This window comes from Sphaeramia orbicularis, chromosome 5 (genome assembly GCF_902148855.1).
Source record: "Sphaeramia orbicularis chromosome 5, fSphaOr1.1, whole genome shotgun sequence".
Taxonomy (NCBI): Eukaryota; Metazoa; Chordata; class Actinopteri; order Kurtiformes; family Apogonidae; genus Sphaeramia; species Sphaeramia orbicularis.
The window spans coordinates 35961453-36033541 of record NC_043961.1 but is presented as its reverse complement, the minus strand read 5'-3'; the positions used below and the strand labels follow the sequence as shown (position 1 = coordinate 36033541).

At 36.6% G+C, this 72089-nt stretch overlaps 1 protein-coding gene across 1 annotated transcript; it reads left to right on the top strand.

The window, feature by feature from the left end:
• Window positions 1–40984: 40984 nt before the first annotated feature.
• Window positions 40985–58669, top strand: slc6a1b (solute carrier family 6 member 1b). Its single transcript, XM_030134054.1, has 15 exons — window positions 40985–41387; window positions 42724–43164; window positions 43455–43586; window positions 43754–43854; window positions 44360–44469; window positions 44808–44940; window positions 45805–45939; window positions 46217–46320; window positions 46843–46967; window positions 47323–47435; window positions 47731–47862; window positions 53082–53184; window positions 53736–53836; window positions 54268–54435; window positions 56775–58669. The coding sequence occupies exons 2-15, from the start codon at window positions 42918–42920 to the stop codon at window positions 56886–56888; spliced, it is 1818 nt and encodes a 605-aa protein (XP_029989914.1). The 5' UTR covers window positions 40985–41387; window positions 42724–42917; the 3' UTR covers window positions 56889–58669.
• The last annotated feature ends 13420 nt before the right edge of the window (window positions 58670–72089 follow it).

Genomic DNA, 72089 nt, shown 5'->3' with positions numbered 1-72089 from the left:
TTATGAAATTTTCTAACAAATTCACATTGCACATACACATTTGACTGAGTTTGGGCATACTTCAATACACAGAACACCTTTTCTGTCGCAGTAAACAGCATGTCTATTCCTGAAAGCAGAACAATAAAATGATTACACTTTTTTGAGCAAAAAAAGCAAAGAAATTTTAAACAAATTATTAGGTGATGAAATTATGTCAATTTTTTTGGGACACCCTGTATACATAAAACATAATAAAAGTCAGTTCTAAAACCATGCATAAAGCACTAAATTAACCCATAAAGACCCAAATATATACCAGTGACCAAAACTATCTACTGATGTAAACTGTTTAATACCTGTTGATCCACTAATCCTATCAATACATGTAAATAATTGGTGTAAAATAGTTTGTCATCTTTTCATAATCATCAGATATGACCAATTTGGACGTTCAGAGGCTCCATAGTGAATGTGGAAACACTGTCATCTTCTACAACATTGATTCACCAGAAAAACCCATGGAGTTAGATCAATGACATTGGATGGACACACTTGGATGTATGTTCAGTTAATGATATATTTTACAGAAAAAGTCACTTTTTCTCAAGTTTTCTCTGTTTTAGGTATGATAAGCCTCAAATGTAGCTGCAGCATGATGATTAAAGTACATGATCAGTTAAATAAATATGGAAAAATACCTGATTTTCACTGAAAAAATGCAAAATGGAGAAGATAATATTATGATAAATGGTGAAAATTCCTTTAAGAAAGGTTAAATAGAGAGAAAAATTAATTTGGGAGCTAACACAAAAGTATCACTGGGTTTTTATGGGTTAAGAACATACATATACAACACCATCATTATTTTAAAAGGTAATAAAAGTATAACAACAATGTTCCTTAAAAGCATCTCAAAGCAGAACCTGATCCAATCAATTAGAAAAAACATAGATGATTGGTCCTGATTTATTCCATATGTGTTTGTTAAAAGTAATGTGTTGGTGATACCAGCAGTTCTGTTGATAAATTATACTATTACAAACCAATTTGCAATGTAAATACATCTGCATTGCTGGAGGAAATAATACATCTCATGGGAATTACAGAATTAATGGAGCAATTGTGTAGATCACACTACGATGTTAATATGAACAATGAGGTGAGACTAATACAAGCATGACCTGTTCTCATCTGTACATATGTACCTCCACATATTTACAGTTTATTTATACAAACAATACATTTGACTGGAGCCAGTAATGAAACCATCTAAGAACCAAACCCACATCCAACAGCAGAGTGAAATATCTGCCAAGCACTTGATTCATTGCCTATGTACGAGGGCCGTTCAATAAGTTCATGGCCTCACCCAGAACAGAACAACACAGACTGATAATTTATATTTTATTTTTCAACATAATCTCCATTTACAGCAATGCACTTGGTCCATCGATGTTCAAGCATCACTATCCCATCATGAAAGAATGTAACATCCTGTATTATAACAACCAGTATTTCTGGGTGAGGCCATGAACTTATTGAACAGCCCTCGTAAACACACAGCGAGCAGTAAATCTCAAAAACCACAATTAATTTCAGTTAATGATTTACTGCCCTAGTTTCGTTATCTTTAAACCATCTTGGTACTAAAAATCTCCGGTTATCTTGGACAAAAAGCTGCCTGTTCTAGAGATTTTTGGACCAACGGTGGCTCTGGACTACTCCATTTAGGCTGCTTACCAGAGGGGAGGTCACGTAATTTAAATTAACTCACCAGTTATGTTTCAGATGGAAGGACCAAACCAGGAGAAATGAAGAATTCACCAAAAAGAAGGGGTTAAAGTTTTAAAAAGTTAAAACAATAGCTTGATTTATTGCTTCAGGCAAAAATAGGAAAAGTTACAAAAAAGAAAGAAGTCAGTTATCAGTTAGTCTAGCATCAAAAACACTACAGGGTGGGGAAGCAAAATTTACAATGAACATTTAGATGTTTTTTCTCAGCAGGCACTACGTCAATTGTTTTGAAACCAAACATATATTGATGTCATAATCATACCTAACACTATTATCCATACCTTTTCAGAAACTTTTGCCCATATGAGTAATCAGGAAAACAAACGTCAAAGAGTGTGTGATTTGCTGAATGCACTCGTCACACCAAAGGAGATTTCAAAAATAGGTGGAGTGTCCATAAAGACTGTTTATAATGGAAAGAAGAGAATGACTATGAGCAAAACTATTACCAGAAAGTCTGGAAGATACTATTAAAGAAGAATGGGAGAAGTTGTCACCCAAATATTTGAGGAACACTTGCACAAGTTTCAGGAAGCGTGTGAAGGCAGTTATTGAGAAAGAAGGAGGACACATAGAATAAAAACATTTTCTATTATGTCAATTTTCTTGTGGTATATAAATTCTCATGACTTTCAATAAACTAATTGGTCATACACTGTCTTTCAATCCCTGCCTCAAAATATTGTAAATTTTGCTTCCCCACCCTGTATTTGTCGTCAGAGAGAAAAAAAGAAAGCCAAAAAAAGACTTTGGAGACTCCCATTATTCGATGACATCATTCGTCGCATGCTTATTATTGGTTAATAATAGTCGCTGGGCAAAACATGTCAAAACAAGCGCCCTGGAAACCTGTCAATCAAACCAACTGCATAGCTTAACCACAAAGAGTTTCAGAAAGTACGCTCTTGCTTAACACCTACACAATTAGGGTAGCATTTCTTGACCACAAAAAATCCCTTAGTTCATAATCGTGTTTTTCTGCTCGACTCTCTTTACCACAATTACTTTCTAAAGCTGTAAAGTTAGATCTTTTTCGTTGCATCTGACCTTTTCTCCAAATTCAGCACAGACAGATGTGAGTTGATCTAAACCACACACACACACACACACAAACCAAACCTTTTAAACCTGACGCACCTTTCACTGTCTGTTCCGTACAAATAAGGATACAAAATACAGTTAAAAATTATAAATCAGAATATAACAACTTAGATCTGCAAAAATAAAAAAACTCTTCAGGCAAAACAACTTGTAATGGAAAGATTAAGCAAACAACTTATAACATTACATTTCCTCTTCTTCTTTTTCATTTTGGTTCGTGATGCATGATTTATGATGTTCATCTGACATCTTAGAGCTAGTCATAGTCACACATTCATCTTCCATTTAATACGATCTGTACTACACCTATACAATGTAATCCAGGTGAAAGCTGATTTAGTATGATGCAAGTTAAAGTTATTTTGTTAGATGTTACAGCTGCCGTTACAGGTTTTATGATTTTATGAGACCTGTCTCTGTGTAAATGAACTTTTTCCTGTTGATCTGTTCTTACCTTTTCTGCAACAGTGTTCTCAAACAATCAATGTCCTCTTCCTTTTTTAATTTTCTTTCCCTACATTTATTATTCTGTTATTCTATTTTTATATTTCCTTCCACCCTTTGCCTCTATTTAAGTCTATTTAGGTCCCTCTTTCTGAATGAAGTGTGAAATCAAATTGATATCAAAGAGAAAATGTTCCTGAAGTCTTGGCAATCTGAAAGTCTGAGATGTTTTATAATCTGATAAGATTTTATAAGAAAACAATATTAATGTCTAACATGTGCCCTTCCACAGAGAACCAAGACACCTACAGTATGTGCTTTTTTTTTCCAGAAATGTATGTATTTTTGTCAATTCTTGAAAATGTGTTTTTCTTTATTTACATGCAAACAAATATCTGGTGAATGACCCAACAAGTTAAATACGTCAAACATGAAAACTGAAAGATAAACCTCTCAGAAGATTTTAAGAGGATCTTAATCTTTTCTTTTGGGAGATGAAACACAGTAGATTCAGCCAGTTTGAGATAGAAGCTTTCTGTCCACCCACAGTGTCTGTGAATAATTCAACTATTATCTGAATAAAATCAAGGCAATATGGTGCATGTCTGTTTGCAGGAGGGAGATAGATTTGATAGTCTGAAAATGGAGTGCCTCCCACAGTTGTGTTCAGCAGCTTTTCAATCATCAAACATAGAGTGTGACTGTAAAAGGTCCTCTGCATCATTATGTTTGTATGAAAAACTTTAAAGATCATATGTGCTGCATGGTGAACTTTAAAACAGTTGTAGCTTTACGGGACAAATCTGTCCAAAAATCATGAATCCCGAGAAGTCAGCCCTTTGAATGGTCACATATACACTGTTGTACACACACTCTCATATAACCTGGATCTTTGAGTGCCTTTACAGAGGCAGGAGAAATACCACAGATACTGTTTAAGTAGTTACAACACAGGTGTCAAACATGCGGCTCGGGGGCCAAATCCGGCCCACCAAAGGGTCCAATCTGGTCGGTGGGATGAATTTGTGAAATGCAAAAATGACACTGAACATATTAATCAATCGTGTAAAAATAATTTTATTTCAGGTTCCGTACGTACACATATAAACCAGTTAGATCTCAGTTGGGTCAGACCAAAAAAATACTGTCATAATAACTTAAAAATGATAACATTTTATCTTTGTTTTAGTGTAAAAAAGTAAAATTACATGAAAATGTTTGCATTAACAAATAATCCTTTTACAAAAAATGTGAATAGCCTCAAGAAATATCAACAACGTGAAATGTCTTGAGAAAAGTAAATGCAGTTTTATCAATATTCTGCCTGTTACTAAATGTTTTGTGTATTTGTAATTGTAATGTAAGTTGTAATGCACATGTGAAAATGATAAACTGATAAACTGAGGCAGAATATTGTTAAAATTGCACTTGTCTTTCTTAAGACATTTCAAGTTGTTCACGTTATTCAGATTTTTAAGGAAAGGTTGTAGATGTAAACATTACCATAATGTAATTTTACTTTTTTCACTGGCTAAAATTACACTTATTTTTCTTAGGAAATTTCATTTTTTTCAGGTAATTCACATCTTTTTTGTTTGGATAGTTTATAAAAGTTAGTATTTTCATAATTTAATGGTTTTTTTTTTTTTTGCACTAACACAAAGACAAAATTTTCGGTTGTCATTTTTTCTAGGTTATTATGTTATTTTTTTACTGGTCCGGCCCACTGGAGATCATACTGGGGTGAATGTGGCCCTTGAAAGAAAATGAGTTTGACGCCCCTGAGTTAGAATGACATTTCAAAAAGGATTAAACAAGAATTTAGTGAAAATGCAACAGTTACAACACATTAGTTTCCTTTAAGAAAAGATGACTGACGTTAAAATGACTTATAGATGCCCGGATGCATGCAGCCAGTCGAAAAACGCTGAGTATGTGGGATGGTGTTTATTTTTTGGTTAAAGAAAGAATGCAACATAACTGTCTATGACTTCCCCGATCATCACTATTCTGTTTATATCTGTAAATTATACTCTTTCATCGATATACATGTATTTGTCTTTATTTATCTTTATTAGTTGGTTTTTGTATTCTGAGATCCAGACTGGGTTGGTATGGGGGTCGCCACTGGTTCTGTGGGAGGGGTTGTTATACTTTGTGTGTCACAGAATCTTGTATTATAAAATGTGAATTTCTTTTTCTTTTGTATTGTACTTCTGTGATGCACAATGAAAACAAATAAAAAAATGATCAAAAAAAAAAAAGATTTATAGATTACAGCAATAAACACTAGACTTTGGATATAAAATGATTAAATATAAAACAAGTAACATTTAACACTGAAAACAGACAGTGGTCTCCTGTCCAAACTGATCCACCCTGACCTCCTCCCTGAAGACAAACCCTTCATAAAATATTACGTTTGTGTGTTTCTCTTACGATTATACATCTACTTATGCATGATCCATAATACACAATCTGGCCTAAATAGTCACACACTTTTACGTTTAATTGGCTTTGATAACAGCATGCATTCACCGTGGCATTATGCCAATAATCTTACAATATACACACAACATTTATTTGATTAATTTTTTGGACTCATAATGTGCAATAACACTGCTCCCACAGGTTTATACTGTAGGCACTAAGCATGATGGGTAATCACTTCATCCATCACTGTGGAACAGGTGCAATCTGGACTCATCAGACCACATGACCTTTATCCATTGAAACAAAGTCTAATCTTTATGCTCTCTATCAAACTTGTTGTGTAAGAAATGAGAAGCTACTCACTGCATCTATTTAAGAACTTATTGTAGCTGAAACCCATTAATCAATAGAAGGATCTGAACTATTTGTATAATGGAAACCAAGTGGTGACATGCTGTAGAATTGTTTTGATATTGTTGGTTCAGATAGATAGATAGATAGATAGATAGATAGATAGATAGATAGATAGATAGATAGATAGATAGATAGATAGATAGATAGATAGATAGATAGATAGATAGATAGATAGATAGATAGATAGATAGATAGATAGATAGATAGATAAGCTTTTTACAGACTCATGGTCCACATGAAAAACCAAACAGATAAATACAAACACAATAAAAAAAACTCTCTATACCAGGAGTGTCAAACTCATTTTCTTTCAGGGGCCATATTCAGCCCAATTGATCTCCTGCGGGCCAGACCACTAAAATAATAGCATAATAACCTATAAATAATGACAACTCCAAATTTTTTAGTGCAAAAAATAACATTAAATGATGAAATTATTTCTATACAAACCAAAAAAGATGTGAATAACTGGAAAAAACTGAAATTTCTGATGAAAAATAAGTGCAATTTTATCAATATTATGCCTCAACTTATGATTAATACATGTGCATTACAGATCAGATCTACCAAGACACAAAACAAGCAGAAAATTGTTAAAATTGCACTTATTTTTCTTTAGACATTCCAGGTTGTTTATATTTTTTTATTTTCATATTTCATATTTTTTATTTAATGTTTTTTGATAGATAGATAGATAGATAGATAGATAGATAGATAGATAGATAGATAGATAGATAGATAGATAGATAGATAGATAGATAGATAGATAGATAGATAGATAGATAGATAGATAGATAGATAGATAGATAGATGTGATTTGCTGAAATGTATAATTCCAACATTTTTTTATAACAAACTTGTTGCCTCTCTGCATGACTTTCCATCTCCATCACCACACTCTCTGGTTCTTGTGAATTGGATGTAATATATAACTGTAGTTTAAAATAGCTTGGTTTTTCATATGACCTGAGGGCATATTTTGTACAGCAGAAGACTTTAAAGTAGGGGAGATTACATAAACTACACATTTAAAGAAATTTAGGTGAGTGGTCTTGAAGATGTATCAAAAAGTCCTGCCAAGTGCTCAATCATTACCACCCACATATTCATCAAACAGCACTGAACTTTTTACTGGATCCAGAATTAAATTGAGATTTCTTTTTTCCCACCTACACATAAATCACTTTGACTTCAGTGATGCCATTGAAAAAGAAGCATGCCAAAGGTGCCTGGGGTCTCGGCTCGCTGAACTGCAGCGTGTTGGAAATGTCTGTATGCCAGGTGAATAGCAGCATCAAAGCTGGAGGAACATCTCCACCTCTAGAAGTTCATTTTACACATAATCTGCTTCTCTTTCATGCTTTTTCTGCTACATGCTCTCTGTTTCTCCTCCCCTCCCCCTTCTCCTTCCTTCCTCTTCCATTTTTTTCCCCCCTTCTTTCTGTCTCTACGTCCAGTTCTCTCATCATATTTTACTTTTGTGGTTTACGTCTTCTATGGTTTGCTCCACTTTTCTATTTGTCTGATGGTGAATCACATGGTGCGGTTTTGCTGCATTAGCATCGTCCTGTCAAATCACAAATCACCTATCACCATCAAATCAGAGTAATGAAGGTTGTTACTCTTTTTAACAATGTCTTCACATCACGGTTTCATTAAAAAATAACATTATATGTATAGTTCACTTCATCCCAGCTTCATCCCTCATTCTGTCAATGGCTTTGGCATACATGAGATGAAGAGGAGCTCTGTGAATCTCCAAACAGTAGTATAGCACACATTACCCAAATTCCCTGTGTTTAATGGTGTGTCAACATGGATAGGCTATTAACATAAAATGATGTGCTTTGTGATAACGAGTGGATTATTTGGTTTAGTATGCCATGAGCGGCTGCACGGAAATAACACGGGGGAGAGGAGAGGAGGCTAATTCGGTCCTAATTCGATGCCTGAGGCGATATTATCCGTTTTGTTCTCATACGTATGAAGTGCCTCTCCTCTCTTCTGAGCGCAATATGGTGAAAAACTATTTTAGACCCTGTGGATGCATGTGAGCATTACATCTTATCCGGTTTTTCCTCTTCATCAGATAGACAATGGGCAGAATATCCTCTTAGTCTGCAATGTTGCACAATGTTGCATGTTCAGTCACGTGACATCAAAGTGACTATTCTCAGTATGGATTTATTTAGTTTGACCGCCAGTGTTAAATCTTTTTTTTTTTTTTTTTTTTGCCAGCATGATTACTTTAATATTACCTCTATGACCAGTCATTTTATGAGGTTAATTGCTTTGGAATATAAATTCAATTGAGACCTAAATAAAAATATTAAAGTGTAGCCTTCAAGGTGTTTTCAAAGAGTCAAACTCATACAATTATGAAAAATCAAAGATAAGATTTCAATGAAAGGTTCGGCATTAAAGCATCAAAAGGGCTTCACATTAGACTGAAGTGTTGTGGAAGTCTGTGGTAACTTTAAAAAGTGTTAGATTTTACTCTATTTGTCCATTTTTAGTTTACAAATATTGCTGTTTATATTATGGCTTCCAACACCCGTCGACAGGGGTGGGACCTTTCTGTGTGGAGTTTGCATGTTCTCCCCGTGTCTGCGTGGGTTCTCTCCAGGTACTCTGGCTTCCTCCCACCATCCGAAGACATATATTTTACATACGTTTACATGACAACTTTTATTCCTGGTTTAACTCTTTCATGCATAGTGGTCACTCCAGTGGACAGTTCTTCTTCAGTTGTTCTCTTGTATATTCATGGATTTTGTTTTAGTTCCATATCAGCCAACACAGTGGACACTAATGCATCATCTCATACACTGACATTCAGACCATTAATGTAACTTTACTGTTCTTGATGAACCTGATCTAGAGGAACATGTTTAAGTGTAAATAGGGATGGGAATCGAGAACCGGTTCTTTTTTGAGAACCGGTTCCCAGTAGCTCGATTCCTTGGAATCGTTTGCCTGCCTGCTTAACAATTCTGCTTATCGATTCCGCCTTTGTTGTGCATGCGCGATGACGTCACATGTACGCTGCATTGTTTTGGTCAGAACGTAGCCAACATGGCGTTGAGACAGAAACGGTCTAAACAGACGACACCAGGTCCATTTACTTGGAACACTGTCAAAGCTTCCATGTCTTCAAAAGGGTGGAATACCTCCAGTATCCTCAAACATTTGTCCACAGCATGTGACTCATTTACAGGAATGTCACGTATTTGATACGCTACCTAGCGGCACTTGTGAATGTAGCGGCAGAGTGAACGCCGGGCCGGTTCCGGTGTGGGCTACAAACATCATAACTCCTCAAATACAAGTTTCCAAAGGTAAGAAGGGAAAGGAAATGAGGTGCACAACAACGGAAGACAAGCCGAGCTGAGTCGAACCGGTTCCACGTAGTAGAAATGCAGCAATAGAGGAATTAGTAAAGCATCTTTAGTTTCACTTTCACTGCCCCCCCCCCAAAAAAACGGGCCCGGCATCATCTGTTATTATTATTTGTACATACTGTATATGTTATATTTTCTGTGCAGAGATGGAAATATAAAAGACAGTTAATGCAAACACACCCGTTTGTACTCTTTTATTCCTTCACCCAATGAGAATCGATAAGGAATCGGATCGATAAGCAAAATCAATAATGGAACCGGAATCGTTAAATTCTTAACGATTCCCATCCCTAAGTGTAAATCAAGTGCTTGTTATTGTTATAAGTCTGTAATTAACCGTTTTTTTAAACAAAAGTTGTTGGGGTTTTTTGCATTATGTCTCCATGAATTGAGTAATGACTGGTATTAGCATGTTAAAATGTGAGAAAACATTAGATTAACAGCATTAAAAATATCTGCTAAAGGTTCATACTGTCTTCCACATATAATTATTGTAGGTAATTCATATATCAGACAAACTAGTAAAGCAAGTAAACAAACAACTACCCCTGTCTGAGAAATTAATTACCTATAATAAGCATTAAAAATGTTTTTATTTCATAGTTTTAACACAATATATCAGTAATTACATGTTTATTTGCTTCAAAATTTAAACACATGGGGTCCAGCTGAGTGGACATTTTTGCAGCTCCATGAAAAATTGGTTCAGAAGAAATTTTTTTCTGTAGGGATGTTTTTTTCATGCCTAAAGAGGAATAAAAACACTCAGGAAAAAAATCTTGATTAAGGGTCTCACAATTCATGCATGAAAGGGTTAATCTGATTAAAGGTTAGATCCTATTTAAGATGCCCATGTAAACACCTTATTCCAGCTGAAAAAGAAAAGTTCAGATTAAATTTAAACCTGATTAAAGTCACTGGTTTAATCCCCTTTTAATTCTGATCTAAATTATTCCTCGGACATGTATTGACAGGTTAATTGGGTAATCTAAATCAGGGGTGTCAAACTTATTTTAGTTCAGGGGCCGCATTCAGCCCGGTATGATCTCAAGTGGGCCGGACCAGTAAAATAATAACAGTGAAAAAAGTTAAATTAAATTATGATAATGTTTACACCCACACCTTAAAAATCTGAATAACAGGAACAACTTGAAATGTCTAAAAAAAAAAAATAAGTGCAATTTAAAAAATATTATGCCTCTGTTTATCATTTACTCGTGTACATTGTAACTTACAGATCACGATGGATCTACAAACACACACAACATTTAATGACAGAATGTTAGTAAAATTGCATTTACTTCTCTTAAGACATTTTATGATGTTCATATTTTTTCAGGCTATTCATATTTTTTGTAAAAGTATAGTTTGTTAATGTAAACATTTTCATGTAATTTCACTTTTTTTTTTACACCAAAACAAAGAGAAAATTTGCAGCTGTCATTATTTATAGGATATTATGACAATATTTTACTGCTGTGATCCACTTGAGAACTAATTGGTCCGTATGCATCTCCATGTGGAACCTGAATTAAAATGATTTTGACACCAGTGATTGTTAATTTCTTCAGTGTAATTTTTGCACTTCATAAATTCATCCCACCGGCCGGATTGGACCCTTTGGTGGGCCGGATTTAGCCCCCAGGCCGCATGTTTAACACCTGTGATCTAAATTGTCCATAGCTGTAAATGTGAGAGTGATTATTTGTGTCTATATACAGCTCTGTGATGAACTGGAGACATGTGCAGGGTGTACCCCGCCTTCGCCCATAAGTAGCTGGGATAGGCTCCAGCGACCCCCGTGACCCTAGTGAGGATAGAACGGGTTCAGATAGTGAATGAATGAATGAATATTGTGACTCAGTTGCTTTTAATGTTAAGTACACGTTGATACATGACAGAATGAAATGTGTGACTCAAGTCCAGTAGTGTAATATTAAAAAAAAAAAAAAAAAAAAAAAAAAAAAAGCACATTCATTCATTCATTCATTCTCTGAACCCATTTTATCCTCACTAGGGTCACGGGGGGTACTGGAGCCTATCCCAGTTATCTATGGGTGAAGGCGGGGTACACCCTGGATGAGTTGCCAGTTGACATATAGAGACAAACAACCAATCACTCTCACATTCACACCTGTGGGTGCCCATCAGTACCTGCACTCTAAAAAATGATTCATGGGGTTAGTAAGTTAAACTTAAAATCAAGAGCTTTCTCTGCTTAAAAAAAATAAGTTTGTTACATGTACACATTTAAATCAGATAAGTTATTTTATTAAGTTGGTCTAAATGAAAAACAAGGAAAACACTCTTAACTTAATAACATATTGATTTTGAACAGACATTTCTGCCTTTAACTTAACAAAGAAATATATTAAGTTAGTACAGCTTAAAAATCTTGTAAGCTTCCTCTAAAAGCTGAGTACAAAGCTGACGAGCCTGGACATGTTTTGCTGACAGACCACGCCTACCACAAGAAAAGGAGGGAAGCACAGAAAAAAAAGGGAGAAACATGATTTTGCATAGAACTTTACCAAACTTTAAGGCTTGATAGAATTTAGCTTTGTTTCTGCAACAGTAGTTGTACTTATTCAAGGACTGAATAATATACATTTTGCTCCTTTCTAATTTAAAATTGTAGTATATATTGTCGCGTATTTGCTGCATTGCATTGTGGGTATTGGGTATATTGTTGAAAACGTGTTCTTTTATATGCAGGGGTTCAGCAGGGTTGTGATGTTGGTGTTAATTTTGAGTTAATGTGTGCATGCTAATGTTTACTGGCTTTTTTGTATTTATTTTTTATTTTTATAGAACTGCACCATGAGTCAGAGCCATAGGCCAAACAGTGCCTTTCCTGTTTATTCGTTATTGCAGTTATATTACTTTATGTACCTCCTCACTGCATAACAAATATAAATTAATATCTGCAAGAACATGAGAACAATAGTACTGTGTACATTTGAAATATTAACATGCAGACACATTTAGTAAGTTAGTTGCACAGAGAATTAAACAGGTCAGTCATATAACTGGAATTTCCATGTGGAATTTCTTCTGATGTACAGAAATAAGTTAGACCAACTCAAAAAATTAAAGAGACTACTTGTATGAACACTTTTAAGTAGAATAAAAGTAAAACAATAAGTCAATATAACTAAATGGAGTAGTTTTTACACAATTAAAATTAAGTTGGTTCGACTTAATTAAGCTCATAGAGTAAAAAGCAAACCATGTTGTTTGTACTAAAGTAATAGAGTTTACTTAACTAGAGAAGTCTTGTGGCATTTAAGCAATTTGCCAAGTTGAAATAACTTAAAAAGATTAATGGAAATTGTTACCTCAATTTTTTTACGTTGAGCCTATTAATAATTTTTTAGAGTGTGAAGAGAAGCCACGCAAACACAGGGAGGACATACAAACTCCACTCAGAAAGGGCCCTGGTTGGAGTCAAACCCAGGACCTTCTTGCTGTGAGGTGACAATGCTAACCCTTGCACCACCGTATTGCCCCTAAAAAAAAAACACATAACACATCTAGTAATTGTGTCAATCCAGCCCCATACATAAGCCTACCAGCTGAAAACGACATTCCCTAAATTAACATTGCAGATGACCTGGTGGTGTTTAACTCTAGTTCTGCCGGTCTATAGCAGCTCTTAAATATGTGTTCTGTGTATGGGGAACTGCATGATGTGAAGTACAACTCAGCTAAAAGTCTAATTATGATTTGTCGGACCAAGGGGGACAGATCATTGAAGTTTCCTGACTTTAAGTTAACTGGGAATATCTTGAATGTATGCAATGCTGTCAAGTACCTGGGTCACATCATTACAGATCACTGACGATGGACATGTATCGGCAGTGGCGGATGCTGTACGCACAAGCAAACGTACTGGCACGGAAATTCTGGTCTTGTTCTGTACAGGTGAAACTGACTCTGTTTAGAGCAGGGGTCCCAAACTCATTTTCTTTCAGGAGCCACATTCAGCCTGATTTGATCTGCAGTGGGCCGGAGCAGTAAAATAATAACATAATAACCTATAAATAATGACAACTCCAAATTTTGTCTTTGTTTTAGTGTACAAAAACCACCAATAAATTATGAAAATACTTACTTTTATAAACTATTAAAAAAAAAAAAAAAAACCCTGAAAAAAAAGAAATTTAAATTAAAAAACGTAAGAAAATTTAGTGCAATTTTAACAATATCATGCCTCAGCTTATTATTTCTACATGTGCATTATGGATCGAATCTACAAAGACACTAAAGACTTAGTAACAGGCAGAAAATAGCTAAAATTGTGCTTCATTTTCTTTATACATTTCAGGTTGTTCATATTTATTCAGGTTATTCACATTTTATTGTTACAGGATAGGTTGTAAATGTAAATATTTTCATAATTTAATGGGGGGTTTTTTGCACTAAAACGAAGAAAAAAATTTGAAGTTGTTAATTCTAGAGTGATTGATTGATTTATTTTTGGCTTAATTGAAGATTTTTGTTACTGAATTGAAGATTTTTTTGGCTTAATTTAAGATTTTACTTAATTGAAGATCTTTTTTTTTTTTGGCTTAATTCAAGATTTTTTTTGACTTAATTGAAGATTTTTTTTTTTTTTTTACTTAATTCAAGATTTCTTTTGCTAAATTTGAGATTTTTTTTTGGCTTAATTCAAGATTTTTTTACTTAATTGAAGAATTTTTTTTTTTTTTGGCTTAATTCAAGATTATTTTTTTTACTTAATTGAAGATTTTTTTTTTTTTTTTTACTTAATTCAAGATATTTTTTTTTTTGCCAAATTTCAGATTTTTTTGGCTTAATTCAAGATTTTTTACTTAATTGAAGATTTTTTTTTTTTTTTTTTTTTGGCTTAATTAAATTTTTTCCTTAATTCAAGCTAACTTTTTTGCTTAATTCAATTCAAGACTGTGGAATTTTTGCACTTGGCAAAAACATTCCATGGGCCAGATTGGAACCTTTGGTGGGCCACATTTGGCCCCCAGGCCACATGTTTGAGACCCCTGGTTTAGAGCCTACTGCACCCCATTGTACACAGCACATCTGTGGGTGAACTATAAAAAGGCCAGCTTCCACAGACTGACAGTGCCATACAATGATGCTCTAAGACTCTTATTTTTAAAGCCCAGATGGACTAGTGCCAGTGAACTGTTTATGTCTAATCATGTAAATTCATTGCATGCTGCGTTGAGAAATCTGATGTTTAAATTTATGTGTCGCCTGAATCATTCAGAAAATACTGTGATTTTATTGTTGACTAATCTTGCATATAGCACTGTACGTTACACATGTCTGTTTTGGAAACACTGGAATGACTGCTTCCTGAAAGTATAGAGCACAGGTGTCAAACATGCGGCCCAGGGTCCAAAACTGGCCCACCAAAGGTTCCAGTCTGGCCCGCAAGATGAATCTACAAAGTGCAAAATGCAAAAATTACCCTGAAGATATTAACAGTCAAGGGCATCAAACTCAACAATAACAGCATAATAACCTAAAAATAATGACTCCAAATTTTCTTCTCGGTTTAATGTGAGAAAAATAATATGATATTATGCCCCTAAATAAAGGGAACACCAATTTTTTCTCTTTGATTTATTGCAAAAAAAAAAAAACATTAAATAAAAAATATGAAATATGAAAATAAAAAAAAATATGAACAACCTGGAATGTCTAAAGAAAAATAAGTGCAATTTTAACAATATTCTGCTTGTTTTGTGTCTTGGTAGATCTGATCTGTAATGCACATGTATTAATCATAAGTTGAGGCAGAATGTTGATAAAATTGCACTTATTTTTCATCAGAAATTTCAGTTTTTTCCAGTTATTCACATCTTTTTTGGTTTGGATAGAAATAGTTTCATCATTTAATGTTATTTTTTGCACTAAAAAATTTGGAGTTGTCATTATTTATAGGTTATTATGCTATTATTTTAGTGGTCCGGCCCACTGGAGATCAAATTGGGCTGAATATGGCCCCTGAAAGAAAATGAGTTTGACACTCCTGGTATAGAGGTTTTTTTTTTTTATTGTGTTTGTATTTATCTGTTTGGTTTTTCATGTGGACCATGAGTCTGTAAAAAAGTTTATCTATCTATCTATCTATCTATCTATCTATCTATCTATCTATCTATCTATCTATCTATCTATCTATCTATCTATCTATCTATCTATCTATCTATCTATCTATCTATCTATCTATCTATCTATCTATCTATCTATCTATCTAATAAAGTCTATTTCATAACAACGTTGTAAATAAATATTAAGAGTTATGAAAGTTAACACATGTGACATTGAAGTGTCAGCATCATCACATATAAGGTTTCAGAGGAAATGCAGCTAAAATAAACCAAAAAAATATAGAATTTTCAGCTCTGCCTAAAAACAAAAACAACATTTGGGATGAAAACCACATGGAAATCATGAGTTAATAAAATATGAAATTTATATCTTATAATTGAAAAAATGTAATAAATGAACATTTTTTTCACTACCTTTTTTGTGCCTCTGAATTTATGCTTATTGCCTGGCCTTGAGGAAGACGGCAGAAGGATATACATTCACATTTACATTAATATGCTACAGTGACTTACACAACATGTCAGAGAGAGAGAGAGAGGGAGAGAGAGAGAGAGAGAGACTGTTATTGTAGTAATCTTTGTCCTTGAGGCTATTCTACTGTATGCAGAGATGCAGTTATGCAAGAGAAAGAAACCACACAAACGCTGCTGACCCCAGTGTTCGGCTACTACATTCATGCAACTCCAAATTTCCTGACTGCTTGAACAAATAAGTAGTGCCTTTAGGAAAATCCATTAAATAAAACTGAGTTAAGGTTGTATGAGTAAGAGCAGTTATATCTGAGTATTTTATCAGTGAAGCATTACAGAGATTTTAAGATACACCATCCCTGATCGGATTAAAAGTAAGCAGAAGCCGTGCAGTACAGTAGCTGCTTCTTCAAAAGAATCCATCTGGAAGTGTAGTTGTCGATAGTTTGATATTCATTTTCAGCCACATCGTACATCACATGACCTACTAAGGTGAGAACATTGATTTTTGATCATTCTATAATTACTTCTGAAATTCAGTCACAGTGAAAGAGAGGGAAAAAAAACGATTCCCAATCCTATATACTTGCAGCAGCAATTTACTGCCAATCACTTAGTAAAAATTAACATTGAGAAATTGATCCAGTCTCGAACTGAAAAACATCGAAAGTGATCATTGCTTCTGGTGATGGCAACTGGTCAAAAAGGACACAAACCATGAGTAGGCTGCAGGCAATCCAGCCCAATTTTAGACTTTTATCCATAAAACAAAATACACAAAGGCCATTGTTATAAATTTAATACATTTGAGTTGAACATAAATCACAAGTTTTAGTATTTATATTATATTTTTGCTAGTAATGTTACAAACCTTATGTATTTCTCTGTATTTTCTTTTGCAATTGCATTTATGTCATTGCACGGGATGAAAAAAAGAACAAATCTACTATCTGTACAATTTATTTCTATAGCGCTATGAACAAAATGGACTCACCTAAGTATACATTGATCATTTGAATATTAAAATGTGTAGGTAAACACAAAATCTACTGGTCCCACATCCACATATCGTATTATACAATATAATTTTTTTTCTGTTGTGCTTTCAAACATTAATATTTTATACCAACACTTAAAGTAATAAAGGCATTTGGTTTGTTTTTGTCCTCAGTTGTTCTTTCTGAAGGTTATTCAGCAGATTAATTCAACGTCATCTTGCTGTATGACAAAATATTTGGTCATTTTCTCAGTACAGTAACAGTCTACGCAGTAATCAGCACACTCTCCTGTCCTTACCCTTTTTAAATGATGTTGTGATGTGAGCTGTTACTCCAGGACTAATGATTCAGCATCATGTCATGTGTTCATTTCAGGTCTCCACATTACTCTTCCCACCACTTCCTTTCACGGTTTTTTACCTCTGCTTTTATGTTTCTCACTCAATTTTTCCACATCCTCACTTCCACACCTTCTTTTCTAACCTTGTCTGTCTGATGCACTTGTTCTCATTTCTCACTTTCTCTTTATTTCTGTTGCTTTTTCCTCCCTTTGCTATGAGTAAAGCATGCCAGTCAGAGCCTAGTAGGCAGAGCTGTCAGTACTGGTCATGGTAACCTTTCACTGATGTAGACATGCAATAGTGAAGCCAGCAGCAGCGCCTCAATGTTGTTAATTCTCAACGGCTGTTTCCCCTCCAACCCTTCCTATTTTTCCTTCTGTTTATCATTGTCCCTGAATCTTTTTATGAGCCATTTTGTCTTGCACAGTCATGTCATGTTTTTGTTTTTTGTTACCTTACTTTTAACAGCCCCTCTTTTCACTCTTTATACTTTCATTGCACTGCATTTCTTTCAGCTGCTTCATATTCTTTATGTCTACACTCTCTCTTTTTATTCTTTTTTATTCTTCTGAGCCCACTGACAGTAAATGAGAATGAATACTTGTTACAGAAATCAATGAAGTAGCAGGATGAATAAGGAAAATGGGCCAAAGTGTTCATAGTACCTCTATGAAAATGTGGCAGCGATCAGTGAAGTCATTAAATGACCTTAAGGTTTAGAACAGAAACTATAAAATGTCATGCATGTTGAACTGGTAATGAACCAGTTAATGGTGACATTACCCATTACAACTAGTCTTCTCAATCACCTCTTACAACTGGACATTAACCCTTTCATGCATACTGGTCACTCCAGTGGACAGTTATTCTCCAGCTGTTCTCTTGTATATTCATGGATTTTGTTGTTTTAGTTCCATATCAGCCCATGTAGTGGACAGTTATGCATCATCCTATACACTGACATTCAGACCATTACTGTAACTATGCTGTTCTTGATAAACCTGATCTGCAGTGACATGTTTGAGTGTAAATCAATTGCTGATTGTCATTGGACTGTAATTAACAGATTTGTTTTGTTTTGTTTTTTACAAAATGTTTTTTTTTTGCCTATTATCTCCATGAAGTGAGTGATAACTACTACTACGCCTCCCTCTCCGGTGAACATCCAGGGAACAGACATTGAGATAGTGGACTCTTAAATGTACCTGGGTGTTCACCTGAACCAGAACCTGGACTGGGCTGCCAACACCCAGGCCCTTTTCAAGAAGGGTCAAAGCAGACGCCACCTACTGCGGAGACTGAGGTCCTTCGGAGTGCAGGAAGCTCTCCTGAGGACCTTTTACGACTCTGTAGTTGCATCAGCCATCTTCTACAGCGTGGTCTGCTGGAGCGGCAGCATCACGGCAGCAGAGAGGAAAGACTTAACAAACTGGTGAAGAAAGTCGGTTCGGTTCTAGGCTGCAGTCTCGATCCAGTCGAGGTGGGGGGGACAGAAGAATGGCAGCGAAGCTGTCATCAATCATGGACAAAGTCTTCCACCCCCTACATGAGACTGTAAGAGCCCTGGAAAGCTCCATCAGTGACTGGCTTCTTCACCCATTCTGTACGAAGGAGAGATACCGCAGATCCTTCCTTCCCTCTGCTGTCAGACTCCACAATCAGTCCTGCTCCCAGTAGATCACCACATATGTGGTCTACATATGTGGTGTAATAACAACCCTCCTTCCATTCCATTCATGTTGTCCATCACTGTCTATAGGCACCATATTTATATATCTAAAACCGCACCTGTCCAAATCTGTATATATTCAAATCCGTATTTATATATTTTTTTATATTTATAACCATTTGCGCTACATTCATATCAAACCATATTTGCACTCTCCTTTTAAACACTTTTTTAATTCAAATTTATAGGACTGTTTGTTTTACGCATATGTGTATGCTTGTATGTATCATATGTGTTTGCTGCTGATAACACTGTGAATTTCCCCATTGTGGGATCAATAAAGGAATATCTTATCTTATCTTATCTTATCTTATCTTATCTTATCTTATCTTATCTTATCTTATCTTATTTTATCTTATCTTATCTTACTACTAATACTACTACTAATAATAATAATAATACATTGTATTTGTATGGCTCTTTTCATGGTACTCAAAGACACTTTACATTCAGTGTAACTAGCATTCAGAGTATGTTAAAATATATGAATATGTTAAAAATATGTTTTTATTTCATAGTTTTCATATAGTATATCAGTAAATACACGTTGCTTTGTTTCAAAAATTAAACACATGGTATCCATCTGAGTTGACATTTTTGCAACTCCATGAAAAAAAAGTTCTTAAAAAAATTAATTGCATTATTTTTTTCATGCCTAAATTTGGAATAAAAACAGGACAAAAACATCTTGATTAAGGTTCTCATACTTCTTACATGAAAGGGTTAAAGAGACTGAAGTTGTGACGTGACAACATAACATGTACAGTGGTGGATCCAAAAAAAAAAAATGGAGAGGGGGAGCACAGAGTAATGGTAGGGTCCAGGATTGGAGCCCCAGTGGGTTCAAGGGGGCAAGGAGAAGCAAAATCAACATTATAAATGCTTCAAATCACATAAAAGTGTATTTTATTATTTTTCATTTTTATTATCACACACTAATAACATGAATACATTTTAACCTCACTAATGTAACCACTTTTGGAACCAAAGCAGTTTCCTTTAATAAGGTTGGCCTCAGTTATGGCATTGAATTCCATTGCATTCCAAATTATTTAAAATTAGAAACAACAGGATACAGTAGAAGTACAGGCCTGTGTATGACAACTTTGGGTGATTCACTCAGTCCCTGTCGGTGTTCAAACATATTTAATATTCAGTCCATGCAGTTCTATGGTTCCATCTGTATAATAATACATTCCATACCTTCTGTGGCCGCTTATTTATTTTCCATGCAGACCTAAATTCTGCTTGAATAGACAGTTGTCTCTTCATGATTAGACTTCAGTCTAGTTTAGATTTAACCCCATTACCATATAGACTCTGGTCATATGGCACATGTGCAGTAGACCCCCCCCCAGTACAAGAGATAGGAGAGCCTTGGGGTGCATATATTTGGTGTGAGCAGTACATGAAGACGGATAGCTCAGTAAGTAATGCATCGGTCTGCCACATATGAGACCAGGGTTTGAATCCTGGTGAGATTGTGTGTTATTTTCAACATTTCACAGGTTTTAACAGGGGGGCACCGGTAGGTAAATCCACCACTGCATGTATTAAAGGGGTTCAGTGAAAAGGGATGAGCCTTAATAAAAACAGTTTAGAGTAAAGACACTGTAAAAACATTCAGTAATATACCCTAAAGCAGTGGTTCCCAACCTTTTTTGGCTCATGACCCCATTTTAAGATCACAAATTTCTGGTGACCCCAGACATTCAAAACTAAGAAATTTGTTTGATAAAATTAATTTGTCTTTGATCATGTAATAGTTTTCTGTACTATGTTACAAATAAACGTTAATTTTAGACGACATTTAGGCTATGTAATGTATATTATTATGGATTTGAAAGATAAACAGTACCGCAGTGCTTCAGTTTCAGCTTCAGAGTTTGTCATTTCTTTTATGTATTAATTGTCTCTCTCAACTCACCAAATATTTTTTTATTAGTAATATTTACATTTTTTTCCATTAATTATTAGAAATTTCAGGCAACCTCATTTGAATTCCAGATGACCCCAAGGTTGAAAAACGCTGCCCTACAGGAATGTAGATTCACTGTTATCATTACTTAATACATACACAGCATCATTTATGGTACTTGTTGTGGAGGCAGTACTGTATTGTTTCATATGTCTGTATATCATGAGAAAAGGTGGTTTAGACTGCATAGAGGGCCTTTCAAAAACTTTCCACCAATGATTCAAACCATCCAAAGTAGTACAAAAAGAGCAAACAGGGTTGATACCACCCAGAGGACATGAGCGGTGGGGTTAGCCCAGGTCATGTTGTTTTTTTCTGGCTTTAACCGCCATGTTTGTAGTTCAAAAAAACTTGTCAAACTACTTTGAATCTGACACTTTAGACAGATATAATCTTGTATAAGAAAAATACTAAATCACAGTGAGGTTGTCAGTGTTAGTGTTTAAGGGGACTTAAAAAGTTAACTTATTTTAGACTATTTAAGAGTCTCATTGTTGTAATATGTCACAATCCATTACACATGCTCTGGCTGCACCCCTTTATTAGCCTGTAGGTTCTTCAGGCAAGGTTAGCTCGGTCCCATGTGTGTTCTGCTTCAGCGGGTGGCTCAGCCACAAAACACCCGCTGGAACCTTTTCACATGTCATTGTCTGTCTACATCAGAGTTTAACTCAACAAATACCCATCCTGCATGTCATAACACATCTGCTCCTCATAAGAAATGTCTATTTGGAAACAGTGATACGAAGACACACTCGTCTTTTTGTCAAGACAGCCAAAAGATATTATAGGAGAGGGAAAAGATATTACTGGCAATGACATTTATCTTGGGATTGTCATTTTGAACTGAAGGTGCAAAAAGGGGCACAGAACAACATGTGTTACCACAGGGGTGTGATGGGCCTTGATACAGCTGTCATTTTTCAGGTTTCTATGCCTTTCAGAAGGTTAAAGGGCACTCTGAAGATAATGGGTCTTTAATCTGTTTTGAAGTTGTTGCTAATGGTAATCATTCAGCATTAGCATTATTAAAAATGTGCATATTTTTACCTTGTAAATGACTGCACCAACTTCTACAACAGAACATACACTGTAGGATGAATACAGTAAAGTTTTACTGTAAACTATTACCTACAGAGGTGATAGAACTATGCAATAAATAATGTCTTTACTGTTTTGTTAAGAACATTTTGCATTTCTGTTCTTTGTAACGTGAAAAAAGAAAGAACTTACACTGCAGTCTGCGACAATATGTTCCAACAGAGTGTAAATGGATTTTAATTCATCCATGTCCTAAACACTGAATGATGAAGTAACACAGAAAGATGGCGTTCAAAGAAAGAAGTGTCACACCAATTATCCTTTCTCTCACTGTGATCTCTCTTTGCTAGCAGGCTCAAACTGATGAGATTAAACTTTACTGGAAACTAAGTGCTAACTTCAGTTTGATCTTTGAGCTTTCCTTTTATTCTTGCAATAATTGAACAATACGTGTTTCATTTAATTTCCCAGTTTTTATGTCCTAAAACTGTGGGGAAAAACGGTCAGTACAGATGATTTGTCTTCTATCTCGCATTAAACCTTTCCATAAAAATATCTTGCAGAAGTATTTGGTGATGTCCTCCATAGTTAGTCCTTAGACTCCATTGTCAGTGTGCTTTTTAAAGTAAACTGATAACTCAGAGGTATTCATGAAAGACATTTAGGACCAGTAACCTATTTGTCTTATGACTTCTAAGTGCATGTTACTAGGCTCTGACAACAGCTCGACTCCATTGCTCTCCATAGATATTGACTGTTTCATACATATAATCAACACTTTACATGATGCAAAAAAATCAATACTGTGTTTAACCTCATATGCATAGCTCTGTAATTGGTAATATTGACTCCCATTGAAAGTACTACTGGTTGCATGGAAACTGCCTTTTTCTATGAATGCTTCAATCATCAGCGTGATACTGCACTTTGCACAAAGTGAACATAACACAAATATTTAATTAAGCCTGTGAAAACGAGGTCAGGCTTCATTCATTCTTCCATACATGTGCAAATGAGACGCTGTAAGACTGGAGCAGCACAAAAAGACAGTTTGTTTCTTCACCACAAAACTCTTTGTGCTTAATGTTTTCTTTCTCTGTTTTTGTCTTTCTTGACATCTTGAGGTTTTGTGGACTTATCTGTTTCTACATGATGGTGATTGTACGTTCCTGTCTTAATAGACGTCTTAACATGGTCATCAGTCATCTGTCTTGCGTCTACATACTGTAATTGTCACGTATGTTGACAAAGACAAACTGTCCCGCTAAGGACAGTTATTTTCTACACCAAAGCTGCATAGACCTCTACAATCCACTATTCTTAGTACAAACTGGCAATCTGTGCTGTATTCACTGTGTCTTTATGACCAAATGCACTTAAATCAGTGTTTTTCAACCTTGGGGTCGGGACCCCACGTGGGGTCGCCTGGAATTCAAATGGGGTCGCCTGAAATTTCTAGTAATTGATAAAAATAAAATAAAAACTTACTAATAAAAAATATATGGCGAGTTGAGAGAGACAATCACAATACATAAAAGACATGACAAACTGTGAAGCTGAAACTGAAGCACTGTGGTACTGTTTCTTTCAAATGTTCATTGTGGCCAGTTTCAGATGCTGCAGCTCTTTCATAATTCATAGTTTGAGTTATTGTTTGTTCAGTATTAATTTGCAGCCTTTGGACTGACAATATTCTCACTTTGTGCAGTAATCTCAACCTGGCTTTTCTGCCTCCGTCCACAATAATATACATTATATAGCCTTAATGTCATGTAAAATTAATGTTTATTTGCAACATAGTATAGCATACTATTACATGATCAAAAACAAATAAATTTTAGCAAAAAAAAAAAAAAAAAATCTCCATTTTGAATGTCTGGGGTCGCCAGGAATTTGTGATGTTAAAATGGGATCACGAGCTAAAAAAGGTTGGGAACCACTGGCTTAAATGTTAAAATTTGAATATTTATAATGTATAGATGAAGAACATATCATATAGGTAACACTTTACATCACAGCTCAGTAATGAAATGGTGATGATAATGTAACAGTTTTTAATACATAGTTAATAATGCGGTAATACTATGTAATTAACAAACTAGGCAAAAACACCTGTGACAACTAATAGTATTTCAGATCAGAATGTTAAACTTCAACTTCTGTAATGTTCCCTTTTCTCTAAAGATAATGCTGTAGAAATGATATTCAGTGCAATCTCATTGTACTTTATATACAATGACAATAAAGCTTTCTATTCTAGTCCTTCTGTATGCTTATGTGCTATTTTTGTACTATTGTACAAACTATGACAATGATATTAAAGTTTTATCTTGTCTTATCAATCAAATTATCAAATTTATTCTATTCTATTCTATTCTATTCTATTCTATTCTATTCTATTCTAAGGGAATGTTAGCTAAAGGTTTCTTAAATTTCAAGTGGGATCACGAGATAAAAAAGGTTGGGAACCACTGGCTTAAATGTTAAAATTTGAATATTTATAATGTATAGATGAAGTACATGTCATATAGGTAACACTTTACATCACAGCTCAGTAATGAAATGGTCATGATAATGTAACAGTTTTTAATACATAGTTAATAATGTGGTAATACTATATAATTAACAAACTAGGCAAAAACACCTATGACAACTAATAGTATTTCAGATCAGAATGTTAAACTTCAACTTCTGTAATGTTCCCTTTTCTCTAAAGATAATGCTGTAGAAATGATATAATATAATTTAACACTGGAAAAACAAGTAGTAGTTTCTGTGTAATAACTGTGAATAAGTGCTAAGAAATACAAAACTATCTGTTTCTATTTAATTTCACAATAATATTAGACTAAACCAAGCCTTTAATGGCATAAGGAATACCAACAATGACAAATGTCTGTGTAATAACTTGGGCTGCAGAGCACAGAACCACATGTTTCTACTTAATTTCATAGTAATATTCGACTAATCCAAACCAAATATTCATAGGTAAGTCAGTCAAAACTGTGAAGGCACACAAGAGGATGAATCAGGTTCTGTAGGGGAAAGGAGGGAAGAGGGGAGCGGCAAGAACAGAGAGCAGAGATTACAGAGAACTCATGACGATGACGAAGTGTTATGCAACATGATGTTTATACAAAACCTCAGCAGTAATGATTAAATGGACATTCTTATGTAGGACAGCTGTACCAAATTCAAGGAGTTCATTTTCACTGCTATGCACCATTCTATCTATTTTAATCAGGCCAGTCTGAGCCAACTAACTAATTCTACTTGTTAATCTGTGCTCACAACCTACCATGAACTTGTTTATGTTAGTCTAACAGCTACGGATAGTATCAGTTGTCTGACAATAACGCGGCTGTGAATGGAATAAATAAAAAGACTTCAAGACTTCTTTAAGGCATTAACTGCCAGAATAACATAAATAAACAACCCAGCAGTCCGTCCTCAGTGAGATTATAACCATGAGGAGAGGCTGAACTTCCTCGATTTCCTCCCGCTGTCCTTCATGGAACATTCAGTAAAGTCCTCATGTTTATCGTTTCTTAAAGTTTCCTATGGTGTGTCCAAATTCTTTGTCTTTCCTGCTCATTTTCCCTCATCACAGTCAATGCACTGGAGCAAAATGGCAAAAAAGCAGAACTTTATCAGTTTTCTTTGTGTGCATTCACACAAATGACGAAATGAGATAAATGGAATAAGTGGAAAATTAAAAAAATTCTAAGTATAATACTGATTTCAAACCTGAAAAATAAAAATCTAAACATTAAAAAAAATCAACAGAAAGAAGTTCCAAACATCACCAGAAAGTAACAAGACCAATAAAATTCCAAACATCAAATAAGTTCCAAATTTTGAACAAGTTCAAAGAAATTTCAAACATGAAATCAATTCCAAAATTCTAATTCTAGCCAATTCTATAATATAAACAATTTCCAACAATAAAACAAATTCCAAGCATCAAACAGATTCCAGACATGAAATAACAACAAACATTAAAGAAAATATGACCATATGTATTAGAGAGATAAGCACATGTCATCGTATGCCATTAAAACCTGTTAAACAGTTTAATGTTAAAGCAGAAAAGTTTATACAGCTTATAAGAAATATAAGCACCAAATGAAGTCCTGTGTCCCCCTGTGAATTACATTTAACTGTTACCTTTATGTTTTTGTCTTTGATAGATTATATTAACCCCTTCATGCATGAATTATGAGGACCTTAGTCAATATTTTTTTCTTGAGTGTTTTTTTTCCTCTTTAGGCATGAAAAAAACAATGCAATTGAAAATTTTTTTATGAACCTATTTTTCATGGAGTTACAAAAATGTCCACTCAGTTGGACACCATGCGTTTAATTTTTGAAGCAAAGAAACATGTATTTAAAACTCATCATCAGAAAGTGATAAACTGTGTGAAAACAATGAAATAAAAACATTTTTAATGCCGCTAATTTGATGTTTTCTCACATTTTATCATACTCAAATACTAGTTATTACTCATTTCATCAAGATAATATCCTCCTGAGACCCAGGAAATGGACAATTTTAGCTTTTTTTACACTAAAGAATTGTCTTGTTTGGAAACTGCATAGTGCAACAGTTTTTTCAGATACATTTTTAAAATCATTTTTATTTATTTGTTGATTTTTAAATGGAATGTCCTTTGCAATGGACAGCACTTAAGTTAAACTGTCAAACGTCCCCTCCCCTCTTTATCTCTTCAACCAAGCCCCCCCCCCCCTTTTTTTTTGGGGGGGGGGGGGGTCAGAAAGTAATATTTTTATTGTTATCATTGTTATTACTGTTTATTATCATTATCACTGGTGCTATCATCACTGTTGCTGTTGTTAGGGGTATTATTGTCATTGTCCTTGCTACTATTGTCATAATCTTTGTTATTATTGTTACCAGTACTACTATCATCATTATCATCTTTATTCTCGTTACTATTTTCATTATTACTGCCATTGCCATAGCTCATGAAGGTGGTGGCGGTGGCAGCGGAGGCATTTGTAAGTCTGGGTAATAATGAATTTGGAGGGGGGGGGGCTGGAGCCGGGCAGTGTGGGGCCTGGGGTTTGTATTATTACAACAATTATTATTTTCCCCCTCACTCCCCCCTCTCTCTTTCTCACTTTCATTTACACCCCCCTCTTCCCCTTCTCCCTATCACCCCCAACCAAGCTATATTGTTTAGTTGCTATTAACATTTATGATCTTTTTCTTTGTAATATGACGTTGTTGTTGTTTGTCAATACTCTGTCATTGTTGTTGTTTTTGGTTTGTTTGTTTATTTGTTTGAGTTTCCCTTTGTTTATGTGTTGTTGTTGTTTTTCTGTCCACATTGTCTTGTTAACTATCACTAATAAAAAAAATAATAATAAACTGTCAAACTTCTGTCCCCTATAGAGGACAAAATGCATTGCTGGGTCTCAGGAGGATATGCCAAAAAAAAAAAAAAAAAAAAAAAAAAAGCTTTTTGTTTCAGAAAACTGTTAATGACAGTCTAATAACAGTTAGCAATTGATTTACACTAAAACATGTTAGTGCAGATCAAGTTTATCAAGAACAGCAAAGTTACAATAATTGTATGAATTGCAGTGTTTGAGATGATGCGTAAGAGTCCACTATGTTGGCTGATATGGAACTAAAACAACAAAACTCATGAACATACAAGAGAACAACTGAAGAGTAACTGTCCACTGTAGTGACCAGTATGCATGAAAGGGTTAAAATGAACCTGTCTGTCTTCAGTCATACACCTGCTGCCTCTGTCAGACCTGAAGCTGTCCCCAAATGTTAGACTGCAATTTTACAAAATATTGATCGGCAAAGCCCATATCAGAGTGTTCTAAAGAAAAAAAAAAGGCTTGTTCATCAACAATGAACAAAGTGTAGCAGTAAAAGACACTGTACAAATACACTACACACAGACTGTGAAATGTACTTTTAAGCCCAGAGGAAAAAGATCGCAAATTGAATCCATTCATAGATGAACATAAACGGACAAAAACTGTGATCAGTCTCCTCAAACACTTATACTTCATTCTATTCATTTAAAGAAACATGAATTTAATTTGTTTTCATAAATACTTTTATAACATATCTCCTATTGGTGATCACAACAACATCTTACTTGCGTTGTGGTCCTGTCATCAGCATCCACATACAAGGATAATGATAATCCATGGTGTAATGACCCAATGATGTCCTCAGATTAGACAGGTATAAGACATGCTGCTGTATAATAGAGTGTATCCATGCTCTGACTGTCACCTGCACAGTTTACATCTGTTCACTGCATTCAATCATTATGTCTTATTAAAGAAAGCTTAACAACAAATGATGTTAATATGACTTGTAATGTATTAATAAGTTAATATAGAAGAGCATGTTCATTCTTAGTAGTCATATTAACCTGTTTATTATGGTTTACTGTTCCATCTCTGACCCTGGTCTTTTAACCTGGGTTAATGGTAAACCCTGTTCAGCCTGGGCCGGAGCTGTCCAGTTCACTGTAGTGCTGAATTCTATTCACAACCACAGACCTGTTGCCTTCTGCAGATAGGATGAAGGATGCAGTTTACACAGTCATGTTTTTATGTGTATTAATGTAGTTTCTGTACAGACAATCATTTGGTTTTCAGAAGCAGCTGTCTGACCCCTCCCACCCTGCCCACCACCTATTGAATCTGTTACCTTTAGGCAGGTGCTACAAATCAATAAAAACCCAAACCTCCAGACACAGGAACAGTAGAACACTAAACAAGCAATAACTAGTGCAATAATCATTTTTGGTCATGCTGCAACTTTGCATGCTTTTTTAATCCCATATTAGCAGCCATTTTACTATGTTGATATTTTTCTGTTTATTGTGTTGAATTTTATATATTTATATTTTTTTTGGTTTTAAATTGTCTTACTGTGTGTTTGTTTTGCACTGATGGGAGTTTGCACTGCAATCTCATTGTACTTTAATTACAATGACAATAAAGCTTTCTATTCTGTTCTTTCTATGTATGCTTTAGTTTTTGTACTATTGTACAAACTATGACTATGACAATAAAGTTTTATCTTATCTTATCAATCAATAAAATCAATTTTATTATCAAATTATCAAATTTATTATTATCCTATCTTCATCTATTCTGTTCTATTCTATTCTACTCTAAGGGAATGTTTGCTAAAGGTTTCTTAAATTTTAAACTGGGTTAACTCTTTTTCAGTTTTTTTTTTTTTTTTTACATGTTTAGGGACACTGAGAAAGAGAGAAGAGATGACATGCAGCAAAAGGGAGGCAAGGAGATTTATGTTTTGTTTCATAGAAGAGCGGAAGTAATGTTGTGAAGCATGATTATCATCTTAGTTTTGGTCAAGCCACAAGCTAAAATTACATCAAAACATAATTAAAATGCCATTCTATACCGTAAAGCTATTGAACACAAACCATTTATATTTAATGATTTCTCTGGTGCTAGAATTTTAGTGCAAGGATGACACAAAATCTCCCCTTTATCAAACATCTTTTCTGACTATTAAGCTTCATGTCAGTCATATATACCCATAAAAGTGCTCTTGTAATAAGCATGCTTAAGACTGTAGGTAACTTTTCTTAACTTTAACTTATTCTGATATGCGATCACTTTTGTGGTTTGGTTTTTGTGGTTTTGGTGAAAATGGCAAATGGTTTTAACTTTAAAACTGCTACAAATTAGAGACCAAGAAGTTTGATATCCCTCAGTCATGAATTTCTTACATACAAGGCTTCACTTGGTCTTAATTTACTATTATTTCCCTGAGTGGGTGACCATTATGAGGCCAATGACTGGTGAATTGGCACCAATCATCCATGTGGCAAGCCATTCATCCGTTGCCATAGAAACGGGCCGGGTGAATAGGGGATAAGTAGGGGAGTAGAGCGAGATTGCTGACACCTGCTCTCCTTCATATCCAGTCCTCACATTCATATACTGTACGATTTTCACACAAACTTTATGTATAATCTGTAGTAGCATGTACACACACCCTATCTCACACACAATAGATTCAGAGTCTTATCAGCTGGATTGGGTTCTTTGCAAGCGAAGCATAATATAAGGCTTTACTGGCTTCTGCAATTCTTAATTTTTCCCATTTCGTCATTGCATTCAACTATCCCTGTGGGAAATTATCGTCGCATGTCTTTATATTTTGCAGAATCTGGTGAAAATAAGCGATTGTAAACATATCTGAAAACAGCATCATTCCATCTGATTACAATGACAGAGATAAATGTGATGCACAGACGGTGACTGGTGCCGTAGATACTGAACAGGAATGTTGACATGCCACATTCCCAGGACACCGTCGCACTTAGCGCATGTCCAACACACTGCTCAGGTGGGGGACACACTATTTCTCTCCACTTATATATGTTATAATTCAGATCACCATCCTCCAAGTCCACCTCCATAAATCAGATCTTGTTTTCAAGGAGTAGCCGGGTGATGGATCACAGAAGTAGGAAACCAGGTGGATCAGATCATGTTGTAATTCAGTCGGAGCGAGCGGAGCTATATACACCTGATTGCATTTAATAAGCAGCACCATTTGCATAATAGCATATCACAGAAGCATGTTTAAACTCAATGTGACCTTAGCATGTGCGTCATCTTTAACCTGTCTAATGAAGCAGTCCTGCAGCTGACGTAGCTCTGCATTGAGCCTAGAGGAGTTAGTGGTGTGTAGGAGGTGTGTAGCTGGATCATTACACAGCCAATTACGTCGAACTAACCTACAGCAGACATCTGAATAGCAAATTGTTTGTCCAGGTACACTAACAAGGGGAGAAAGACCAAAAGTGCGGGACACAGGACAGCGTGAAAAGTTTATTGTGAAAAATGTGTTTTTTGAGTCATTCTCATTTTCCCAACGTTACAAGGATCAACTGATTTGGATGTAGAATTTAATTTGTAAACGTAGGCCTATATACTGTACTAACTGTCTTTGTATAACAAGTTGATTTGGCAATTTTTAGTTTTATTACCCCGCCCCCCGAAGGGTATTGTTTTTGGTTTGGTTTGTTTGTTTGTTCACACTCTAGCAGAAAAAACTATTGGTTGAATTCATACCAAATTGGGTTTATAGATTGCCAATGACCCAGAATACATCTCATCATATTTTTGGAACTGTAGGCCAAAGTTCACATTTTTTTTTATATATTTGTAAAATCTTTTTTCTCCCCATTTACTTATAATGGGTGGAATTTCAAATGTCTGTAGCAGCACGAATATTGGTTAAATTCATACCAAACTGGGTTTATATATTGCCAGTGACCCAGAATAGATCTGATTATATTTTGGGAAAAGTAGGTCAAAGTTCAATTTTTTTATGAATTTTTAAAATCTTTTCTTTCCCTTTCTTTTGGAGGCATGAAGACACAGAAAATGTTGTCTATTTTTCATAATCTGCTTTACTTATGTTGTATATATGGGATATGCCTTTGGTTACATAATTAGATATTTATTGTGATTATTACCAAATGGGAGGCAAGGAGTATTGTTTTTGGTTCAGTTTGTTTATTTGTTTGTTAACACTCTAGCTGCAAAGCTACTGGCTGAATTCATACCAAATTGGGTTTATAGATTGCCAGTCATGCAGAATACATCTCATTACATTTTGGAAACAGTAGGTCAAAGTTCAAATTTTTTACGAATTTTTCTAATCTTTTTTTTCTCCATTTACTTATAATGGGTGAAATTTCAAATGTCTGTAGCAGCAAAAATATTGGTTGAATTCATATCAAACTGGGTTTATAGATTGCCAGTGACCCAGAATAGATCTGATTATATTTTAGGAAAAGCAGGTCAAAGTCTCAAATTTTCATGAATTTTTAAAATCTTTTTTTTTCCCCATTTACTTATAATGGCAGAAATTTCACATCTATAAAAACGTCAATTTTGTTTCAATTTACTTCAAACTTGGCACATATGTAGAGGCAATTGATATGCTGACATCAACACATGCATAGACATAATGACATCAGCTGGATCGATGCCAAAATAAGCTACAACACGTGCGAGGGGCGGGGTTTGTTGTGCCTGGCACCACTTGTTAATACAAATATTTTATTTGCATCTTGCAAGGACTTGAAGGCCTTTTTCCTTATCAATTGATGCATATTACAAATATATAGCATTACCTATTTCAGAGGCAAATCTCATTTTATTGATTTTTATTTGATCAGGATTCAAAATATCTTAGAAGTTCAACATGGAGGTTTGTACATTTTAATTTTTGACAATGCACAACAATAAATGTACATTTTGTAGCTTTACAGGGGCAGAACTAATGGAAGTAAGGAGTCAAGTCATGGGATGTTCATGGAAAAAATGACCCAAGTCCAGCTGAGTTACTACACAGTATAATAAATGAAGTTAATACATGTCAAATAATAGTCAGCCACCAGCACTGCACAAACTTCGACACAAATGTCATATAAGTGCATAATCATGTATGAATCATCCTTACTGAATATGAATACACACTGAGAGAATTTGTTATATGCTACAAACTAAGTTTCATGGATGCCAAGAAGCACTGTTTTGTCGATCTAGTGCTGGAGTTTAGTATGGAACAGTGTTGGATATTAGGAGGAATGAAATACTAAGACTCAAATTCTGCATGAAACAGCCTTTCTACTCCTTCAAGTGTTTCCCCTTTTCCAGATGGAGGGTTTTAAAGCCTTGTCCTTGAAATGTCAAATATAAATGGCAGCACAAAATAGAAGGAAATGAAAAAGGAAATATTAAGAATCAAAGCAACATTTTGAACCTTCATCATTTTTTCTTCATAACTGTAACCTTTATCTTACTAAACATCAAAGCATAGAAATAATGTGTGTGCATATAAATATACTGTTATAATTTACACCCGTTTATGCCCCGTTCCCCTAAAAGCACAGAACTGAATTCAATCCAACTAAATTCCTTGCACAACATTAATACTGAAACACGCTGCAGTCATCTCACTACTGTGCAGATCATATTTACTGAACAATGAATGATAACTTAACAGCTACAAAAATCAAAGCACACAGAGATCAATATCTCCCTATAGGTCAAACACCACTGGATTGCATTTATCATATTTCTTAATGGTAAATATTGACATGAACGTGATTTGTCTGGTCATTTTTAACCCTCAGTAGATATACTTGAGAAGTGCATATAATTAGATTTTTTTAAAACTCATTTTCCGAAATGATATTATTTTTAAAAGCACAGTGAAAAGAGGCAAAATAATCACCCTCGCTTATGTGCAAAGACATAATTTGGTTGAATGTCTGTCACTGTTTGGATTAGATGGTATACAGCACTAGTTTTAGCAATCAAGAGACCATAAAAGCTTACAGGCTTTGGACGGCGAAACAACATAATGTTTGTTTGGATGCAACAAACCGAATTTAAATTAACCCCCAGAAACCTCATCTGAGAAACAATAATAGGGATTCTATAAAACTTAATGAGGCTGGTGCAGCAGCTGTGATACTGTCGCAGCAGCTCACAACAGCCGAAGCCTGGAGTCTCTCACAGTACTCTGTTTTATCAGTGGTTTACCTTTGCTCAGACTTACTGTTTGCATCTTAATCCAGAATTGTATTCAGTGTCTTTAAGCTCAGAGTAGATTTCTTACTTGAACCTAATTCAAGACTTCCTCTCTTCCTTATCTGATCTGAATCTTTGGTAACATTTTACTTGAAGGTCTAGTTCATAATGCATTTAGCGCATATTCATAAGACATTATAATGCATTTATAATGCATTATAAAAGTCATTACAACAGTTTATGATCATGTACAACAACTTATACCAAGGTTAATAAAGTATTATAAGTGTAGACATAATGTATTATAAATTCAGCGTTCATAATGTTTTATACATCCATACCAAAGCAGGGTGAAGGAATTTATTTTTTTTAGGTGGGGAACTTTTGTTAGGTTTTGTCACTGGTCCCTATACCCATCTATTTTAGGGATTTCATATTTATTTAAAAAAAAAAAAAAGTATGTGATTGAATTAACAAAGGTTTAGAGCTGCCACATTATTTCTTATTTATGTATAAAGCAACATGTAACACTTCTATTTACTGACTGTTCTTTTAATGTTTTGTTTTTGCAAAATAAAGAGTTATTAAGAACACTTTGATGTATAATTTTTGACTTACACTTTACTTAGAGCAGCAGATACTGTTCATAAGTCATCATACTTGTGTTATAATATCATCAGTCATCCTGTCACTTATTATTGATGTTTCTAAGGCATTACTCAGTTTCAGAAACTACATGTCAGAGCAGTTCTCTGTGTCTTTATAACTGGCTACAGTTCTGATGGTTAGAATGTGTTCTGTAACCCAGGACTGGAGATTCTTCCTACAAACACTATTGTCACTTTGGTATGGATGTATAAAACATTATGAAAGCTGAATTTATAATACATTATGCCTACACTTATAATACTTTATTAACCTTGGTATACGTTTTTTTAGATGATCATAAATTGTTGTAATGACTTTTACAATGCATTATAAATGCATTATAATGTCTTATGAATGTGTGCTTAATGCATTTTATAAACTAGACCTTCAAGTAAAGTGTTACCGAATCTTCCAAGTCCAAGTCCAAGTGGGCAGTGGTCAAGACCCTTGGCCTCACAGGAGTTCACAAACATACGGTCCAAGGCAAGGGCCAAGATCAGCCAATCATACGGGTGATGTATCTGTTGCCTAGCAACACATTAGTGAATATTTCATCAGTGACATCAGAGATTTGCATTGAAACGGTCTTGTGTCTTATTCTTTTGTGTCATCCATGTCATACTCAAATTAAAATCCTCTGAAATGCAAAAAATTTGGTGAAAAAAACCCCCCAAGCCTTCTTTCTCCTCTGTTGTGGCAGCATTCGAGGGCCATGTGTTGAGAGTGCAGGTGGCGGCAGATGCAGATTCTCTGAAAGCCATTAAGTCTTAATATCACTCGTGACTTGTGGATCACATTCTGTCTGCCTCAATTACGTTGACTAGGGGTAACAATCCATATAAATGGTTTTGGGAACACAGTTGAAGCCCAAAGCAAGGACACATAGTCTTTGTTTCCATGGCGATTCAGGTTGATAAAACAAAGAGGCATTCTGTAAAATCTGTTGCATTGTTTAGGACGTATAAATATGATGCATGAGAATACATATTTTTGCTTCTGTCTCTGAATGAAATGCATAAAGAATAGTTGCAGAGTTCTTCTCAAGAAGAACCTCTTACAAATACATGAGATCCGACAGAAACCAGTTAACTGGAACATTTCATTTATAGCCCCAGCATCGAGCCCTTCCTGAGTCTGGTGAGCTTTTCCATCCAGTGATTCATATTTCTGTAGTTTTGGCCGCTACAAGCCAATCAAACTCAGTCATCCAGCACCCAAAGCGCCCACACGCTGCTCTGCTCTGACATTGTTAGAAACAGCAGATTGATGTGGAATGTTAATACAGGTATACGAGCAGGAAAAATGCCCTGCGCTGTAAATTATACTATAACCAGAGGACAAAGGCTATCGATGTTCTCATACTACAAACCACTAGTCTACCGGACACAACAAATGGTATTTTCTTTTGGTTTTAGGGAGAAGTTCAAGTGATACATATCAATAATCTGATACTGAAGAGTATCCTTGTATGGCAGACCTTTTTGTTTTTTCCTTTTTTTCAGCAGATGTGAACGTCTACTTGATGACAAATAGGAAATTGAATTTTCTGCAGATGTTACTTTTGGACATCAGCCAAATAATTTCATTCATTTATCTTTGTGACATGTTTTTGTTTTTCCATTAATCAATTGGACTCAGTCTATTTTACCAAGTATTTGAGTCAAAACCTTTATTCAGTGGGATTAAAAAAGTGTTGGATTCAATGCTAACTAGACTTTAGAAAAAATGTCACATCATCTGTAAAGTGTTCAATTCAATGGTGATACTATAACATGCCACATATGTTCAGTCTTCATTCCCTAGTCACAGGGATTTCCGCATTTTAAGAAAAGTCAATATTCTTTGACACATGTACATTAATTTTATGGATGGCAAAGCAAAAGCTCACAAGTAATGCTGTATCCAAAAGAAAATATTAAACAAGACAAAACAAAAAAGCAGACTTTACATGAATTCGCAGCCTGGTTGTCTGTTTTGTTATGGTTTTGAGGTAAAATACTGTCTCTTACATGTAAAAATGAAAACAAAATAGAAGATTGAAACAAATTTGTTAGGCTCTCCAAGGACTAAGGAGTAAGAGTTTTCAATGAATAAACAAATATGTAAATCTGGCACAATTACCATGTTAATGCCTCATTTAATAATGTATAAGCTGTTTCATTACTGTGCAAATAAAAGCACTTCAGGCACCACAGAGGTAGTCACAAACTGAGGCTCTGAAGATGTTTTCCAAGAACTTAGTTTATTAAATTACAGCTTGGAGAAGTCAGAACCAGCAGGTTACTTGAATATTTATTTATTTATTTATTTATTTATTTATTTATTTATTTTCTGTATGTTTTCTGTGGAGCATAAGACACAAAACACTTATGTTTCTGTTGCAGGTCTAGCACTGCAGCTCTTGATAGATCAGTTTTTAATTCACCATCATTATTTCCATTATTGTACATTTGTTGCACAAGCTCTGTCTTCAGTCAAGGAAAACAAGTGATTCTTACTTGGTCGAACTTTCACCTCGTACACTGCGAGTGATGACATGTTACATATTCATCTTCTGCACTTCCGTAACCTTTTGCAAACTGTGTCACTGATGTTCTAATAAATCATGACAGAGGTCAAAGAAATGTCACGGCACATTTATAGACAACACATCACTAATCTGGCGTCTCTACACTTCTCTACAGGCTTGACACTTCTCTGATATTTGGACCATGACAGTTATTTAAAGACACAGATCCAGGGGAAGATTGACTTGAGAAACATCCAAACCTGAAATAAATGCATCTATTTGTTTTTTGTTTTTTCTTTTGAGGATAATGCATTTCTTTAGCTGCTACATTGCTGCATATGTAAGCTGCCCTGGCAGGAGCAGTTTTGGCATCGCTTTCCCCCCTATATGCTCCCTCATCGACTCCTTCATTCATGCCTGGTTGTGAGAAGAGTGAGGGAGGCAGGGACGAAGGCCAGTATTTGTTTTACTTTGCTGCTGTGTTTCTACCCTCCCTTTTTTTTTTTTTTTTTTTTTTTTTTTTTTAGAAATGCACCCTGGGTTCTTTTTGTGAATCACCCAGCAACAGACACATCACTATGTCTCTGTCTTTTCACTGTGAGCGGAAACGTCGCGCCGAGGCTCTTCTGGAGAGGCCTAGCAGTATCCTACCTGACTGACTTACCAATGAAGAGCCAGACACTTTCTATGGGCCCGCAGTGCTACACATAACTGATCCTGACAACAATCCCTCCCTCTCCGCAACGCCCCAAAAGAAGAGGGGCTTTTTTGGATTAAGAGACATGGAAAAGCTACACTGCAGACTGTTTGTCAGTCTTTCTTTCTGTTTACCTCACAGTCTTTATCTCCATTTCACATGCACAAACACACACATTTCCATAAGCTCTCGAGTCCAAAGAAAACATTTCAACAATTTTTCTAAAAATGTGTGGTATTTTTTTTTTTTTTTTAATCAAGCAACTCATGGCAGTTGCAAATAAATAACTGATGGAAATTTCTGTTAAAAATGAGTGGCAACATAAACATGGTAACTGCATATGAATGTGATGTTATGCAATTATGTTAATGAGCAACCAGATGAGTTTGAGAGAGGTTTTGTCTGTTTTGTCCTGGTACTAAACAGCCTCCAAAGACAAAATAACACCTAAAAATCTAAATATATAAGGTGTTTTTTGCAAAAATTGATTTCACTGTTAGTATTTTAGTTTTAGTTTTGGTTTTATTTTATTCAATTCTTTTGTTTTTGCACAAACCAGTAATGCTTGGAAAGGATACAGTTAACAAACGCATATATACAGGTATGATAATCCACATCCAATCCTTCTTTTTCTTTCTTTTACATCTTAATCTTATTCTAGGAAATGTTATTGTACTTTTTGAATGTAAGCCCCTTTTTTATGCACTTGGCTGTAACTGTTTAATCTGAGCAAACTTTCCTATATGTCATGTTTAACAGTTTTCTTCCAGTATGTTAGTACTTAGTGGTAACTTGTGTGATGTTTTATTATGTTGGTCATTTGTCCAGGACAGCAGATGGAAATTAGCTTCTCTGCTAAATCTGGTGTAGTGATGTGACATTCTCGAACGAATCGAATCTTTTGAACGGCTCTTTTTTTTTTTTTTTTTAAGGAGGGAGTGTCTGATTGCCTGTCAATTTAGCGCCACTGAAACCCTCTTTGTTTTCAATTGTTTTCTTTTTGCTAAGATTATTTCTTTTTGTTCAGTTGTAGCAACATCCGGTGCATACACCTGCAGGCCAAAGTATGCACTTTTTTTTTTATATTTCTCATTACGACATTCCTTTTCTTATTACCACATTTTATTCCTACTTTGAAGAACAACCGTTTGAAGATATTTGTGCATTGTGCAGCTTTCTAGTATTTACATATATTTTTGTTCATGTTGCCGGAGTTACATACAATGTAACTCCAGCATTTGCCTAATGTCCCCCCTCATGTCATGTATTTAGCTCACACATTTTAACTAACTATTCTTTTTTACGGTAAGATAATATTTACTGCCGTGCCAATTAAACATCTTTAAAATGTAATGTCAATCATCACATGTAGCCTATTTAGTCATTAAAACATTGGTGTTTCAAAATAATGCAAAAAACATAAAAGAGCCAGTCTTTTGAACGGCTCTTACCAGTGAACGGCTCCCTTCAAAGAGCCAAAAGTCCCATTACTAATCTGGTGCATGCATCTTGTTCTTTGCAACTAATGCCAATACATACTATCCTGTAACTAAATAAATAAATACAAATACAAATACATGTGACTGGCTGAGTTTATTTAATTCATACGAACATATAATTATCTTACAATGTAAATGTCTTGGGGTATTGTTATTCTTTATGCTGGTGATCGTTGCAATTCCAGCAAAACATTTAAAGGTGACATTTTTACACAAGTCCCTGCTTTTATAAAAATGCATCTGTCCTCATTATCACTGTCATCATCGTCATCATCTGCATTATCTGTTTGTCTTTCTCACATGAGTGGTAATCTGTTATGGAGTTTCAGAGCATCACTTTTGTCCCCTGTGTGTGAGAAGTGAAACTGACAAGGAGCCAGCTGTCTGCCTGTGTGTTTGCCTGTACTCCACTCTCTATTACTACCACCTCCTTCTGTAATTACAAGGTCCACTGCACACAGGCTCACCATCAGGTAGGGCCAGGGCTACGAGCACAGCACTACCAGCTCCCGTCACTGTGGCATTCTGAATTCCCTCCGTTAGAGAGCTGCAGGCCAACGGGGGGCTTTTGCACATCTGAGGTGCCACAGCCTGCGGGCCAATCAGCCAGTTGGGATTAGAAATGCTACATTTTGTTTAGTATCATTAGGAGGTTAGCTCACCCCTCATTGGTTCACCATCTGGGCATTCTTTCCTTTCCTCTCAGTGGTGTGGCTTTTCAGTCGCACTGTATCATCACTGCACAGCCTACAGCGTAGAGAATGGAGACAAAAAGAGCAAAAGATGAAGGGGAAAGATTTGGGCAGATGAGCACTGGGGGGTGTGACAAAGCAAGAGAACTGTAAACTGAAGATGTGAATGAAAGAAAAGGAAAACAAGGAATTATAGAGATGAAAGGAGTGAAAGAACACGCCATTTATAAGATTAGAAAGGTTTTAAATGTGACATTTTACAGTAATTGTAACAAAACACAGCTGATGAAAAAAAATAGTAAAAGAAAACTCCAAAATAGTTGACACCTTGCAGCACCATGACAGCAATAAACATCTATAATTCATCTGTCATTTCCAAAGGCAAACATGTTTTTTCTCTATCATTAACATTGGTTTAATCCGTACTCCTTTGCTCTACTCAAACTTTAACTGTTAAACTCTGTGAGAGTCTAATCTCCCTGCGAGACCCTAATAATTTATCTCGATGTGGAAGTTAAAGTCTGCTCATTTGGGATGTTCCACAAGGGTATTTCATTTTGGAAGACAGCGGGCTAAGAAGATTATAAGCACAGTTTTCAATTTATCTCACACACCCTGACTCCCTTTATTGGCTGGGACCCTCTTATCATGTTTTGCCAGGAGCTAAAGCAGCCAGTGGCATCTCCCTCTGTTCTGCGACTTTGGAGTGACTGTATGTGATGCAGTGTTACATTCCTTATTTTTAGGTGTGGCCTTTTTTTTTTTTTTTTTTTTTTACACAAGTTGTTCTGATCAGTCACAGGTAGAGAAAATATGAATAACAAAGTGATTAAAGTGTTACATAAAGTAAACTTGATGCCATCTAAGTCAGCATTACTTACTGGTTTAAAGCAAATAAGATAATAATAACTTGGAGCAAATCAAGGAGGCAAAGCGTTGAATAAGTCATAGAGGTCCATAATAAGCATCCACTGGCCACTGACAGAGCCAGAAAATGAGAGAGAGAGAGAGAGAGAGAGAGAGAGAGAGAGAGAGAGAGAGAGAGAGAGAGAGAGAGAGAGAGAGAGAAGTTGCTGATGTGAAAAAAGCTGCAGGAGTAAGGATATAAAACCTTGAGACAAGAGGATGCTCCTCTCTCAAACCCGCTGCCATCTCAGTGGTGGAAATGCTGGAGTTGGGGAGGGTCGACTTTGAGGTGACATTGACGCTATGTAGATGAGAGTGAGGATCCTGCGCTCAATGTTACGTCCCTGCTCGCTTCAACTCAGACGGCGGCAGCTCCTTTCCCCGTCTTCTCTCCCCTCCTCTCTTTCAGCACCACTCCTTTAAGGACAGCACCTCGCTCTCAAACACGCATTTGTCCTCCATCCTCACCCCCCAGGATCATAATTACTGGCTGGCGTCGGATGCAAAGTTTTCGTCTTGGTTTTATTCTGTAGAAGTGCAAGGAAATAACTTTTCAAAACAAAAATTTCCATCGTTTTTCCCATCGGGGAAATAATCAGGCAAACAAAAGGATTGTATTGTAAGTATCTTGCAGTGAAGTATATATTTTAGATGAACAGTAAATCATTTGTGTTTGTCTCTGTGCTTTTGAAACCAACAAGGAGCGGGGAGGAATTTTGCAGATGCGCCTTTTTTGGCGGTGCGCGCGGATGTGCAGCTGCGCTTGACTTAAGGGCGACACAAGACACTTATTTGAATAATTTCATCACTGTTTTCTATCAATAATATAACCACAAATAGGTGAAAAGGTACACATGTGCTGTGCGTAAAAAGGTACAAGAATTTTCTTTTAAAAATTCCTCATTACGTTTTTATCATGTGTCTTATCTCTAAAGCCTAGTGATAAAATAAACTTGCAATATTAAATATAGATTAGCGATAGATTTTGTACAATAGATGTATGAAAATATTTTCTCCACCGCTGAATGGGACCGTCTTCTGTGGCAGTTGCGCACACGATGAAATGGGAAGCGCACAGAGCGCGTTCCACCTTATGACCTGATGGTCATTTTGATTTTAAAGAGCTGAAAAGAAGAAGTATGATAAAATGGTATTAGGTAAAACAACCTGGAAATTACATGTATTGTTACACATAAAAAAGTAAATTAATATTTTCAAGAATATTTAAAAGATATTTGATGAGAGTGTGTATTGTGGCTGTAAACTGTGAGCTATTGGCCTCTCTAGGTGATTAATTAACCATCATTGTCGCGTCTGACTCCTAAATGTGTTTAATTGCTCCTCTCTCGTACCAGAGCAGTGGGAAGTGGGCCATTGAATTTAGAGCATAATGAATCAAGGACAAGAGCAGGCTCTAAATTTCTGCTAACATGCATTCACTCCAGGCAATTAAAAGTGACTCTTATTGCGTGAAAAGTCTTTATTTGATCCCATGGGCTTCACGGATTGTGGGGCAGATTATTTTCCTCCTCGCCCTGAATGAAATGTCTTCCAATTAAATGTATGTATGTATATTAATAGTACCAAATAATACAGGAAAAAAGTTTAATATTAATAAAACAGTAAGACTAACAACCTAATTTATTTGCACATCAATAAGCAACATTTTACCCCCTTCAAATAAGCTGATAATCTGATTTAGAGGTCTGACAAGATAAATACAATTAAAGTGAAGTTCGATGGTTAAATTATATGTTCATATGCGTTATTAGGCAGAAATAGCCAAATGTTCCAGTCATTTAATTATTATGAGAGAGCACATTGGATAAAAAGATCTCGGATTTGGATTTAAATGTAAAATAGTAAAAATAATCACATCTAAATAAAGGGTTTTCTGTCAAAAACGTAGTATTTTGGGTGAAGTTTTAACTCTTTATTTCTGTTTTTGTTTCCAGGATCCTCGACCACTGCTGAGCTGCCTCTTCCTTTGCTCCTTAGTCGTTTGATCACCCAGATTCTGCGGCTCTCCTCTCATCACCAGTCCTAGGATCTACGTGTACGGGACGGAGAAACTGCTGTCTGCCTGGACCGGTGCTGAAACCCCCCTCCCCTCTCCACTGGTCAGGGCTACTCGACACGCACACTGACCATGGCCACCAACGGGACCAAAGCTGCGGATGGGCACGTCTTGACAGAGACGGTGAATGACGCGCCCACCACCACGCCTAACGACAAACCCAAAACCTTGGTGGTGAAAGTGCAGAAGACGAAAAAGGAGATACCTGAGAGAGAAACATGGGCTGGGAAATTTGATTTTCTTCTCTCTTGTGTTGGATACGCAATCGGACTCGGAAATGTCTGGAGATTTCCTTATTTATGTGGAAAAAACGGAGGAGGTAATCAGGATTTCTTGGCATTTTTACTTTTATCCATACACCAAAAGGAGTGCAAAGATCCCGACATTGAATCATGCGAGATTTCTCACGGAGGGTTGCATTTTAAAAATCCAATGTGCATTTCCTCCCGTCGTAGACGTGCGTAATTGCGCACAAGATGCGCGGTGGTCTGGCGCACAAAACGAACCCAAATACTCCTTTTTAGAAAATGTCTGATCCGGATTCTAGTGAATGTTAAAGTTTAAGGTTCAGCTGCACTTACACACCTTTACCTCTCACCTCTCATTTAGGGGCCTTCTTGATTCCCTACTTTTTGACCCTCATATTTGCTGGCATGCCCTTGTTCTTTCTGGAGACGGCTCTCGGTCAGTACACTTCTATTGGTGGGCTTGGAGTGTGGAAACTGGCCCCAATGTTCAAAGGTAACGCATATTTTTACGTTATCCGTTAGGCTCCACACATCATTACGTCGGTCAGTCACAGTAGCCTGTGTTTCTGTATCAAGGCCAGGCCAAATAACATCCATTTCCTGCACAGGTATACTATTTCTTTTCTATATATTAACATCATGCCTGTCCCGTTGTTTCAGGTGTGGGCCTGGCTGCTGCTGTTCTCTCCTTCTGGCTCAATATCTATTACATTGTAATCATTTCCTGGGCTCTTTATTATCTGTACAACTCCTTCACTACTGTGAGTACTTGAAATCCATTGTGAATGCTGTTCCCTAAACAAACACCTAACCCAACTCTATGTTCACTTAATGTGTGAAAATAAATGAAAGTAAATCAGTTTGAACAGTTGAGTATTCTCACTGACAAAAATCTATTCACAGAAGTGCCCTTTCAGATCTCAACAAGGTCACCCAGGTTGTATTTTTAGATAGTAACCCTTTTGTCATGTGGCAGGCTCTTTTTCCCAGCACCTCTTACATAAGGGTGCACAGGTCTTAACAGAGTATGACATTTATTACTTCCTTTCCCACATAATTAGTGCCTTACACGAGGTATTGATAAATGCATTTGGCGATGAGGCATTCACTCCAGTGAGAAAAGCATGAAATCCCAATGTCCCGAATGAGTATCATGGACTTGGCTGCTCGACAGTCAAAGAGAATGGGTCCCGGCGGTGGGAGAGTGGCCCAAGTAAAAAGAGCTGTCTGTGTGATTTTCCTTTTTTTTTTTCCTTTAATTTTTAGGAGCTGCCATGGCAGACTTGTGGCAATGCTTGGAACACAGACCGTTGCTACACCAACTACAGCATCCCAGACACCTCTAACCTCACTAGCGCTGTGGTGGAGTTCTGGGAGTAAGCATCAGATCCAAATGACAATGAAGCATTATTACCAGATTTTAGCATCACAAGGACATGGTGCAGATTAAAGGAAAAAATCTAATATTTGATGAGGGAGAAAAAAAATAAAAAATCTGTTCGTCCATGCGTGCCTGTGTGTGCATGCAAGCTTGACTTCCCTTGACTGTGGCGCCTAAAAAAACCTTTAGGGGTGAGAAAAGAAAGGCAAAGAGAGGGTCTTTGTAAATAACCAGACACATGAATGAATATTTGTGCATGCATCCATGCATAATTCATATATGAGATCACGGATTTGTGTGATGTAGTAAGACCACTTTACTCCTTCCCTGCAGACGTAACATGCACCAGCTGACCGATGGTCTGGAGAAGCCCGGGGAGGTCAGGATCCCACTGGCTATTACGCTCGCTATTGCATGGGTGCTTGTCTATTTCTGTATCTGGAAGGGAGTCAGCTGGACTGGAAAAGTAAGTACAGTAGAAGAGAACAAAGACAGACACAAAAAAAACAGAAACGTAAAAATACTATGAGATGACTTTGCATCATGTCCCCTATATACAACCAGGACTGGGATTCTTTGCTCAGAGCTGTTGAATTCCCACAACTGTGAACTACAGATCAATTGATGGATTTATTTCAGAATTTTCTTGATTTGTCCCATCTTAATTGATTACAGTTACTTACTAATAAGAGTTCAGGTAAAATTTCAAGGTGCAGTCATTTGTGGCTTAGAACATCTACTGTTATGTAACATTTGGAAATCATCAAAAGTCAGTGTTTAGCAAAATTTTTGAGTTATACATAAAGTAGACCATCTCATGCACCCTTTATTGGATGATCATTTATTTAGCTTTTTATATTTGGTCCCTCCCCTCTATTTTTTGTTTCTTTCATAAGCATTTATTGTCACAAAAGAGGAGTTAGAATAAAGTGATGATCTTTCTAACAGGGTTAACTACAGAATCTGTGCTATTTCAAATATGTTTTAAGCAGCTGTTATGGTGAATGATCTGAACTATGATGACTTTGATTGCACAGTGCAAAATTAGTACAGATAAGGAGGGAAACAGTGCTCTGGGAGTGTGATGAACCCACCGTTCTGGGGTCATCTTGCCTCTAGGGAATGGCTGACTAGGTCACTGTGTTGTGCTGTGAGGACACAGTACAGTACTGTAACACTGTCCATGGTGTGGGATGAACTTGGCATTTTTCTCTTCTTGTGCAGATTGGGTTCCTTGCAGGATAAATATGTCAAGTCAAGAAAAAATCGCTAGCATTTTTGCTTGGTCATGTAATATTCCTTTATTTATAGTATCCTTTTTATCCTATAGGTGGTTTACTTCTCGGCCACATACCCTTATTTTATGCTGTTCATCCTGTTTTGTCGTGGCATCTCTCTTCCTGGAGCTTTTGATGGAATCCTCTTTTATATCACTCCAGACTTTGACAAACTTAAGCAGTCTGAGGTATGTTTTTTACTCTTTCATGGTATCAACACAGCAAAGCTCTGTTTTGACAAGCAAAATATAGGTGTCTGCAGAGGATGAGGCCTGATCACTGTCAGATGTTTTTAGTTACCAGCTGGAGGCTTCCACTGACTATCTACAACTGTAATTGTCTCTGTAGTGTTTACTATCCAACTTCATACACATTTTTATATTTAGCAACAACTTCACAAGACACTAATTTACATCTAAGTTTTCCCTTCTAACCTTTTTTTTTTTTTTCAATTCTTTATGTTAGGTGTGGCTGGATGCTGCCACTCAGATCTTCTTTTCCTATGGACTAGGGTTAGGTTCTCTGATTGCTCTGGGAAGCTATAATCCCTTCAACAACAACGTATACAGGTTGGTAATGAAATTTACTACAAAAATAATTATTTGTTTTCAAATGTCTAAAAAATTAATCCCTGTGCCAGCCACTCACCCATCCTTTTTTCTATCTTTTATAAAAAGACTGCAGATGTCAGTTTCTAGGATTATTTTTGGTTTCCTGCCAACATTGTGTCTGTTCCACCTGCTATTTTGGGACTATTTTAGCCTCCAGTTTTATCAGTCATTTCATTATTTGGTTTTACCTTCTGCCAAGATGTTTAGTTAATCTCATTCACTGTCACATATTAGGGTAAACCTATATGAGCAGGGTAAAAGACGTCCAGTTATGTCAAAATAGCTTTTCCTTAAATAAAACAGATGTATCAAAATAAAACATCGATGTCCATTAAATGCATTCAGTGGCTGTGCTTCTGCAGAATGCAAAATGGCTTTGCACCATCCCTTCCCCCAGTCCCTCAACAATGTGTGACGGGCTGATAAGGAATTGATATAGGCGTGACAATGGCTGCCTTGTGCTTTGTCTCTCCCCTACAGAGATTCTGTCATTGTCTGCTGCATCAACTCCTTCACCAGCATGTTTGCTGGCTTTGTCATCTTCTCTATTGTTGGATTCATGGCCAACGTAACAAAGAGACCCATCGCCGATGTGGCAGCCTCAGGTAATTGTAATCAATGTGAAACCTGATAGCAACAATAGGCACAGGCAGGAGACACTTGAAACGCGGCAAAATTAGCCCTTGAAATCACTAAATTTGTGGGGGTTTTGGGGGGTGTCATAATAACTGTATACAGTATATTGGGTTTTCTGACCATTACATACATTTCACATCTGATACCTTGATTTTTTGGGGAACAGAATGGATCAATGATTTTGAAAAACCGTTTAAGCTTTGTATATTCCCCAGTCTGACATCCAGCACTTATACTTTTGTCCTAAGGGAATGAATCTTCTTCTTCACCTTGTCCCATTATGAATTCCAAATCTTAATATTTATAATGTTTATGTTTTTTCAGGACCTGGTTTGGCCTTTTTGGCTTATCCTGAGGCCGTCACCCAGCTGCCCATCTCTCCTCTCTGGGCCATCCTGTTTTTCTCCATGCTGTTGATGTTGGGGATTGACAGCCAGGTAAAAAAAAAAAAAATCAAATCACATCAGTTTGGTCTTATGGGCAAAGAGCGGATATAATAAATGTTTATGTTTCAGCTTCTTTCAGAAAAGCAGTAGTGAAAGGGATTGTGCACTAACTTTTTAAATAACTTATTCCTTGTAGGAAAACTTAATGAAGTGTGACTGTTGTGTTGTTACTATATTTTATTCCACACTGTTACTTTTTGATTCAAAGTCTAAATCTGCTATGGGCCTAATGTTTTTATTGTGTGTTACATAACACTTATATGACCTGACTCTGCTTTCTTTCCAGTTCTGTACTGTGGAAGGCTTCATCACTGCACTGGTTGATGAATTCCCTCAGGTTCTCAGAAAACGCAGAGAAATCTTCATTGCAGTTGTCTGCCTTGTTTCTTACATCATTGGACTGTCCAACATCACACAGGTAAACACTTACTGAATAATCCCACCAAGATCATTCAAGAACATCTTCAGTGTAGATATGAACACTTTCCACAGGAAGCCAGAGCTGAACTAAAAACCAGTGGTTGTTTTACATAGGTTATTAACTTGCCAAAGTGATCACATAAATCCAAATAGTGTCGGAGTGGAAGTATGCTGAATGAATGAATGATTTATTAATTTTGAAAATGGGACAGTTTGTATTAATGAACATTTACATGTAAATATGAGAGATTATAGTCATACAGCTAAGTCCCATCTCGAGTCCCATTGGCAGGTAAAGAAATAAAAAAAAACATCTTACAAATAACATAATGCCATAACTGAAGTAAGACATACAAAAAGAAAAACAAGCAACAACACAATGCACACAAATAGATAAAAACAGGGACCAAGGCAAGCCACCAAGCAAAAACTGATTAAGGTTTGCACAAGAATTATATTGCAAATATCCCATTGTTGCTATTACACATGTTAAAGTTGTAATACTGCTGATGGCCACTGGGGATAGGTATGAAAAGGCCTCGGTCCCTTAAACTTCTACTGGATATCTTTCTAAAAAAAAAAATCTTACTGGTCTCATCCATTTTATGTGGAGCTTCTCATAAGTGATTTGTTGATACATTTTAAATGTTTCCATCATTAATGAGACCTCAGTACAAATATACGCTTTGACGTCTGCCATATCAGGCTTTGATTGACAGGGCTTCATGACAGCTAAATTTTTCCCTGACAGACAGCTCTACTGTACACTGGGTTAATAGGTTCCACTAACAAGACTGTAAAATGACTTTGTTATGCAATGCTTGATATAGCTCACAGTTTGACCACATCAGTAAGGAATTGTTTTGGATTACCTCACCTCTGATCCCTCCGCCTCCCGTAGTTCTGCCCCTGTTGTCCAAATATGGTCACTTCTGGATCTAACTCTTACAAACTACTCAAAACAGTAATTCAGAAACAAATGAATGACATCATGGTTCCTCTACTAATTATGGTCATTTATCTTTGCGTTACAATTTATGAATGTAAAATCGTGAAAATAACTGTTCCATCTGTCCAACAGTTTGATCAACGACAGTATGTCACAACATCTACTGGCTCAAAACAATTTAGTTTAGAAAATGATTTTACAGTGCTTAGGTGTAGCACCACTGCCAGGTCAGGCCTTGACCCATGACAAGAAAAAACTACTGATTGATTGATACAAGGGTTAAAATGACAGGTCGTTGCATTGAAAGTTGCATCCCAAATAACTAGCGGTGTGTAAGTAGCCAAACAGAGTGAACTAATCTAATGATGATGTTAAATAGTACCAAAGATTATTTGGAAGAGGTCAGCGTGGTTTTCCAAGAATAATGAACTTCTGGGACTTTACAAGAGAAGAGCAGTGTTTATCTTCTATTTGAAACCAACACTAAATGCTGTTTGTTTTAAACCAGTGGTTCCCAACCTTTTTTTTGGCTCGTGACCCCATTTTAAAATCACAAATTTCTGGTGACCCCGGACATTCAAAATGGACACTTTTTTTTTTGCTAAAATTAATTTGTTTTTGATCATGCAATAGTTTGCTATGCTATGTTGCAAATAAATGTTAATTTTAGCTGACATTTAGGCTATATAATGTATGTTATTATGGATGGAGGCAGAAAAGCCAGGTGGAGATTACTGCACAAAGTGAGAATTTTATTTTCCTTGGTCAGGATATGTACAGTCAGTCCAGCTTGGATTTACAAGGCTGATAATTAATACTGAACAAACAAGAACTCAAACTATGAATTATAAAAGAGCTGCAGCATCTGAAACCGGTGACAATGAACATTTGACAGATAAACAGTACCACAGTGCTTCAGTTTCAGCGTCACAGTTTGTCATGTCTTTTATGGACTGTAATTGTCTCTCTCAATTCACCATATATTTTTTTATTGGTAAGTTTTTAATTTTTATCAATTACTAGAAATTTCAGGCGACCCCGTTTGAATTCCAGGCGACCCCACATGGGGTCCCGACCCTAAGGTTGAAAAACACTGTTTTAAATCATATCTGTTTATGACCTTGACTTATTGGTATATTATAACCACAGCAATGTCACAACAGTTATGCACATTTTAACATCATCTGTGGCATTTGTGTCATTTTTCCTGCTGCCATCATTCATCATCTCATACAACCATTACAAACATTCATATTACTGTGATTGGAGCCATAGGCGTTGACTTTTTGTGACCTTTATATATGAGAACGTGTTGGCATATCAGCAGTTAAATGATATATTCTGTGTTCTATATATTAGTGATCCACATAGGAAGTATAATTAACCTCCTAAGACTCAGCTATGGGTTTTCTGTCCACATTTGTGGACAAGAAAACAAGAAAAGACAAGAAAAGAAAACTGTCCACCACAAAGGACATTCCATAAAAAAAAGACTGCATCTGAAAAAAATGTTGCATCATGATGTTTCCAATATAGGTACTTACTTAATAAAAAATAAAAAAAAAAGCTGGTACTTTGCTGACATTTCCTGGGTCTCAGGAGGTTAAATGATCTATCTTGATGTCATGTCTTTTAAAAAAAAAATAGAAATAGAGGAGTACATTGCTATGAAATTATTGGAAAAACCTTCTGAGCTTTAGTTCCACCATCAGGTCAAATGTCATCGTTCCACTAACTGGCAGATTACCAAGAAATTCACATTTGTGTTTTTCATAAACTCTTCAGCTAGTAGGTATTCACTGAACTCCATCTGAATGGAACGGAATGGATTTGCAGTTTCCTTATTAATTCTACTTTTAATCTAGTTCTGATACTAGTTAAAGTTTTGGAAGACATTTAGTCATGTGATGTTGAAATGCATTCAGGTCATCTGTTCTGATCTGATAACATGTCAGTTGAGCTGCATCTTTGGGCATGACGTCATGTTACTTTCTGTACTTTTTTCCAACCTAGTCATTAAAATACTGTAATCTCTCCATTTTACATTTCTGTAAAACATAGATATGTATACCTTCAACATTACTTCAAATCAAAAACATCAACAGTGTATTTAGTGTACATTTACATATTCAGTTTGTGCAAATGTTGTATATGCAACATTTTAGTCCAAATTAAGTAATCAAGTTTATACATATTTAGGGATTTTTAGGGTTAGGTTTAAGGTTTAGTCACTGAGCCTGTTTACATGCACACCAATACTCTGATCATTATCCGATTTCTGGAGTTTTAAGTAACCATGTAAACAAAATAATCTGAAATGTTTTATCAGATAATGGCAGTAATCTGATTATGAGAAATCTGATTAACACATCTGGATGTCTTCTTGCATGTATACACATTAACCTGATATATTTAGTTAGTCAGTGCATATGTAAACACAATCAAAATGATGAGAATGGAAGTTACGTAGTCAAATGAAAAGGAAAGAAAAAAGGAAGTTTAGTCTACCATCACTATGTACGTACGTATGTACTCCACAAGAAATCCGATAATGGACTCAAGCGTCTAAACCAGGGGTGTCAAACGTGCGGCCCGGGGGCCAAAACCAGCCCAGTAAGGCCCGTGGGATGAATTTGCAAAGCGCAAAAATTACACTTAAGATATTCAAAATCAAGGATGTCGAACTCGTTTTAGTTCAGGTTCCACATACAGAACAATGTGATCTCAACTAAAATAATAGCATAATAACCTATGAATAATGACTGCAAATTTTCTTAGTTTAATGTGAAAAATATAATATTATATTACACCTCTAAATAATGACAACTTCAAATTTTTCTTTGTTTTAGTATAAAAACTTACATTAAATTATGAAAATATTAGCATTTACAAACTATCCTGAATGTGAAAAATCTGAAACCTGAAAAGTGAAATTTTAACATTATTCTTCCTGTTATTAAATATTTTGTGCCTCTGTAGATCCAATCCGTAACATGCATGTGCAAATGGTAAGTTGAGGTGTAATATTGTTAAAATTGCACTTATTTTTCTCAAAAAATTTCCATTTTTTTCAGGTTGTTCACATCATTTTTGTTTTGATAGTTTGTAAATGTACAAATTTTCCTAAATTAATTTTGATTCCACTAAAACAAAGACAAAAATTTGGAGTCGTCATTATTTACAGGTTATTATGCTATTGTTTTACTGGTCCGGCCCACTGGAGATCAATTTGGGCTGAATGTGGCCCCTGAACTAAAATGAGTTTGACACCCTTGGTCTAAACCAAGGTTTTTTGGTTATCATATTTCTTAAGTGTGTGTAAATGTGTTAGATCTGATAACTGCAATTATTTGATTACTCCCAGTAATCTGACCTTTATATTCATGTAAACCGGCAGCAGAAAGATACCAGAGATTGGTTTAGTAAAACGTAAGCAAGACAATGATGTGATTGAAAAAGGAATCAGAGTTATTCTAATATTTTAACCAAGCAACAGATATTTCCCAACATTGACCAGAGCATTTTTGTTGCCCAAGTCTTAAAACCTACTGCCAAAAAGTCTGCAAACATCTGAAAAAAAGGACTCAAATGTCTTCTTTGCACCAAACCACAATCTTTTCCTAACCCTAACCAAACCTAAATCTATGGAGTCAGAAAATGCAAACTACAGTCTCTGGTGGTAGCGTAACCTTGTTATCTATCCCACCTCTGCTATCAAGAAAAAGTTAAAGATGTGTTACGAGTTACTAAATCCTCAAAGGCCACGCTCCTGTTTGCTAATAACACCCGATGACACTGCATGTCCCTCTACTTCGGCCACGCTGTATTCCCATCATGCCACAGTCCTGCCAGAACGAGGCAGCTCCCCTAATCCCTGCTCCAGGCCGTAGAAAGTATATCAAGGTTCACAGAGTCAAAGCGCTCATCAGACGAACTGCAGCAGGTTCCTTTGAACTGATCCGTATAATGACCTGATAGGCGCAAGAGATTATCATCAGATTTGAAGCGCTTCATAGATGTTTGATCTGTACTGGCTCTGTCTGAACTACACATCCACAGTAATACAGTCTCCATTTAGCCACCATTTCTGTCATCACCAATGAGACGTCACTAATCTCACCAGCCCCGGTCGCCGGCGCTCTCGCCCCTTGATGTTATTCCACTTGACCAGTTCAGCTCTGTCCTGTACATCCAACTCTGTAATTGCCTTTTTCTTCCTCCCCATTCATCTGTCTTACGATAATTTTCTTCTCCTTTACTTTTTTTAGGGTGGTCTGTACGTGTTCAAACTATTTGACTACTATTCAGCCAGTGGAATGTCGTTGCTCTTCCTCGTCTTCTTTGAGTGCATCTCAATTTCATGGTTCTACGGTGAGAGACACTTATTTCTCAGCAATCTTCAAACTACAAACAAATGTATTTGTCTTTGCAATTAATTTTGTAAGAGCTATGAGATAATTCCAGATATCTAAGAATCACACTGGAAACATGTACAAGATCTGGAATTAATTAACCCTTTAAACCCTTAACCTAAAATGGTCCACATGAACCTTTTTTCTTATTTTGACAAACTAAAAGGCTAGAAAATATACTGTGGGTGAGTCTGTTTGCCCATTTTTCCGACTTTTTTTTCTCCACATCTTTCAAAATCTAGCAATCATTTACACTTTTCTGCATGTTATAATATTGCCAAAGTGGCTTCTTCTCCAGCTTCTCGTATAGGTGTGAGTGAAATTACCATAATGACCCGATAAAACCTAAAAAGCACAACTTTTCAGGTTTCAGAAACCATTGGAATTATTTCCATTTACATAAACGTTGAAAAAGTTACAGCCATCCAAACTGCATATGGCAGGGTGTGTCAGTGATGACACATCAGGTTTTAAAGAGTTAATTTTTTTTTTCTTTATTTTGGTTTCTAGGTGTTAACAAGTTCTATGACAACATTGAGGAAATGATTGGCTACAGGCCCTGTCTGTGGTGGAAGGCCTGCTGGGTTGTTTTCACTCCTCTTATTGTGGCGGTAAGTGGCAACAGGCTGCATTTAACTGATCATTTATCACTAAGAGCAATAAGGAAAAGAGCCAAAAGTCCCTCTACTTTAACCAGCATGTTCATTATGTTCAGTTGGAGATTTACATTTACACCATGGTTTACCTGTATTTAATGAGTTATGTTGAAGTATATCGTTGTGTAGAGTTTATTAAAAAGTGCAAGTACATCATAACATACAATACCTTAATCTGATGACTGAATTACTTCATTTTATTTTATTTGGCTTTATTTTCTTGTGGTGACAGAAAATACATTTTAAAGTCAATCCATATCTGTATCTGTACCTATAGGACCAGACATTCACAGGCCATAAAAGTTTTGAGCCTACATAGCATCATTTTGATTTCACTGGTTATGAAGGTGACAATATAAGTGCTGAAATCTCCTCTTCTTGTACAGGGTGTCTTCTTGTTCAGTGCAGTGCAGATGGTTCCTCTTACCATGGGTGACTATGTGTTCCCAGCGTGGGGACAGGGTGTCGGCTGGTTAATGGCCCTCTCCTCCATGATCCTCATCCCTGGTTACATGGGCTACATGTTCCTCACACTCAAGGGCACATACAAAGAGGTAAGATCAATGTTAGACTCATTATTAATGTTACTTCTGCTGTTGCTTTTCTCTAAGGTCATACAGTTTCCATCACTCTGCATGTCACTTTCCTATAAAGAGGCTAGACATGCTAAATATAATTACAATATATGTACAAGAAGAAAGGTTTCCACACATGCTGGAGTATAAACTTAAGGGTTTTAGAGCAGAGGTTAGTGTGTGACAGATACACAGCTACAAATTTGCTAGATTTTATGCATTAGTGTTCCCCCTCAGAGCTATTCACATATCTATGCAATGGCTCAGATTTATATTTGCAGTCAGGAGCGAAGCAGTAAGAGTTTCAAGTGGATTTTTATTACGTAAGGTATCACAGACTGATCTAGTACAGCAACAGTGTGGTGAATTTTTGATGTTGTTTGAGTATATATATTTTTAAACATATTTATTGTTTTTTCATTCATATAAAACCATCAAACACCATGAACATCTTGAAATGGCAGAGAATATATATATATATATATATATATATATAAAGGCAACATAAAAAAAATACATGAAATGAAAATAAATAAAATAAACCTCAAAAAGATGACACAGTTATAGTGCTGAGAGTACCAAATAAGAGCAACAAATTAAATTACATAATAAATAAAACTTAGGTATAGAGTGGATATTAAACTGTATATGTACATTCCCACAGTAAATGAAATATTATCCCAATTAGTCAGTTATTCACTACCCCATCAGTATCACCATTCTTAGTTAATTCTAGGAACATCTTCCAAATGTTATAGAATTCTGAAGCTCTCTTTCCAACCGTATATGTCAGTTTCTCAAGAGCCAAACCTGGGGTTAAATTAGTTAAGAGAGGGGCAACCAACAGTTTTCCAACATAAAGCACTAGACCCCTTGGCTTGTATTAAACATAAGTCAACCATTTTTCTTTCTTTAGCAGACAAAGAGCAGTTGTCAGGATGAATGCCTAATATACATAATTTCGGACACAAGGGTATCGGACAAGATGTAATCTGGGAAATATATTTTAACCCAGACTTCCAGAATTTTTGAATTGTTTGAGTATTATTTAAAGTAAATTCATCATTCCTAAGAATTTCACAAAAGCAATCAAGGACTGTAAAAGAGTTATTATAAGCATATGTAGCCCCCTGTAGTTTTTTAATCCATATACTAACCTAGGATTTACGTCATCTTCCCTTACATCTACAATACGACACTTACGTCAGTCTTATTTCCTCTTTTCATCAGCAAGACTCCAACAGTGAATACTTGTCTGTCCGAATGATTTTGTTTGGTTTTGACTTTTAACTGTGCTATAGGCCTGTGAGTCCCTGTCTCCGTAATGAGCAAACACATAGGCATGCTGAGTAAAGAGGTGATAAACTGTCTTGAGGAGGAGAATGGCGATAAAAGGATTAGTAAAATAGAGTTTCTAATTAGTTCTTTTGAACCATTTTCGGTGCCTTTTCATTATACCAGCCAGAGCTCTCAGTAAATCGCATGCATTTTCATGCAGCTGAATGCTACATTGCATTTTTATTGATCTGATGATCCCAATCAATGGTACATAATACGCTTTCCGGCATGCCATTAACATTAAGAGCTATTTGATTTGCAGCCATCCACAATGCACTGAATAATAACCTTACTCTATATGGTCCCAAGTGACAGATATAGCTTTATAGCCGCCACTGACAGAATAAATGGGCCATAATTGCAGGCAGTGCTGCAGAAGCTGTCAGAGGCGATGTGCAGGTGTCAGATCCTGCAGTACCAGCTGATGGCTGATTGTCTAATTGTAGCAATCAGCCGACTGATTAGTGCTCTGCACCCAGGCCGACGCTTAGCTCCACAAACACTTCTTACAAAGTGCCTTCTGTGCTGCAGAGCTCAGTCCAATACCATCCATAGTTCAGAACATTTGAAACTTTCGGATGTTTTCATTTGTTTTGCGGACTCAGTACATTTGACTCATTAATTTTTTATCTTGCAGTCATCAATGGTGGCTTTTATTTTCCCTTATCAGCCATATATTAAGCTATATACATCCATAAAACCATAAATCACACAAGACAAAACATATGAATGTCTTTTTTTTTCAAAGACTCTTGCGGAGAAATGTCTCCACTGAGAGCCCGAGGCTGTGCATTCATCACTCTCACAGCTGCAGCTGGTGTGTTTTGTTTTTGCTTCTGCTCAGTTTGACAACAAACTTTGCAGCTGTCCCTGTCAAACCTGGGGTATACTGTATTATCTCTTCATAATTTGCATGTAATGAACCCCATTTGTATATCATTTTCATCATTGACGTTACTGGTTTTTCAACTCTTTCTCAGCGTCTGCGAATGATGATCAAGCCTTTGGTACTGGTGAAGGCTCAGGAAAACGGCCCGGATCAGCAGACAGAAAACCAGAGTCAGAACCCTGCCAATGAGGAAGCCTATATCTAGAAACTTCTGCCTGTCTCTCTGTACCACGGCCAGACTGGCGCTCAACACAGAAGAAACGTAGTCAAGGTTGGGAACGACCACCAGACTTCCATGTCTGCTTTTATTCACCTACCTCCTGGGGACACGTGAGACCAACCTGATTACAGTTATTTTTAGGGGTTTTTCGGTTTGTTTATTTGTAAAATACAGAGTTATACGACTTATGAGGAAAAACAAACTACCCAGCAAAGTTGTTGTGATATTATGAATTTCATTATGCAAAAAAAGTTAGTCTTTATAGGAAAGGAAATGTGACTTAGGAAATTACTGTATATTGAAGATATAATTTAAATTTGGAGGCCCACATTGATTCAATAGTATTGTGCTACTTTGAAGATATTAATTAATCTACTAAACTACAGTTACTGTACAAAGAAATATATTGGTTAATGCATTTTGCTTGTACATGAAATAAATACAATAAAATGAATGCAGTGTAGTAGATATATATATATATATATATAAAAAATACAATTTGATAGATTAAAGCTGAAATTTGAAAATTTATCAATTTATAGCGAAGACAACATGGGAATGTGCAACAGGTAAGGCCAAATCTGCTTGTATGTATAAAATATATTCAGCTAGACTATCACTCCCTTGCAGGATCCTACAGTTCACCTGAAATGTTTACCACCCAATGTCTGGGGCTACCTTTGAAAAGCACAAGTACAGTAAGGAATCTGAGGTGTCCAACGTCTTTTGGCTCTATTGAATCCTATGACAACAGCAAAAATAACTTACATAGAATACATAGCAAGAGACTGTTATAATTGTTGTTTTTTTTTGTTTGTTTTCTACAGAACAATAACTTTGTATGTTATCTGAATCTTTTTTGTAGAATCATTTTTAGGTCGTTTTCTATATGTGAGAGTGAGAAGGACCAAAATCATCAGTGCAGAGTTTTCACCCAATGATTCCATGTACAATTAAAATCAAACATCCCCTTTTGTCTCACTTTAGAACTACAGGGTTGCAGATCGAGTATCCACCCACAAGCACAATTGGATTCTGTAAACTACAGCCTTTAATAAGATATAAAGGTGTAGCTGTTACGGTAATTCCACATTTGCACTGTGTTTTTTGTGTACAACAATATGAAACATGTCTACATTTCTGCCTGAGAGGGATTATTTGTAGGTCAGTCCCTCTTTTAATGACTGGTTAAGTGGAAATATAGTAGCTGCAATAAGCCAATAGTAGCCAAGTCACATCTAAATACGACAAAAGTGTAGGCTGCAGTGGCTGCTGCAATGGAGACTACCTGATGCATTTCTATAGCTACCACTATACTGTCTGGAAGCATCTAAGCCTACTTGTATTTCTGTTTAGTAACCCATGGCTCAGGAACAAAGGTGGAAGTGACCAAATTCTCTCAGATATTATTACCATTACACGCTGAAACAATTATTGCTGTATTTTAAAAAAAAAAGAAATCTATGGTCAAATTCACATCATTATTTTCAATATTCTCTTGGAGCAATGCATCACAAACACAAAATCAATATAAAGGCAATGAAAAACTTAGTATACATATTACGGCACACTCAAAAGCTTATCCAAATTGTAGCCTCTTTTGTGTGCTCTTTTGCTAGCATCATTTCTTTCAGTGTAAATGAACTGTGACGACCTTCTCTCTGTCATTTCAGCTGAAGCCACAGTGTGCTTCTATCCTGTGGCAAGTGCAGATTTCTGCTATCAGACTTAGAAAGAAAAACTTTGGCCCAGTCAGAGAATAAAGGCGGCTAATGTACTGTTAATATGAAAGAATATAGCCAGATGCTATACAGGCCCACACCACTGAAACTAATCCTTTTCATTCAGTAAAGGAAAACCTATTATTACATATCAACACTGTTTGGCAATACAGGATAAAAATGTAGACGCTGACTATGTGACAGACCACAGATATAATTGTATTACTACAAAGGAGGATCAAGAAAATTAGCTTCTGTGGCAGCTACATGCGACAGGAATCAGGTTGAATCAGTCCCATTTGTTTTCTTTAACTTATGTTTTGTTTGTTTTTTTTCTTTTTTTTCTTCAAAGATGTGAATTAAAATGTGCAATGACAAAGGGTTCCGTGAATTTTGTATAAAGTTACCATACTGCAGTTTTCTCTCTTGAATGATGTTGTAAACTGGACTGTGTAATACATGTATCTGTGAATGTCTGTACAACCTGAGTTCTTCTTTTCTTTTGTCTAAATGTCAAACAAAAAAGTGATATTATTTGCTGTTTTCTGCAATAATATTATTATCTCAGAAACTAAAGCACATATCTCTCTCAACTGTAAAAGAATATAATTACAATAACAGAATAGAGTAATAATAAAGATGATAATAATAATGTAATAGAAATGTCTAGTCAGAGAATATTGTTTTGTATATTTCTAGCTGTTTCATGGGCCTAATGTAAAATATTCTATGTAAAAAATATAATAAATGTCTTTAGATGGTGTTATATGAAAAAGCATGATTGCAATATATGTTATCTGCAAAAATAAATAAAGACTTATAGATTATATTATTTGTGTTATGTATTTTTTCTTAGAAGATGCTTAGCTGGTGATCAAATTTAAAGATTGGAGGTAAAATAAATGGATGACAGTGTGTAACTGACTGCTGGCACTGAAATAAAAGCTACAGAAATACTCCAGCTTGTTGCATTGTCTCGTAAAATTATCCTGCATGACACCAGCTTGCTCCGTTATGCTAATGAAAAATTTATTACATAAGTGGAAATGAATATGCAATCAGCTCTGTCACCACAAGAGATGTTCTCTGTAAACTTAACTGATAGTTTCTGACAAAATAACGCTTGCAGCAGTAATATGCTTGTGACACCTGCACTGAGAGCTGTGCCAGCGCAGACACTGTAGCTGCCCTGGCTCAAAGCCATTCCCTGCCAGTTACAATGCACCATCCATTTCCCTGCTGTTATGCAGCAGCTAGTCTAATTAGAATCCACGCTTTATCCTAATCATCACAAAATACACACAAAGGAACAAATATAGAGTATGTTTGCCTTTATTTCAAAGATTATATAAATATTTACATGCTTTACGTGTTAGAAAAACTCTAGAGCAGTGGTTCCAAACCTTTTTTGGCTCATGACCCCATTTTAACACAAATTTAATCATAAATTTCTGACGACCCCAGACATTCAGAACAGAGAAATTTTTTTTTTGCTAAAATTAATTTGTTTTTGATCATGTAAAATTTTGCTATACTATGTTGCAAATAAATGTTAATTTTAGATGAAATTTAGGCTATATTATGTATATTATTATGGACAGAGGCAGAAAAGCCAGGTGGAGATTACTGCACAAAGTGAGAATTTGATTTTCCTTGGTCAGGATACGTACAGTCAGTCCAGCTTGGATTTACAAGGCTGACAATTAATACTGAATAAACAATAACTCAAACTATGAATTATGAAAGAGCTGCAGCATCTGAAACTGACCACAATGAACATTTGAAAGATAAACAGTACCACAGTGCTTCAGTTTCAGCTTCAGAGTTTGTCATGTCTTTTATGTATTGGGATTGTCTCTCTAAACTCACCATATATTTTTGATTAGTTGTTTTTTTTGTTTGTTTGTTTGTTTGTTTTGTTTTTTTTATCAATTACTAGAAATTTGAGGTGACCCCATTTGAATTCCAGGCAACCCTATGTGGGGTCCTGACCCCAAGGTTGAAAACCACTGCTCCAGAATCTACATAAAAGCTGTATTTTCTCAGGATTAGCGGCCTGTGTGTCTTGTATGTTGAAGGCTCTGTAATCACACAATATGCTGCTGAATGATATAAAAGTGACCAAACACCATTTCCAACAGGAAGGCTGCATCTTTTTTCTCAGTCATGGTGAGACCTGCTCTGCCTTGAAGTGTGACTGTACAGGACAGGTGTCAACACCTTGCATTAAGATGTCATCAGATCTCTTGAAGCAGAAATTGCAGCTGTAGCAGAAGAACCAGAGACAGCAAAAGGTAAAGCTGAGTTTTCCGCTATAGAGATGCCTCATCAGTCACTGCAATTCAAAGGATTGAACAAAGGACATCATGAATGCATTCACTCTTGCAGGAGATATGTTGAATATACTCCAGAAGGATTATGTCACAATGTGTGATTGTGTAAGATTAGCTGCAGAATCTAGTTGTCTGCCTGACCTAGCTTACAGACCATGCTTTATTTTAGTCTAATCACATTGAATAAATCACTATGTCAATGTGGAACAGAATTGTTTATATTTGGAATATGACATCATCATTCCTTTCAAGTATATGCAAGCTCAGCAAAGCATAGACTGGAGAGGGGTGATAGTTATTTCCAGGAGCCAAATCACATTAGATACAATGTCAAACACTAGATATGATGTAAAGCAACTCATCTCCAGCCCCAGGTTCTTCATCCTACTGTAGGTAAGAACCAAAGCCTCGGACATGGCGGTGGTAATTTTCATTTCAGCCATTTCACATTCACCTGCCAACTGCCCAGTGTGACCTGGTTATCACAGCCCGACAAGGCTAATAGGTCGACATCATCTGCAAAAAGCAAAGATATGATCCTGAAGCCACCAAAGAGACATCTTCCTTCCAGACTTGGATTGCAACAAGAAATTCTGTTCATAAAAGTTCTGAATAGAATATGGGAAAAAGGGAGGCCCTGGTGGAGTCCAACTATGTGAATCAAGCTCTGACTCAAGCTATCTGTACATGGCCCATAGTGGTGAGAAAAAGATTAACAAAAGGACCCACCGGACCCACTGCCCTTTGAGCAAGACACTCCTTCCTGATCCCACAACATCTGGTCTGTGATGTTGACCCCCTGCCTTGTGGTCAAGACATCCCTCCATGATACTTTACACTATTGTAAGGTCTTTGACCATTGATGGAGCCCTATTATAGATGTATAGACTCTGTCGACACAGTGGTACACCCCCATCCACCCTTTAAAACCCTTAATTTGCATGCTCTTTCTCAAAGTTTGTGTTACAAGTCCCAGGGTGTGTCCCAGGGTGTGTCTTAAAAATCAAGTTTGGATTATTTTATGGGCCACCCTCCAAAAATGTTCTAAATGATTAAAAAAAAACAAAAAAAAAAACATGTTCTATGAAATTTTATAGCAGTGCTGTTTGTTTAAGTGGTGCCACAAAACAAGCTTAGTTTACATTATTGATCCATTATTCATTCACTCTCACATTCACACTCTGGTGGTAGAAAACTATGCTTGTAATTGGGGCCGACTGACAGAAGCATGGCTGCCAATTTGTGCCAAATGGTCCCATTGCCCACCACCACCAAATATTCATACACATTCATACACCAGTGTAGGTGACACTGGAGGCAAGATGGGTGAAGTGTCTTGCCCAAGAACACAATGGCACATGACTAGGACAAAGCAGGACGGGGACCACCAACCCTTGGGTTCTTGGACGACCTGCTCTACCTCCTGAGCCATGGCCACAATGTTTTTGGCAGCTACAAATACCTCTGCATCAGAACAGTCTTTTGGATCCATGTCAAACAAAGCTTGAGGTATGTTGTAGAAAGTGAACAGATGAAGGCTGTTGTTGGTGATGAAATAGGTTATGGGTTTAGACACAATGTTGTCCACTGCCACTGATAGTCTCTTTGGTGGATCTTCAGAACCGCTGGCAAATACATTTATTTTGTACTTCAACTGCGGCACCATTAAATATAGTGGAAATGGACAAAAATTTTATATGGCAAATTTATTAGTCAAAAGGAACATAATTACAGCCTGGCCCATTTAAAATAAAATTTAAATTTTTGGGTACTTTTAAGACACGCCCTAAAGTCCCATGTTGTGTTTCCCCACAACATTTGGTCATTTATATAAATGCCACTTTGTCTGTAAGATTAGGGTTGGCTCACAATCTCAGACATAGACTCTGTGTTAACTCTTCCATATACCAGTACTCAATAAACCTCTCCATTACAGCAAATTTTGGAAAAGGATTTTAAGGGATTTCTTTGACTAAAAGCCTAATATCCCATACTACTGAAGCACCTCCAACAGGATACCCTGAGGGATACCATTGAAGACTTTCCACAAGTCCACAAAGCATATCCCAGCACCTTGAGGGTAAAGTGACACTCCATTGTTCAACAACCAGAATGAAATTCAAATTGTAACATCTAGTTGAATCTGAGGTTCATTATCAAACTTTCTCATCCAGTATCTTTCACTGGCCTTCTCTAGGAGGAAGAGGGGAGTAATGCCCCTGTATTGGGAACATAATCTCCAGCCTTCTTAAAAAGAGGGAACCGCCTCCCCAGTTTGTAAATATGGTGGCGCTATCTCCCATGTGATGTTGAAGAGGTATATAAGCTAGAGTAGCCCCACTAGATCCAACACCTTCCAGTACCTCATCCCCTCCAGTTCCTCTCAAGAAGACTGGATCCAGAACAATCAACATGTGGTAAGGCAAACCTAACAATATCAAGTATCTTTTAACCTCCCACTCCTTATGCACCACAGTCATGTCCAAAGAACCAATTTCATGGGAAAAGACCACCAAAGAAAAAATAAAAGAAGGTCCGCACAGCCTGTGAGCTCCCAGAAAAGACCACCAAAGCCTAGGCCTGGGACCAGACCCTCATTATTCATCCTGCAGGTGGAGGGTAGATACTAGGGCAGTACCATGTAGCTCATTCAGGCTGGGCTTCCCAATAAACCAGAATAAAAGTACATTTTTATGTCCTGATAAGTAAATATTTACAGCCATTTTTGGCTCCATAGATTACTTTATGAAGACCAAAAGGTTTGTGTGTGTATGTGAAAAATTGACATTTATAAAGAGAAACTGAGGAATTGATTTTTTTTACCTAATCAAACACATCATTGTGGAAATAACTGTTTGGTTTTGAGCCTGTGTGCACGCATGCATGTGATTTAGTATGTCCTTGTGAGTATGTATAACTCTAAGTCTGAGTCTGCTCATCTTCGCGTGCAATGGTAGAAGAAGTGTTAGTTGTAGTGATGACACAGACGTGAGGAGAGCAGCTCTGACAGCTCCAGTCTAGCAGAGGTAGTAGCAGCTCCAGAGCAGCTCCAGGCCTCAACAGCAAACACAGTGGGGAACTAGTAATCGGTTTTCCTCCCATGCCAGCCTGGCCAAGGCTCCAAGTAGCCTGCACACTCTCTAACCACATCACAGTCATACTGCACTGACATGCACAATATGGTAGTTACTTTTCTTGTAGCTTCGAGGCCTGTTTCCCATAGTTGTTTGATGTGAAAGATCTTGTGAGATTCTGCAACTGACTTTCTAATGAGACACATCATAGCTCACTGGATTAGTGGAAGGGCACGTTAATTTAAGTTTGGGAGGTAAACCAGAAGCCAAAAACAATGATTCATCCTTTGTTTATGAAATATCAGTGCCTTATATTACTGGTAGGATTATCATTAATATTACTCATAAATATATAAATGAAATCTAGAACTCGTAGAGCTTGTTCTAGTGTTGTTCTCTTTCCACCTAAAACATTTTTAGAGTGCATTTTCCATATTTACAATTGTGGAGACTGTTGGTGGCAATTTTTCAAAAGCTAATAAAATACAATCACATTTCATCCCTGTTTCAATGCCTGCAGCTAGAGAATCTAAACAAATGTAAATCACCAAGCCTATCCTTTACCTACGGCCCCTTTTTCTCCAGCTGACCAAAGCTGAATCAGAATATTAGTGAGCCTTCATGGCTTTCCCTATGTTCACCTTTACACCAGGCTGCTGATAGCATATCTGCTCCCAGCAGACTGACAGACAGGCAGGCAGAGGGAGAAGCCAATGCCCTTATCACTGCCTGCCATATGATGGGATTAGCTGGAGTGTTGTCTAACAAAGCATTAATGAACAGTTTTAATTGCCTGCACGACATACCCTGCCAAGCTCTGCCTGAACTACACACACATACACACAGTACAATACAGAGTTCTGTGTGCATTTTTGTCCAATATGGAATGGTGCAAAAGGCATCCAGCATTTGCAGCAAAAATAAATAAATAAATAAAAAATCTGGATCTCTTGTGCACAATAATAAATAGAACTGTATTACCTCAATCACTTGGTATACAGAAGATAGGTTTAAAGACATTCATTTTACTTTAACCTCCATTTACTCCCTGACACCCAGACCTAATTGAAATCAATAGATGCTTCTGATTATCATGTATGGTGGTATTACAGCAGTGTCACTGCAGCCACAGGACTCCTGCCCCACTGTGACACAGGGTTGATGCCCTGAGGACATGCAATTGACTTTGCAATGAGAAAGCCCTTTTCCTTTTGATTCACCTGAAATCAGCTGGCTGTAATCTTGATCAGGTTGTGATATTTTTCCCACATGTTTTCAGTCAACACACGTGAGAAACACCAAGCTTTGAGAACAGCAGTGTCTTTTCTGGCTTTGTGAAAGGTATCCATCCCTGCTAATTATTCTCTTTAATAAGAGGGAGTCCTCAGCTTCCAGGTTCTTCTGGAAAATGTTCCACAATTATAAATATATACAACAATACTAAAAAAAAAAGTAGTAGAAATCAAGAAGCTTGTACCATTTCCATATTCAAAATAAATCAATTAAAAAAAACAAACAATGCAAGAAGTTTGTGTTTCTACTAAAACAGGCACAATATATTGATCTCAACATAGAGGTTTAGGATTTCACACTTGCTCCTGGGTTCTTCATTGCTTCTCTTGCTCTTCAACCTCTGTAAAATTGTCCCACACTGACATCAGTAGACATCTGGTTTATTGCATGACACAAAACTCCAAAATAAACTTGACATAAGCTCATAAATATGTGTAAATCTGACACAGATAATTAAAATAAAATAAAATAAAATAAATAAAATAACATAAAATAAAATAAAATAAAATAAAAATCTACTATTAATTCAGTTTGTTGGGGTTTCACTCACCATAGTACAGCTATGTACTACATGCTACAAAAACACAAAAGAACAAGACCCAGCATCCTCATGAGGCTGGGGTATCATGCTGCCCTCCCACTATTAACAAGTGGCTGTAAAAATAAAATGATCTCTTTCCAGTAGGAGAAAGGACTGCAACATCATCTGTTTGCAGATATAGAGGTACTTGCAGACATTACTGAGCTTTATAACACTCATCATCAACAACCTGGAGAAGGTGCCTCTGAAGGCTGTTTTCATTGTGGCTGGAGATTTCAACCAAGTATCCCGGAGTTAAGATAATGTCTAAACATCAGCACAACAGTGAAACCACAAAGGAAACAGTTAACTTGATTCAGTTTAGCAGTAATAACATATGTATGGAAGAAACCACATCAGTAACAGACTTTAAAGGGAACCCAAGCTTCATGACCAATGTCACCGTCTCGCTCCTAGTTGAGTTAAATAAGTTTTATGCCTGTTTTGTAACTCATAATACTAATCTCCCTGGGGAGGCTTCCACCAATGACATGACAGCTGGGCTGATATTAAGACTTTCATATGCAGAGATACCCCCAGTGCATTAACAATAGTAAGGTCACCAGAACAAACAGCAAATCCTTCACGAGGCACTTGAAACACTTTAATACACTATTATTTACCGTCACCATCAGTTTTTGACCCACTTCAATTGGCGCAGTAAATCCACAGCTGACACTTATCATTTAACTCTTCAACATTTAATACGTATATACTTTCAGACATAACACCAAAATGAGACCTGACACTTCACTGTAACCTGTACAAATGCATAGTGTAGTTTTGGTAACCAACTCTGAACCATGTGATGAGGATTGGTGCAGCATCTCCACCCCCAGCCTCTTAACACAGGAATCCCCCATGGTTTGTCCTGGCCCCCTCCTCTTCTCTTTGTACACATCAGCCTAGTAGTTAGGTTCGCACATTATAATGCCATTTGGCCTAATTTCCAAAATTATGACACAGGGTAGAGGACTAGGATCAGTGACCTGGTTGAGTGGAGTCCGCAAAATGACCTCAGCCTACACAATGACAAATCGACACAAAACATGTTCTGTTCTTCATTAATGATATTATGCTGGACAAATGTATTAACTGCATGGTTAAAAACACCTAACATTGACTTTTTTACTGCAGGCAGATTGAGATATTCGGTGTGCTCCAAGATCCTATGGGCTTTCTTCTTTTTTTGGGTGGAACACAACCTGGTTTGGAAACTGCATTGGCCTCAATTGCAAAACACAGTAGAGGGTAGTGAGGACAGCCCAGTGTATTAGTGGGTGTGAGCGACCCTCCATCCAGGACATCCACAGCAGGAAATGTGCCCAGAGGGCCCACAGGACTTGGGTCCCCATCAAGGACACAAATACCCCAACAACAGTCTGTCTGTGTGCACTCCTTCAGGCTGTAGACACCCAGCAGATACTATCACCAGTCCATCAGAATTTTAAATAACTGAGCATTCACATTTACACATATGCATATATATTGACCCTTTGCACCAAAGTCACAGTTATCACGTGACTAGAGGTGCAGTGCCATGGTGGACGGCAAAAGCAACACAACAAACAAACAAATGAGCGACAGATCATGGCTACCAGCACTGAAAATAAAGTTTTGGAGTTGTCCTCCGAAGTGACTCACCTTACTGGACGGCAGAAAGAACGCTATTTGGAGAAGCTAGCGATAGCAGGGCTAGCTACCGACCCATACCTGGGTCTAGATGATATCAGTTCTTAGTCTCAGGTTAAATTACCCAGTCGCTGTACTGCGCTCACAGCAGAGGAATGCATCTCATAATGGTAAAGGAAATATACAGCTAACGTTAGCTAGCTAGCTGTGTATGTTTTTAACATGTTTCCCCCAGCATGCCATCAAAACTCAAATAGACTGTAACCAAAAGCAGCTCTAATTAATTAACATTGTGTAATAATGTTAGTGGCTGTCATAAGTAGCCTACAGTATTAGCTCTGTTGTTGAAGTGTCTGCCTTTCTACTATTTACAAACAGTAATATGTACAGTTCCACCACTAGAATATATGGAACAGCATAATGATAGTAACAGAAGGACCAGAGCCGCCGGGATGACGTAGGCAAGGTAGGCAGCTGCCTAGGGCCCCCTCGCTGAAGACGGCCCCCGATGGCCGCATGGTCATTTATCTGTACAACTTATTAAAAACCATCCATTGTAAACAAACCACCACAGTGAGGCAGCGCTAACCCTCTCCTGTACTGTTTTGTGACTGGGTCCCCCAAACTAGAGGGATTCCCCCTATGCAATGACAAACACTATGAGGGTCATGTAGAAGTGACCTCTGCCCTCATGCACCCCCCATCACACCCCCCACTTGCTGTCAGTGGAGGAACAAACGGTCTGTCCACACTGAGCACGGCGGCGGCCATTTTAAAGAACACCAATGATGAAGTGCTCCTACCCTTCAGGGTTTGCAAAAAGACAAAAAAAGAAAGAGGAAGAGGAAAAACACCAACGACACAGCGGTAAGTATTAAGTAAACCATTGTCTCCAAATAGGCTACAACTGTGTGATATGTTTGAAAGTGTGCGAACAAAAGCCCTCACATCAGTGACCAAACACACAGATAGATGTTAGCATGAGAGGGAGAGGATTCAGTTCAAGAACTAATCATATACACACAACACAACTGTGTTCTGTTGGAAGAATTTAAGGAGAGAACAAACACAACTTCTCCATCGCCCTTTTCTGCTGTTGTACAGCGTTCCAAAACTTCTTTGGAGCTAAATAATTTGGATGTGGAGGACCGAAGTACGACAGCATTAAAAGCATTTAGTCATGAAAAGCCAAAGCTAAACCTACTTAAGTGTTTTCACTTACTCTGGACGGTTGTCTGCTCCTGCTGCGGTCACCCACACAACTTTATTCCAAACAAAATCGTCTGCTCCTATAAATCCCATCCAGTTTGACCAAAGAATCCATCCAGTTCAATGGACATTTTCGGTTAGCTAGCAGTTTCCGTTGGTGATCTGTCCATCCCATTAGAAGAAAAATGTCCCTTTTCCATTGCGTTTGTCCGTCTCATCCATACGTCTGTTCCTTGTGTGTCAGCTGGTTTAGGCACAGAAGAGGACTAGAGTAGGACTGCAGCAAAAGTTTGTATTTTCAAGCCAACATTTGTTCGAGTCCCTCACATCAGCTCTGCGCCCTCACTGCGGAACTGAGTTCTGTTCACGTTCAAGGAGGCACACGTAAACAATACATGAGACGTTCAGGAACAATTAGAATAATTAGGAAATTACAACACTTTTCAAAATCGTCAAATATTCAGAATATTCAAATATAACATAAAAAAAATGAATGGCGGTGTCTGTGAACCATGTCTGTGAACCATGTAATCACAATCCTACATTTTAAACTCTGTAATTATCTATATGGCAGGCGCTTATATCAATAGAGCGCAACGTCAGGAAGTCATTGAACATGGAAGATTTGGTCACTGCTTTTGTGCGAGCTAAAGTCTGTTTCTAAAACTCTTAATTTTTGATGGTTATTCTTTAACAGCAATCCTTGTTGTACCATGTTGTTAACGATAGTGTGTGTTGTCTCACGGTTTTAATACATCTCTTAACACATATATTGTGTAGTTCAAGAAAAAAGCACTTTGTTCCAAAAAGTCTTTGCATGTATAGTTCTTTTTAAGAATGATGATGATAATAATAATAACAATAACAATAATAATAATAATAATAATAATAATAATAATAATAATAATAATAATAATAATGTTTTACCATGTTTTTGACTTGTAACAAAAATAAACATTAATATTACCAAATTGTGTAATTCCCATCAACAATGCCTAATTGAAGACACTGTGTCCTTTATTATACTCTAGTGGATACTCTGTGTAGCGTAATACAGAGTAATTCATGACTCATTAAATGCACCAGAAAACAGGAAATCGCATCTGGATTTTATTTTTCTTCTTCTGTGATTCGACCACCACATCTTCGCATATTAGGGGCCTCACTTTACTTTCTTGCCTAGGGCCCCCAGATATCTTGAAACGGCCCTGAGTAGGACATAGAACATAGTATAGCTGGTAGAAAGGCAGCCACTACAACAACAGAGCTAATATTGAAGGCTACTTATGACAGCTACTGGAACAGAGTGGCTCATAGTAGTTAACCCAGTCTAGCCACCTAGCTAGCATTTGGTGGTGCTAATGTGCTATGGACACAAACAGAGTCTGTTCTACCTGTAATATCAGGTCCATCATATCCAGGCTCTGTCTGTAACCCAGCTGAAACCATGGATGTCTGTGAAGAAGGATGGAACTGTTGTGTGTGACCGCAGTATGTGTAAAGCAGGGTTAAAAAACAAACAAAAACCAGAACGTTCAGATCAAATTCGATATTAGCCCGTTTGCCGTCCAGTGTGCAGTCCGTCATGATGCTCGTTTGTGGCGCGAACAGAGCGTGATGTAACGTGCAAAGGGTCAATAGGGTGTCCCAAAAAATGTATACACACTCAAAAATTGTAAAGTAGGTGTTTATTAAAATTCATTTCATTTTCAAAATGTAATAGAATTTACAAACATCATTTTATTGTTTTTTCACTGCCTGTTCTCAAACTGACGTCCGTTCTGGTCCAGACGCTGCTGACAACGCCAAGCAATGGAATCGCACACATCACGAAAAAATTCCCTTGGTATTTGCGTGCATTCACGTTCAATGGCTGCTCTGAATTCAGTGACTGTTGCAGGTCTCATAGCGTAGACTTTGTCTTTTAGGTATAGCCATAAAAAAAGTCTAGTGGTGTGAGGTCTGGTGAACTTGCCAAACAGGTGGATTGGACGGAGGGGTTTCGTTGAATACCCTCTGCGTTCACCAGACCTCACGCCACTAGTCTTTTTTTATGGCTTTACCTAAAAGACAAAGTCTACGCTATGAAACCTGCAACAGTCACTGAATTGAGAGCAGCCATTGAACGTGAATGCACACAAATACCAAGGGAATTGTTTGGTGATGTGTGCAATTCCATTGCTTCACGTTGTCAGCAGCGTCTGGACCAGAACGGACGTCAGTTTGAGAACAGGCAGTGAAAAAACAATAAAATGATGTTTGTAAATTCTATTACATTTTGAAAATTTAATTAATTTTTAATAAACACCTACTTTACAATTACTGAAAGTGTGTATACATTTTTTTGGGACATCCTGTACATGCACACATTCATATACATATGCATCCTCATTGCTGACTGAAAATTCCAACTGACAAGATAATGGTTAGTACGTATATAGTGCTTTCCACACTGGAATAGCCACCCTTCTATATATTGTCTTGCATACTGTCTTTGTATTGTTGTCTTACATTAAATACTAATGGGTTTCATTAATAGTTTTGTATATGCAGGAGTAAGACCAAGAGAATACTTGTATAATGGATGTAATAATAAACTATTGTTCTGATTACAAGGCTCAGTACCAGCTTAAATGGAAATTTACGCATCAGCCATATGTGCAGGTGAGAGATAGTAAAGGGCTTTAAATTGCATTCTTTAGACACTCTTTGCTTTTTCATGATGAATGGAGACAGAGGAGGCAAAATAGAGGAGCGTGACTTCCAGCTGGAAACAGCTTCTTTCTCCTGGCAGAAAAAAGTCAAGAGCCTCAACCATCAATCCTTCTCTTCTCTTCTCTTCTCTTCTCTTCTCTTCTCTTCTCTTCTCTTCTCTTCTCTTCTCTTCTCTTCTCTTCTCTTCTCTTCTCTTCTCTTCTCTTCTTTCCTCTCCTCTCCTCTCCTCTCCTCTCCTCTTCTCGTAGGTAGTAAGTGATTACCATGCCACATCCTCAACCAATGAACCCATTCCAAGTCTTCTCTGGGGCTGTTTTCCACGCCACATTTATCACCAAATGTAGCAGGAGTGCCAGCAGTGTGATGCATTGCAAAGAGCCCCCATTTCTTGTGCCTTCATCTTCCAACACAGAATTGAAAAGGTAAAATGGAAAGCAAAGAAATACAGTATACAATAGCATACAATGCAATATTTAGTGAGTATTTATTCTCGGAATGTAACAATTTTGAGCCGTCAGACTGTCTGTGCCAGAACCGTTTGATGAGTACAAATGAGTGGTTTTCATTAACTATTTGAATCTCATCACACAACTGAAGGTTTAATTAGTGTTCCCTTTGCTGTCAAGAGC

Bases quoted from the DNA above. Each gene is read 5' to 3' on its own strand.
- slc6a1b (XM_030134054.1), top strand. From the start codon at position 42,918: ATGGCCACCAACGGGACCAAAGCTGCGGATGGGCACGTCTTGACAGAG. The intron at 44,470-44,807 runs GTAAGCATCAGA...CCTTCCCTGCAG, and splicing joins GCTGTGGTGGAGTTCTGGGA to ACGTAACATGCACCAGCTGA. The intron at 46,321-46,842 runs GTTGGTAATGAA...TCTCCCCTACAG, and splicing joins TTCAACAACAACGTATACAG to AGATTCTGTCATTGTCTGCT.